We start from the raw sequence: 72,089 nt of genomic DNA, 5'->3' as shown, positions 1-72,089 counted from the left end.
GGTAATGCTGGCCGGGTAAGTAATTTTTTACTTTTTAAGGGTTTTTTTTGCGGGGGGGGGGGGTATTAGTGTCTGTGTGCCCTGCCGGAAAGTGTTTTTTTTTTCTTTACTGGTGTGGAGACAGAGGTCTGGCTGGAACAGGGTTTTTTAAAACTCAGGTTGGTCTGGACTTTCCCTCTGTCTGGAACCATCCTCACTCTCACACACAGGCACCAGGCATGTGCATTTGGGCCAAAAGGCATGCCGTTTTTGGGCCCGTTTTCATCTGACCCCTATTTCTTTACTGGAAAGTTACTCGAAAGGGGAAGGGTATTTCCATTTCATTCAGCAGAGATTAGGCCCATTAGCTATAATGGGAAAGTTTAAATGCTCAATCCTCAGCCATTTCAAGACCTATCTACATGAAACCTACCTCAGTTGTAGACCCCATTTAAAACTGCAGGTCTGCCAAGTTTCAAAACGATTCACCATTCTACTGATATTTTAGGATTATTTTAAGTTTTAAGACATACCACAAGAGAGGATTCTGGAAATTGTAGTCACTGCTTGTGTCCATTCTCAGTCAATCAGAACATGGAGAAAAACTTCAACTCCCATCATGCTCCGAGGGGAACTTTTCAATGGCGAATTCTAAGGGCCTTCTTTGGAGGAGGAGGTAACTTTCCAAGAAAATGATGGAGAAGGTTTCTTCTGCCGGGGAGATAAAACAATGCCACACATCCCCTTGTCTCTGGTATTTTGTGGACTTAACTCTTTCCAAAAATATCGGCATTCTGAATCCGTTTCCCTGGTCTTTTCGTCTCTCTCTTCCTCTTCCTGTTTTCAGAAATTAAAAGAAAATGGCCCTCCAAAAACTACAAATCTTTTTGTTAATAGTTATTCAGACCCAAGTCTAACAGACACACATGGCAGCATTCTGCTAGCAGTTGATAATGATGGCTGATACATATACTGTACAAAGCTTTGAAATCTCACCTCATGAAATAATAAAACAACATAAATATAACATGTAACTTTAAATATCTTTGGCTATTTCTACTTTATCAGCTTTATTTTATAAATTATTTTTCCATCCATTGCCAGATCTGCATAAACAGCACAAGGTGTTCATCATAGAGAATAAAGTTGGAGACTCATTTCTGTAAATATAAAGTTTTTCTTTTTAATTTTGGAGCAAATCATAACACACGAAAAATCCAGATGCAGATATAACATACTTAAAGTGCATAAATTATGAGTGAGCGTGATAGCATTCCCATAAAAGCATGCAATGAACTATCCAGCTGCTGGGCAGCTATTTGCATTCCAGCTTAAAAGCAGACCAAAAATACCAGCCAAAATCAAATGATCTAGATGTCTCTCAGATTCACACTGGACCACATACAGATTTTATAGAGATCTAGGGATATAAGCAAGAAGATACTTTCATAGCTATAAAGATTGCAACCTGTGCCTAACATTAAAGAATAAGGCAGCAACTTGGCAGCAACAAGGCAGCACTTTGAATTATGTTTGGGATCAGTGCAAGAAGATCATAACCATCTGGTGCCAATTGTGACAAGTGCTAGAATTCTCCAAAATTCGTTTTTATGTGGTAGATAAACTGCACGAGATACCATTTAGGTGGGGTGAAGTAAATTGGTCTACATTGGGCTGCCAATATACTAAGCAACATGGCTTCCGCTTCCCAGAGCTGTGAAGCTCCAGTGAGGCTCTTGGGGAATGTGGAAACTGCCAGTTAATGAGTTTAAATCAAAGGTTTGAGTTCATTGCTTTCTGGACCCAACCAGGGTGACCTGTATTTACTCAGGGTGACCTGGTGACCTGCATTGTGTATAACAGCTTGAGTATGTGCTAGGCTACTGCCTTCAGAGCATAACTGCACCCACCAACCTTATTTCAGCAAAGCTTAGAGAAGACAATTATGCTGGGGAAAGTGGAAGGTAAAAGGAAGAGCGGCTGACCAAGGGCAAGATGGATGAATGGCATCCTTGAAGTGACTGGACTGACCTTGAAGGAGCTATGGGGTGGTGACGGCCGACAGGTAGCTCTGGCGTGGGCTGGTCCATGAGGTCACGAAGAGTCGGAGAAGACTGAACGAATGAACAACAACAAACCTTATGTCATGATTGTTTCTGCTTGGTAGCTTGAAAATGCACATTGTGTTTATTTCTATATTGTCACAACATTGGGGGCTTGTTGGAATGGGTCGCTGATCTGTGAAATTGATTACCAGTGCCATGTAACAATAATGTATGGGTGTCTCTTAGGGGACTCGGTGTGTGTGTATGGTAGAGGTGCAACTGGACTGGCTTGGGGGCAGACATCTTTCTGGCAACACCTGGTTATGGAGAGGACTATGACTGGGACATCTGCCCACATGGTCCCTCTCCTGTCATCCAAAGGGTTTTGAGCATGGATTGGACTACTGCAGTGGTTCCCTACCTTTTTTTTTTACAAGGACCACTTGACCAGGGACCACTTGAATAGGGACCATTTTGATCAGGGACCACTTTCCAACATTAGTACCAAAAGGGTTACAAATCAGTTTTTCGCCAACTTTAGATTTGGTTTGGTTATTTGAGGCGCTGATTCAAAAAGTTGCATTGGATAGATCATACAAACTCTAGCTTCTGATACAAAACATGTGCCATCCAGTCATCACCATCAGCTCACCCACACAAAACCATATTTAACAATCTAGAGGAGATGTGGTAGTAGTAATCTTTTGTGAGTAGTCAGCCTCTTCCCTCCTGACATCCCCATAGCTTTGGCACTATAAGAGGGTTTAGTGAGACCAGTCGCTTTAGTTGCCACATGATTTCAAGGCAATGGTGTAGTAATGGTGAGGCCATGGGCCATATTTTCATTCTTGTGGACCATTGGTGGTCCATGGACCACAGGTTGGGAACCACTGGACTACTGGGTTCATTTATCAATGCCTGGACCCAGGACTGGGTTGGTCAATGCCTGGACTCAGAATTCATGTGTCTGAGCTAACCCTTTGAACAGCGGTAACCAGCCTTATTTTCTCATAGAAATATCATGTGTGCTAGTGTTTGAAGTGGATTTGACCCAGAACACGCAAAGAAAAATGCTGACTCACATAAGGTGAAAGCATATTCAAATCAATCTTTTGACAATGTTACAGAAAAAAAGTACTGTTTAACATGAATAATTGAAAGGCAATTGGCTTCATTTCGAAATCAAGTTAGAGGAAGGTGTTTAAAGTTTTGCAAAAGTTCAATTGGATTTAAAAAGATTTATGTACAAAATAATTTAACATACATAACATATGCATCATGTATAGTATGTGTACACAGTGATATAGGCATAGAACAGAATGAAATATACAATTTTTTTTTAAAAAACTATAGGGAATGGCAACTGATTTACTAGTTATAAGGTATTTTCAAGGGTCAGAGTCCATTCTGAAAAGGAGATATACAACTTTTATGTCCTTTATTGCAAGGGGATCTGAAGTAAATACTATACATCTTTGGACATTGTAAAACAATTCTGTGTTTTTATGATTCAGAAGAGAACATTGGCTGGGGTCCAGATAGCTATGCAACCAGTTCTCTGCATCCAAGGGGGAGGCTGTGTTTCCAAACACCTGATTCCTCCTTTGTGTTGCAGAAAAGGCCACTTTAAATGGATGGGACTTTGCAAAAGAGTTTGTATAGTTGTCTAAAGTTCAACAGGGGGAGAGGGCAGGAGTTAAAAATCCCAATGGACTCCACAAGCTATTAGCCGTTCCTAAAGTAACTCCTTGGATTCCTGCCACCGAGTTTACATCACGTGCTGCATTACATCATTGCTCAATCTCAATGTTAAGTTGAGGCTAAACACAGTCTTCTCGAATGTAGCATTCTCAGATGGCCTCACAAAATAGAGCAAACTTGGGAAATGTTTGATGTCTGGTCCAAATACTCTAGTGAAAAGGGATGATTCTCCGAGTCCTATTTAAAGCTGGGAAGAAAGGGAAGAAACGGCTGCATAACGTTATTTTGCAGTCTTGGGTCTGAAAATATGCAATAAATGTCAATTTAAATTAAACACAATCGCTTCATAATTGGAAGAGAGACATTATTTTACTTCCCTTGCTAGAAAAATAGAACGAGGTGTGCAGTAAAATTCTTGTATGTGTAGGTCAGCCCAGGAAGCCATCTGGGACTGGGGATTTACCAAAATAGATCTTCAGGGCAGTCAAGGTGACTTCCAGAAACATTATTTGCCTAAGTTATTTGTGCAAATGTGAACTGAATGTCTGTGTATGGGAGGAAACATGATCATGTTCCCTGTTCTCTTGATTCATTTAATCCTGCCACACTACAACAAAGAAGAGACAAATAGCAGAAAGGTAGAGGACAAAAGAATCTTAGGAAGAGAAAGCTTATCTCAATATATGTCTTGGAAATTAATACAAGTATTGGGTTCTTCATATGCTTGCAAACTTTTGGTGTATTTCCAAGACCCTCTTGAACTTGTGTTTTGAAGTTTCAGATATATCCATATGAATGCTGAAAAACTTGAATTGGTATGTGAAGATTCAAAGATTAGAAGACTATGATTGCATGTTATGGTTCTGTCACAGTCATCACACATTCTTGCTGTAGTCTTTTTGTCTTGATACGATAAAGTATTTGATCTCCAGAATATTCTATTCCTTTAAAAAAAAATGCCACATTAAACCTGATGGCACATGGTCTCAAAAGAAAGGTGGGTCTATATTGCATGAAGTAAACAAAGGCATTCTAAGCACTTGAGAATAAGTTTCACATATTTGAATAACAGGAGGAGTACTTAGGTTGTAAACAATATATTCTTCAAACACTGTGGTTGTCGTCATCATCATCAAATAATTATTTTTGTATCCACTATTTTATTCTAAAAAATTCTGAGTGTCAGATCAGTTTGCATAACATGAAATTCTTGAGATGAAGTATTTTTATCAAGTGGGTTTCTTAATAATGTTATAACAGTAAAACTGTGTTACATGTTACTAAGAATGGAGGCCTTAACAGGCAGATTCACCTGATATTCACCGAATATATTTCTAACTATAAATAGCCTAAGAGAGACAGAATTTCAGGATGTGGATTTGGCAACTGAATCTGGGAGAAATTGAAAGTGATAAATTAGTCTCTTCAGACCAGGGGTCCTCAAACTAAGGCCCGGGGGCTGGGTACGGCCCTCAAAGGTCATTTACCCGGCCCTCACTCAGGGAGTCTGAAATGACTTGAAAGCACACAACAACAATAACAACAACAACAACAACAAGAACAACAACAATCCTATCTCGTCAGCCAAAAGCAGGCCCACACTTCCCACTGAAATACGAATAAGTTTATATATTTTAAAAATTGTTCTTAATTTTAATTATTGTATTGTTTTTAAGTGTTTTTGCACTACAAATAAGGTATGTGCAGTGTGCATAGGAATGCCTTGGGTTTTTTTTTTCAAATTATAATCTGGCCCTCCAACAGTTTGAGGGATTGTGACCTGGCCCTCTGTTTAAAAAGTCTGAGGATCCCTGCTTCAGACCCTGGGCTTCTAGTGCTTAAAATTCTGGGTTTGACTCCCAATGGATTCAGCCAGGTTAATGTTGAATTGGGTTTCCCACCTCTTTTTTCCAAGAAGCTCCTCACTTTGAACACCCATATGACTGGCAACTTTAGCACTGGGCTCATCTATACTGACCATTTAATGCAGTTTGAAACTAGCATCAAACTGTGGTGGCCAGACATTAAAACCTTAAAAAGTGTGCGAAAGAAAGCCCTAATGCATATCAGTGCTCTGTGGTTTGTGTCATCACCATCCAGCTTCAAACTGGTTTCAGGATTTCCAGTGTAATCATCTACATGGCGAAATCACTTCCTTCAATCCTGCTGTGGAACTGTACGAAATGGTCAGTGTAGATGTGCCCACTGTCTTCCCCTTGCTGGAAAAAGCTCTATTTGTAGCAAATGAACGGGGATAGATTTGTTTCCGTTCCTTTTTGATGAATTTGCTTGCAGATGCAATGGATGTCATGATATTAGGGATGTGTGCAACTCCTAGCTCACAGAGTGGAGTAATACCACACTACAGTTTACAAAGTTTACTGTATATAGTTATGTATATAACTAGATTTTTTGACAAAAATTGACCCTCACCCCCTTCTCTGAGTAGTGGCACAAAAGGCAAAAATTGACTAAGGCCTCACCCTCTTCTCTGAGTAGACTCAAAATGGATTTCCCTCTTATCCCTTCCCATCTCCTGATGTGTCATTTTTGTGCATCAGGAGTAATCTCTGGAGGGGCCTGCACTGTTGGCCAGCCCTTCAGGTAAGTTTTGGAAGGGGAAATGGGGGGGGGGGGCGGAGGGAGGGAGGCTGGATGCCATTCGCTGAGGGAAAATCTGAGGTTGTGGGAGGGTGTGGGAACAGAAATCTGGGATGAACCGGACTGAAAAAAACACTTCCTCCCAGGTTTTGGGCCTGTCTGGATGGGCCTAAAGTCAATCCTGGGAGAATCTAAAAGTAGCACCGACCCCATCCACTTCTTGCTGCAGTGCTACTTTTGACCTCTTAAAATGCCTGAGTGGAAAAATGGTGGCAGCCAGGGGCAGTGCTGCCACCTTCCATGCGATGCAGAATAACATTTGACTTATCCCTGAGTCAATCAAAACCCATAGTTTCCCACGCCTGATCTAGAGATTTCTAGAGAGTTGTTCTCTTAGGTTATATAAACTTGTTTATTGTTATCTGTGGTTTTATCACTTTTGTTTTGCACCCCTAAAGCCAGTAAATGTGGAGGGCTGCATTAAATGTTCTTATTTCCAGGTTGTTGTAGGTTTTTTGGGCTATATGGCCATGTTCTAGAAGCATTCTCTCTTGATGTTTCGCCTGCATCTATGGCAGGCATCCTCAGAGGTTGTGAAGTCTTATGTTCTTATTTCATTTGCCTATGTAGGTGAAGAGGAATAATTTTCTCTCATTTCTCTCCAATCTGGGAGCAGCTCCTTTGTTTTAAGATTTATATCTTAAAACAGGAAGAGGAAGAACGCAGCAGACCAAAGGGGAAAGTATAAACAGAAGCACAAGAAGCTTGAAGGACGGAGGAAACAGAGACAAACGGAAGGCAAGGAGGATAGAGCACTAAGAGAAAAGACCCCGAGGGAGAGAGGAGGAGCGAGAGCGAGAGCAGAGAGAACACAGAAAAGACATAACACAACACCAAAAAGAAGGAAACATCAAAAAGAAGGAAATAAGGTAAACGGAGCCCCATACAAGGGGAAAATTTCCATAATATAGATAGCGACAGACCCAAATAAAAATAATAAAAAACTAAATAACAAATAAGTAATAACAAAAAAGAATAAATAAACAGTATATATATAATTAAGGACAATAATCAAGGGGAAAAATAACAAGATTAATAATAAATAAACAATAACAAAAATAAATAAATAAATAATAAAAAATAACGTAAATAAGCAATTGATATAACCTGATCATACCCAACTGGAAAGAGTTTGCCATTGCCTACCTCTCATTCTCAAGTGGACAAAATATTATTAATAATTGACTGGCAATATTCTGAAAAAGGGAGAATTGTTATTAATAGCAAAGCTAGTAATTGACGGAAATAGAAGCTGCACTGATATATTACTTATTTTCAGAGACTAGTATTCATACAGAAAGGACATATGGTAACTGCTATGAAACTAAAGAATGGAAAAGAGATACAGCCACAGTTACCCAAAAACGGTAAAGAACATAAAGAGCAGAAGGAAATGAAAGAAACACCTAAAGACAAAGAGAAAGACAAAGACAAAGACAAGGAGGCCAAGGAAGGTGCCATGGCCAACGGCACCATCATGGCCAACGGCACCACCAGCACAAATATCCCAGGTAGAAGACTCTCTATAGGAGAAGATATGAGGTTGAAGGAGTTACTAAAGGAAATAAAGGCTATAGGCAAAGAATTAACTGAAATGAATGAAAAACAAGACCCTCTTCTCTGAGTAGTGGCGTGAAAGGCGAAAACTTCCAGATAGACTCAAAATGGATTTCCCTCTTATCCCTTCCCATCTCCTGATGTGTCATTTTTGTGCATCAGGAGTAATCTCTGGAGGGGCCTGCACTGTTGGCCAGCCCTTCAGGTAAGTTTTGGAAGGGGAAATGGGGGGGGGGGGGGGCGGAGGGAGGGAGGCTGGATGCCATTCGCTGAGGGAAAATCTGAGGTTGTGGGAGGGTGTGGGAACAGAAATCTGGGATGAACCGGACTGAAAAAAACACTTCCTCCCAAGTTTTGGGCCTGTCTGGATGGGCCTAAAGTCAATCCTGGGAGAATCTAAAAGTAGCACCGACCCCATCCACTTCTTGCTGCAGTGCTACTTTTGACCTCTTAAAATGCCTGAGTGGAAAAATGGTGGCAGCCAGGGGCAGTGCTGCCACCTTCCATGCGATGCAGAATAACATTTGACTTATCCCTGAGTCAATCAAAACCCATAGTTTCCCACGCCTGATCTAGAGATTTCTAGAGAGTTGTTCTCTTAGGTTATATAAACTTGTTTATTGTTATCTGTGGTTTTATCACTTTTGTTTTGCACCCCTAAAGCCAGTAAATGTGGAGGGCTGCATTAAATGTTCTTATTTCCAGGTTGTTGTAGGTTTTTTGGGCTATATGGCCATGTTCTAGAAGCATTCTCTCTTGATGTTTCGCCTGCATCTATGGCAGGCATCCTCAGAGGTTGTGAAGTCTTATGTTCTTATTTCATTTGCCTATGTAGGTGAAGAGGAATAATTTTCTCTCATTTCTCTCCAATCTGGGAGCAGCTCCTTTGTTTTAAGATTTATATCTTAAAACAGGAAGAGGAAGAACGCAGCAGACCAAAGGGGAAAGTATAAACAGAAGCACAAGAAGCTTGAAGGACGGAGGAAACAGAGACAAACGGAAAGCAAGGAGGATAGAGCACTAAGAGAAAAGACCCCGAGGGAGAGAGGAGGAGCGAGAGCGAGAGCAGAGAGAACACAGAAAAGACATAACACAACACCAAAAAGAAGGAAACATCAAAAAGAAGGAAATAAGGTAAACGGAGCCCCATACAAGGGGAAAATTTCCATAATATAGATAGCGACAGACCCAAATAAAAATAATAAAAAACTAAATAACAAATAAGTAATAACAAAAAAGAATAAATAAACAGTATATATATAATTAAGGACAATAATCAAGGGGAAAAATAACAAGATTAATAATAAATAAACAATAACAAAAATAAATAAATAAATAATAAAAAATAACGTAAATAAGCAATTGATATAACCTGATCATACCCAACTGGAAAGAGTTTGCCATTGCCTACCTCTCATTCTCAAGTGGACAAAATATTATTAATAATTGACTGGCAATATTCTGAAAAAGGGAGAATTGTTATTAATAGCAAAGCTAGTAATTGACGGAAATAGAAGCTGCACTGATATATTACTTATTTTCAGAGACTAGTATTCATACAGAAAGGACATATGGTAACTGCTATGAAACTAAAGAATGGAAAAGAGATACAGCCACAGTTACCCAAAAACGGTAAAGAACATAAAGAGCAGAAGGAAATGAAAGAAACACCTAAAGACAAAGAGAAAGACAAAGACAAAGACAAGGAGGCCAAGGAAGGTGCCATGGCCAACGGCACCATCATGGCCAACGGCACCACCAGCACAAATATCCCAGGTAGAAGACTCTCTATAGGAGAAGATATGAGGTTGAAGGAGTTACTAAAGGAAATAAAGGCTATAGGCAAAGAATTAACTGAAATGAATGAAAAACAAGACCCTCTTCTCTGAGTAGTGGCGTGAAAGGCGAAAACTTCCAGATAGACTCAAAATGGATTTCCCTCTTATCCCTTCCCATCTCCTGATGTGTCATTTTTGTGCATCAGGAGTAATCTCTGGAGGGGCCTGCACTGTTGGCCAGCCCTTCAGGTAAGTTTTGGAAGGGGAAATGGGGGGGGGGGCGGAGGGAGGGAGGCTGGATGCCATTCGCTGAGGGAAAATCTGAGGTTGTGGGAGGGTGTGGGAACAGAAATCTGGGATGAACCGGACTGAAAAAAACACTTCCTCCCAAGTTTTGGGCCTGTCTGGATGGGCCTAAAGTCAATCCTGGGAGAATCTAAAAGTAGCACCGACCCCATCCACTTCTTGCTGCAGTGCTACTTTTGACCTCTTAAAATGCCTGAGTGGAAAAATGGTGGCAGCCAGGGGCAGTGCTGCCACCTTCCATGCGATGCAGAATAACATTTGACTTATCCCTGAGTCAATCAAAACCCATAGTTTCCCACGCCTGATCTAGAGATTTCTAGAGAGTTGTTCTCTTAGGTTATATAAACTTGTTTATTGTTATCTGTGGTTTTATCACTTTTGTTTTGCACCCCTAAAGCCAGTAAATGTGGAGGGCTGCATTAAATGTTCTTATTTCCAGGTTGTTGTAGGTTTTTTGGGCTATATGGCCATGTTCTAGAAGCATTCTCTCTTGATGTTTCGCCTGCATCTATGGCAGGCATCCTCAGAGGTTGTGAAGTCTTATGTTCTTATTTCATTTGCCTATGTAGGTGAAGAGGAATAATTTTCTCTCATTTCTCTCCAATCTGGGAGCAGCTCCTTTGTTTTAAGATTTATATCTTAAAACAGGAAGAGGAAGAACGCAGCAGACCAAAGGGGAAAGTATAAACAGAAGCACAAGAAGCTTGAAGGACGGAGGAAACAGAGACAAACGGAAAGCAAGGAGGATAGAGCACTAAGAGAAAAGACCCCGAGGGAGAGAGGAGGAGCGAGAGCGAGAGCAGAGAGAACACAGAAAAGACATAACACAACACCAAAAAGAAGGAAACATCAAAAAGAAGGAAATAAGGTAAACGGAGCCCCATACAAGGGGAAAATTTCCATAATATAGATAGCGACAGACCCAAATAAAAATAATAAAAAACTAAATAACAAATAAGTAATAACAAAAAAGAATAAATAAACAGTATATATATAATTAAGGACAATAATCAAGGGGAAAAATAACAAGATTAATAATAAATAAACAATAACAAAAATAAATAAATAAATAATAAAAAATAACGTAAATAAGCAATTGATATAACCTGATCATACCCAACTGGAAAGAGTTTGCCATTGCCTACCTCTCATTCTCAAGTGGACAAAATATTATTAATAATTGACTGGCAATATTCTGAAAAAGGGAGAATTGTTATTAATAGCAAAGCTAGTAATTGACGGAAATAGAAGCTGCACTGATATATTACTTATTTTCAGAGACTAGTATTCATACAGAAAGGACATATGGTAACTGCTATGAAACTAAAGAATGGAAAAGAGATACAGCCACAGTTACCCAAAAACGGTAAAGAACATAAAGAGCAGAAGGAAATGAAAGAAACACCTAAAGACAAAGAGAAAGACAAAGACAAAGACAAGGAGGCCAAGGAAGGTGCCATGGCCAACGGCACCATCATGGCCAACGGCACCACCAGCACAAATATCCCAGGTAGAAGACTCTCTATAGGAGAAGATATGAGGTTGAAGGAGTTACTAAAGGAAATAAAGGCTATAGGCAAAGAATTAACTGAAATGAATGAAAAACAAGACCCTCTTCTCTGAGTAGTGGCGTGAAAGGCGAAAACTTCCAGATAGACTCAAAATGGATTTCCCTCTTATCCCTTCCCATCTCCTGATGTGTCATTTTTGTGCATCAGGAGTAATCTCTGGAGGGGCCTGCACTGTTGGCCAGCCCTTCAGGTAAGTTTTGGAAGGGGAAATGGGGGGGGGGGGGGCGGAGGGAGGGAGGCTGGATGCCATTCGCTGAGGGAAAATCTGAGGTTGTGGGAGGGTGTGGGAACAGAAATCTGGGATGAACCGGACTGAAAAAAACACTTCCTCCCAAGTTTTGGGCCTGTCTGGATGGGCCTAAAGTCAATCCTGGGAGAATCTAAAAGTAGCACCGACCCCATCCACTTCTTGCTGCAGTGCTACTTTTGACCTCTTAAAATGCCTGAGTGGAAAAATGGTGGCAGCCAGGGGCAGTGCTGCCACCTTCCATGCGATGCAGAATAACATTTGACTTATCCCTGAGTCAATCAAAACCCATAGTTTCCCACGCCTGATCTAGAGATTTCTAGAGAGTTGTTCTCTTAGGTTATATAAACTTGTTTATTGTTATCTGTGGTTTTATCACTTTTGTTTTGCACCCCTAAAGCCAGTAAATGTGGAGGGCTGCATTAAATGTTCTTATTTCCAGGTTGTTGTAGGTTTTTTGGGCTATATGGCCATGTTCTAGAAGCATTCTCTCTTGATGTTTCGCCTGCATCTATGGCAGGCATCCTCAGAGGTTGTGAAGTCTTATGTTCTTATTTCATTTGCCTATGTAGGTGAAGAGGAATAATTTTCTCTCATTTCTCTCCAATCTGGGAGCAGCTCCTTTGTTTTAAGATTTATATCTTAACTACCAAACAGGGAAATATGCTCAATGTGTGTGCTGGGATAACAAGCACGGAGGAACAGTGCTGGGTACTCAAGTGCATAAAACTTAATGATATCACCAGCAGCATCCCTAAGTTTCAAGTTTTGACCTGGAAACTTCAGAACCTGGGGTGATATTGAATTGGCAAGTTTACTTACATGGCTTAACTTAGCCTGTTGCATTGAATGTAATGAAAGTGAAGCTCTTTAGGATGCAAGCAAGATTCGGTTAGCAGTAGAGGATATAAAACTGGGCAGCAGAATAATCTTGTCCTTTGTTTTAAGCAGTACCGTAGCATGCCTGGAATTATAACCATGATGCCTTGTGCTAGACATACATTATTTGAATAATAATTCACACTGAACTTAGAATCATAGAATTATAGAGTTGGAAGAGACCTCATGGGCCATCCAGTCCAACCCCCTGCCAAGAAGCAGGAAAATTGCTTTTAAACCACCCCCGACAGATGACCATCCAGCCTCTGTTTAAAAGCCTCCAAAGAAGGAGCCTCCACCACACTCTGGGGCAGAGAGTTCCACTGCTAAACGGCTCTCACAGTCAGGAAGTTCTTCCTAATGTTCAGATGGAACTTCATGATACTTATGTCAAGGTCTGTAAATGGAGGTAGAACTTTTGTAAATATTTCTCAGTGGGGAAAAGTAGATATGCTATTATTTTGGTGGCAATTGGACTCTTGTTCTAGATTGCAATGAAGTGGAGGAAAGACTTCATAGCAGTTTTGACAAAAGATTTGATGCATTTTATTCTACAATACTGTGGAAGGAGACAAACAAATATAGTCAAAATAAGAAGCAGGGGAGTGCATATGATGGGAGTGCTTGCAATGACTTCCAGGTGTGAAGCTTCATGAGTGAGTACTGTGTTTCCATTTACGTTTGTCTACAGCAGCAAAGAAATCCTAGCCTCCTTTTCATTCCTTTGCTGACAGATCTTAATATTTCTTTAAACCCACACACAAAACAGGTTAAAGTAAATGATTAATAATCCTTCATCTATCAGGTGTTCTGCCGGTCGTTATGCTAAATAGTTTCTAGACCATTTTTCAGCCACAGAAGAGACTGCTTCAATAAGCAATTTTGAGGCAGATTGTCAGATGTTTGGGGCTGATAACAGGGCACTAATGGAATGAAAAGGAAAATGGAGCTGAAAGCAAATATTTTCTCCATCTCTCATAGCCTTGAATTACTGGACAGACCAATTCGAAGAGTCTCAAATTTCCACACATTACTCAACTGGTTTCTTAAGCGGGTGTTACTTTTGACATCTTGCTATGCTTTCCCCCCTCCCTGTCCTTTGTGATGTTCAAGTTTATGATCTAGTCTTGAATTTCCATTCTTGGATACGTTTTTGCATTAGAACAGCATTTGTGCTCTTTAGCCTAGAGAAGGAAGATAGCACATAGTCCAGGACTAAAAAGAGGGCCTTTCAGAAGCAATTCCCAACTGCTACTGCCCTGGCCTCAGCCTGCCACGGCTTCATTACACCTAGGCTCAGAAGAAGATGACAGGCTCTCTCTCCATCCCAACTGACGCTGTCCTGGCTTCAAAGGAGAAGAAACAACAACTTCTGCTGGATTTAGGATTTCATCACATGCAAGTCCCCCACCTCATTTCTACACACTTCTAAAACATTTCATAGATGAAGCACTATGAAGCCCATCATATGACGCAAACCAAGTTCAGCCTGTTGTCTGTAGTATTTCGTCGGTGAACTGTTTTGGAAGTGTGGAGAAATGGGCAGGGGCACTGGAGCTGGGGAGAAATAATACTAATATTAATACTACTACTACTACTACTACTACTACTAATAATAATAATACTATATAATAATAAAACTTTATTTGTAACCTGACTTATTTCCCCAAGGGGACGCAGGACTATTTTCAGTAAAGGATGGCAAACATTCAATGACATAAAACAATACAAAAATAAATGAATAATCCCGAGAATAAATAGCCTTCTGAGCTCCTGATGCACACGGAAACTGGAGAAAGCACCTTTTTACACGTGGGATGGAATCTGTCAGATTTACCCATATTGAATCGTTTAAATGAAATAATTCCAGTGAATGAATGGAAGCTTCTTAAGTGTGGATTTATCAAGTTATCACTGATTTGACAAGTCTGTTCTAGTTTGGACTAACAAATGGGTTAAAAATTGGGAACCATTGTTATCCTATATAGAGAAAAGAAGTAGCTGTACTACCCATGGGATTTGAAGATTAATTTACATTATGGGTCTTTTAACAGAAGTTTAAATATATTTAGGTGATACTGAGAAGTGATTATAACAAGGTAACAGATGCCTTTTGGGGAGTGGAAGTCAAGTTTATAATATGCCTAACTGTGTGTGGGGAGGAGGAGACAGCAAAATAGAGATTATTAGATGTGGATATTAGTGGTTAGATGTAGAATGTTGGTGGAATCATTTTATTTACTTTGGTGTGTATTTGTTTAGGTGTAAGTAATGTTAAGTAGAATGGATTTATAGCATACAATCATATCCATCATTTCATGTAACCACTGTCCAGGCAGGATCACTCCAAGCCACCTATACCTCTTGGTTCTTACATAAAAAACTGTAGGAGTATCCACAGATTGTACAGCTGATTCTTCAGTCAAAGCTCAATCCAAGACAGAACAGATTGAACTCTAATCCAATCCTTTAGCTAGATGAATCCTTGGTTTATTCTTCAAAAACTGGAGCTAGCAGAAATAGACTCTGTCAAAATACTTAGTAAAATCTCTCATTTTGAGAGAAAGGTGGGATATAAATTCAGCAAACAAATACAATTCAGCCTCTAAAAGTTTCTATTTTATAACATATATATAAAATTAATCAAAAGGAAGGGGATTTAGAAAAGAAAACCAGTAAAGTGAAACCCCCATCCAGGGTGGAGGTGTCCTTGGACGCTGAATTTGGTGAGCCCTTCCAGGGATCCTCCCCAGAAAGGGGATACTTCCCAAGTGTGATGGAGCTATGTGTGGAGCGACGAATTTGCCTGGCTGCTCCTCTCTTTCTTCGGCAAAGCTAGATGAAGTGGGATGCTCCATCTGGCCTTTGTGGTAAGGTCATTAAACTGCACTGATTGAGGTCAATGCAAACAAGAATTGTAACTTGGAGAAAATGTGAAATGTTAGCAGAGCAAGCGAGCAGCGGCCATCTGATTCACTGATATGAATACATTGTACCCCTATGATCAAACTCTCAATCTATTTTGGATTATTTTTACAGTGACCTCTTGCACCAAAATGGGACAGAAAGTAGTGAATCAGTTTGAGGACAATGTGTTTTATGACCCATTGAATTACCATATAACCCAGTTTCTGAATGCAGATTAACTGCATTGAATTGGATTATGTGGCAGGGTAGATTTATACAATCCAGTTCAAAGCAGTTAATCTGCATTCTGAAACTGGAATATATGGCACTGTAGATGGGGCTTGAGAAACCATTTCCCCCTTTTAAACTGGATCTTCTCACCTTGAAGTGCTTGCATGAATATGAAGACCTTTTCATGCAGGTAGGACTTGGACAATTAAGTGGCATTGTTTTAAAGTGGATTTTAAAAAAATAAGGCAGTAGTTTGTCTGTCCTTGAAATGCTTTTAGAGTTATCTGATGTTTTAATTGATTTCCATTATGATTCAACTTTGCTTGTATTATTTGTTTTATTGTTGGTTACCTTGAATTCCATGGTTTGGGAGACTGAAGAAGATGGAAAATAAAAAGTAAATAAAATAATAGGGAGGCTCTTGATCAAAACTCATTCCTTATCCCTAGATCTCCCACCCTCTAATACACAGTTCTTCACATACACAAGAGTGGAGAATAACAATGCATATATCAGTTGACGGTATTACATTTCATCGTTTCCCTTCTGGGGTTTGGAGTCTTTGTGCAGCATGTTAAGCCCTTCCAGAATAGGCCTGAGGGTGGGAAAATGGGAGCCTCCAACAAGTTCTTCTTTATTAAAAATAAACAGATAGCCATATGAGCAGACAGTTCACAATTCAATAGGGAAAAATCAATAGAAACTTGTTTTCTTTCTTTCTTTTTTAATATAAAGGCACTGGTGTTTATTGAGCAGGAATTGTAATATGTTTAAATACCATGAGAACACCGGTTGCCAAATAACACCTTTAATATTTGGAATCAGAACTGCATATTATAAACGTCAGCAGTGATATTCTTTGTAAATAGATTTAACCTTGAGCCTTCTGTCATTTTGTATTTCTTTTGCACAGGAAATTAATTTTCTATATCCTTGGTGTACATCGAGAAAAGAGAAAGTTGAAAAACTCCAAGGGATTTTCCCAAAAGCCTCCATATAAATTTTAAAATTAAACAGATGTTACATGATTACCATTAAATCGGAGCCATGGGCTCCAAAGTTATAAGCGATATGTGCTGTTCTAAAGCAAGAGATGAAGTCCCCCCCCCCCCCCCATTACTTCAAGTTTCACAGATTAACCACCACCACCCCCCTCTTCACTGAACCTGGAGAGTTCTTGAGTATCGGCAAGGGTTTTTGTATATTCAAATCAGTGAATGTTTCTCAATAGTCACAAATTATGAAGGGAGACAGCCTTTCACTTCATCTGCTGAAGTAACAAAAGCTTTTACATTCATTTCAATTACTGAAGTCCTTTTCTAGTCATTTCATTCACTTGTCTTTGGGTTAGATCCCAGGTTAAGCAAGTTAATGCAGCTAAGCATTCCTCTGTGTTGCAGGCATTGGGTAGAGTCTTCCCCTCTAATTCCAAGAGGCATTAAATTGCTAAGACTTTTTTTACTTTTTACGGTAGCACTTAAATTTGCATGGGTGACACTCATTGTATGTAGCTGGAGTGCTACTGTAGCCAAATCCAAGATCAGGCCAATGTTTTCTTTGGCTTAACTTTGTCTGGAAGCAGATAGATTTGATTCTCAAAAGGTATTCACAATTAAAACAAACTACCCAAACATCACAGCCTACACATTTTAAGTACTTATATACTTTGTTCCTTCCTTGAAATCTTTGATCATATGGACTGCCTAAGATTATATTACAATAAGTTTTTTATTCCTGTAGGTATACTGAAGGCCATTCCAGACACAACTAAATCCTGGGAGGAACTGGGATATTAAATCTTCCTCCTGGGATTTAGTCCCCACCCCCAATTCAAACCCTGGGGTTTTCCCTCAGGGTGTGTGTGGCTAGGGTAAGGTTTTTTTTGGGGGGGAATGGGGGCCGGGATGGGAGAAGTTGGAATATCCTTGTTTTCTCCATATCAATTTGGTTTTATTAGAGGTGTCATTTGGCTGCCTCAGGTAAAACCGAGACAGCTCAGATTAAAGGCCTGTCTAGAAGGGCCCTGAAATTCTTTCTTTGTCAGATGAGTCAGATAGGTTGGCTCTGAAAACTGGATAGTCCATGCCATTTCTACATGTGCATCTGCACTGTAGAATTAATGCAGTTTGATCCCACTTTAACTGCCATGGCTCAGTGCTATAGAACTCTGGAATTTATAGTTTGGAGATGGACCAGCACTCTTGGGCAGTGAAGGCTCAACCTATGTAAAACTACAACTCTAATTCATAGCACAAACTGCATTAATTCTGCCGTATAGATGCACCCTTAAAAAAAGAAAGGATCTACTACAACTGATCAATATTTACTTTGGATTCCTAATGCTCAACTCAATGCCTAAGGCCCCAGACCCCCCTCCCCCCCCCCCACAAAAAAAAAAAAGAACCTGACAACAATAGCAGTTTCTTACTCATCTTCCTAGTGACTGGTAAAGAGTTAGTGACATTTATGGTTAGTCATAGAATCATTAAAAAATAGAAAAAAGGTCATAGAATCATAGAATAGAGTTGGAAGAGACCACATGGGCCATCTAGTTCAGGCCCCTGCCAACCAATTGCTCCAAATCCTAGTTTCCAAGGCAGCAGAAAACAAACGTGTCCCCTCTTCCTTATGACACCCTTTCACATATTTATGGCTATCATGTCTCCACTCAACCTTCTCTTCTTCAGGCTAATCATACCCAGTTCTTTAAGATACTCCTCATAGGGCATGGTCTCCAGACCTTTGACCATTTTAGTTACCCTCACCTAGACAACTTCCAGCTTGTCAATATCTCTTCTAAACTGTGGTGCCCAGAATTGGACACAGTATTCCAGGTGAGCCCCAACTAAAGCAGAATAGAGAGGTACCATGATTTCCCTTGAACTAAACACTACACTCCTTTTGATGCAGCCCAAAATCCCACTGGCTTTTTAAGCTGCTGCATCACACTGTTGGCTCATGTTTAACTTGTCCACGAGGACTCCAAGATCTTTTTCTCATGTACTGCTATTTTGCCATAAGAAAGCAAAAGTGGCACTATCTCTGTGGTTATTAAGACTTGCAGGTCTTTGTGGATATTCATCTGAATAAGATTCCAAAAGGTGCATAGTAGGTTGATTCCGTATGCAATTCTCTTTAGATGTAGAATACAAAGAATCAAGGAAAAAGATTGGCTGGAATTTGTAACCTAGCATTATGGTTCTTCATCTGATTTGTTAAGACACTCCTTAGTTAAGTATCCTTAACTAATGATCTTAGTCATAATCACTTTTGCTCTTCTACTTTCTCTCTTCTTCAGGAATGAGGTATGTAACAACCATAACCACAAGGAGAAAAATATAAAAAACCGTAATTAAAAAGCAACAGTGCTAAATAATCCTGTTTTCAAAATATACATCACACATTTTGTTTTTAGCAGGCCACAGCCACAAGAGCACAAATGTCCTGCAGGGAGGGAGATCAACTTAAGCCTAATTAGATTTAAATGTATGTTAAAAGGAAATTTTAAATATTCCTTTTGAAAAAAAAACAATTTAAAAAGTGATCACTGTCATGTTCTGTGATTTTGAGCTTCTGCTAAGTCTGAGAGAACGGTTTCTCTCTCTCTCTTGTTCTTCTTCCCTTCTACACACATCTATTACCATCTATTTATTTGTTTCTGGCTATAGGTGAGCCAGAAACAAATAAATACTCACTAAGAAAGTAATTCACTGGCTTGTTTAATTTTGGATTACTAGACCAACAACTAATATATTTCATGTATGACAATTCAGTTTTTTTTTTAAATAGCTTCTTGGCAAGGTTTCCTAGCCAGATATCTGGCAGGAACTTCTGGCAGAAGGGAACTTGCATAAATCCAAACTGAGTGAATTCTTCTTGATCCTTAGAGTAAAATTGCATGTTACATAAGTGAAAACAAGTTTCCAACACAGTTTTCTGACATTTTACAAAAGTAACTAAAGATGGCTTTTCAGTTGCTTTTAAATTATGAAAAACAATAAATAGTTTTAAAAAAACTTTGGAGTATAAACTGAATATTGTTGGAAAGGCAACTTTATAGCTATAGCTTTATACTTAAAAATAATTACCCATGTTCTGGTAGAACATAAGAATACCAAACCAGCTAAGTCATACAAAAGGCTCACGTTTAATCAGATTCATCAAGGAGGAGACAAAACAATAGCCTTCCCCATTGTTGTCTCTCAATCAGTTTTGAGTATGATGTATCTTGCAAGGCAGAGGGTAGGACTGAGTGGCTCTTATGCTCTCTAAGATTCTCTGATTTCATGGCATTAATAACCCTATTTATTTATTTATTTATTTATTTACTGGAAATCTGAATAGAAGGGGGGGGTTGTTGTGTCTGCCTTTCTCAGCCAATTGGCGACTCTAAACTTGGACCTGATTTTTTAAAAAATAAATAAAAAATCAGGTAACCCACTATATTTCAGTGGATTAGCGCTGTCCCAATGTTGTGCACTTCAGTACTATATGCAGTGCAGAAATCTGCAAGGAAAAAATTTGGGCCAATACATTTTGGCTCCATTTCTAGCCATGTCTTGACATACGATGTTTGCTAACATCCCTGTCAAACCTTGACCTCTTCCTGCTCTCATGGACTAAACTCACCTTCTATTATGGTGGCACAGTGGGTTAAACCCCTGTGCTGGCAGGACTGAAGACTGACAGGTCGCAGGTTCAATCCGGGGAGAGTGCGGATGAGCTCCCTCTATCAGCTCCAGCTCCTCATGAGGGGACATGAGAGAAGCCTCCCACAAGGATGATAAAACATCAAAATATCCGGGCGTCCCCTGGGCAACGTCCTTGCAGATGGCCAATTCTCTCACAACAGAAGCGACTTGCAGTTTCTCAAGTCACTCCTGACACAACAACCCCCCCCTTCTATTCAGATTTCCAAACATAACTATAACCACCAAGGCAGATAGAGAATGTATTGATTTGTAAAATTATTTTTCCATTGGAAGTACCTTTTTCCTGCTTGTTTTCAGCTCAAGAGCTTGTGCAGATATGCATATCCATATAGTATTTGACATAAACGCAAGGTCAGAAAGGGGTTTCCCCAGCAAATGAACCAGGTATAAAGGTGCTGCTGCTTTGAGGTGATCCCAGGAAACTGGGGTTGTCTGGCTGGGGGAGTTTGCTGTTGTTGCTGCTTCTAGAAAGTCCTGAAACTTCCATTATATGTGTTCTAAATGCACTTCTGGCATAATGCAGAGGAGTGCCTGCAAATAAGGCAGAAATCAGATAAGTTGATGGTTAGGATATTTGAATCTGTGTATATGCTTATCCATTGTGGTCTCCATGCCCATGGGAAATATGTTCCTAGATTTCATGTGGATATATGAAACAAAAGATAAAACAAACTCTATTATTTAACTTAAACAAATAGCAAAGGCACTGACAAGAGGGTATGACTTGTACAGGAGGCCCTAGGTCAGCAACAGTAATGGCAGACAACTGAAACTGTGTATATTGGTTCAGAGAACACAGGGTCATACTGTATGTAGATATAAATCTAAATAAACATGTTGCTTGGAAAAGATCATAGGCACAAGGGATTTTTTAAAATTCCAGGGACCGCAACCCATCCCATTCTCCGTGGTCATGACAAAATTGGATTTCATGCCAATGAGAGACCCACTGCTGGCTTACTTCCTTATTCTAAGTTTACACTCACACATAGTCTGCAAAAATCAGTGCAGAGTCAGACTGAAAATATTAGTATGATATAGTAAAGGCTGAATTAGATCAAATATATACTGAAGTAAGTTAAAGGACTTCATTCTATAGTGCCTCTCCGAGTGTTTCTAATAAAACACGGGGCCCAAAGGAGCCCCACGGAGCCCATCAGACACCACAAGATCATCCTGTGGGTTCCCCGTTTGTTTCTGTTTCTTTAGTGTGTAGAAATGCAAGGATTTAAACTCACTTTGAAATGAGTCCCATAGAGATGGATTAAAACAGTGAAATTTAGGTGAGATGGGAATTGTTTTCTTTTCCCGTGTTGTTGTGACATTGTTGTTTGGGTAGTCCTTAAAAGCATCCCAAAAATGCAGTTATCACCATTTTCCCCATAGCAGTATTGGCACATAACCATTAACAAGCTATCATTTTAAATTTGTCTTTCCTTTGGAAGCTATCCAAACCAGCCACCATCACTACATTTCGCAGCAGCTTAGAAACTGGGAGTATTTATTCATTGACAGATATGTATGTAAAAATATAGTAATGTTGTTGCATCATCTTCATATTTAAGCAATTGGGTGTTTAGTTTCAATTCCTGTTTCTGGCACTTTAGCATGTATTTAGATGTACTAGGAAAAAAAGCTCTTCTTGTTGAATAAGGCATAAGATACCTTTTCATCTTTCCAAGCAACGCTTTATGTGCTTCTTGATTTCTTCCATATGGTTTCTATTTGACCTTTAGCAGCTGTTCAAGGTGTATATATACTCCATCTCTTTTCATCTTTGGTCCATTGGGTTTCTGCTCCTTTCCTGTGAATAAAATGTGAATTTTATTTGGAACCACTTCATCACTATTGTATTCCTTGTTTGGCATGATACTGACATGCTGTCACTAGTATAATGTGCCCAAAACCATCACTTTCTTCCTCTCCTCTCTTGACAAAGTCCAACACATGAGCACTTTCCAATCTGAATCTATTTGAACTAGGAACTACTGTTTGGTAAGAATTATGTTCACCTTGTAATCCTGGCAAGAAGAGGAGAATATGTAACCCGGCTGAAGTCATGGCAAACTTGAAAACATTGTCCCTTTGAAAACTAGAAACATTGAAAATATGATGAAGATCCATAATTGCTGGACAATTCGAAAAAGGCAATCGCCTGTCCTCACCATCAATCATGGTCACCTAACCTGCAGTTAGGTGGGACCCTCCATAAAGTGAAGAGATCCCTCCATAAAGTGGTACACACTCCCTATGCCAGTTTTAAGATGATCATCCACTAAGATGACCATAGCATTCTCAACTTTGTATCCTTCCCTGATGCTTGTTTGAAATGGGCTAAGGAAGCATGCGTTATCCAAAACCGCCAGGGGTTGGAGGGCAACTGACTTCTCAATCAACTTTCCAAAAAACAAAAAACAAAACAAAAAAAGTATGGTTGGAAACTGGTCTGTAATTCTTGAGGTCCAGGGGGTCCAGGAAGGGCTTTTTTCAGAGTGGTCTGACTACTGCTTATTTTAAGTTGGAAAGTTTGCCTCCCTGAGAGATAAATTAATGATATGTTGTATTTATGATGGGGCTGAAAACATTTTCTCTCATGGCCTGACTTTTATCTTTGTGTGTCTCTATTCCAGTGGTTTGTGGGGTTATGTATTCACAAGACATGTTTGAGAACAATATTTGCATCCTCAATTTGTGTTTTGAAGTGTGCATTTGTGAGGGGCAGGGGCAGAATAGGACAAGGTAGATAAAACCAGCAGCTTGGGTAGATATGGATGAGGCCACATTTCACTTCCATGGAAGAGGTTTCCTACTCCAACACAGAGCACAAAGCAGAAGCAGAGTTTGGAAAAATTACATTTTTGGACTCCAGGTTCCAGAATCCTCCAGCCAACATGGCTATTGTGGAGGGGCATTTGGGGAACAACAGTTTGCTTCTCATTCTGAATTTTGCTTCTGTCTCATGACTCTTTTGTGACACCTCCCCCCAAATAAAACCTTACCAATTTCTTATTTTATTTCTTTTTTTGTCTTCCTGAGAAACAGTGTTACAAAGCAACAAGCCAACAGTGGGCATCTGCAGCTACCCAATGTTTCTGTGTATATCAGCTGACCTGGAGTGCATGTGTTTCAGATGACTGTATGATGCAGCTTTTGGTTAGAATAATGAGATGCAATAAATGGTCTGGGAGTAAAACTGACTTTAATAAGATGCTGGGATGTTAACAAATAGTTTCCCCAATATTTCACAGGCTTTAAAACAAAAATTCTATGAGCATAAATAGAAGCAACAGAACCTCTGCCAGTTAATTAGATGGAAAATAAAAAGAAAATGGGTAAAAAGAAAACATTAGGAAAAGGGATTCTACGTGTTTAGTCATCCATTTAAAGGGTATTCTTTATGGTGGTTTAGAGTTTTTATATACACTTTGATGTGTGCCGTGCATTCTTTTAACTGAGTGGTCTTTTTAAGAAGATAAATCAGATACATTCTGCACACATCTGATTTTATTAAAAGAACTTCACCAGAACCGATCTTTGTTCAAAAAGGATGTAAGTTTAACTTTTCCCCCCATTCTTAAAAAAGCAGAATCACCTGATACCAATTAGAATTCCTTTACTGCTAAGCTGATTTATAGTACTGTAATACAGCACTGAAAATATGAAAGCAGAGAAGCAATATTTCAAATTCAGCATAAAATCAACAATAAAAATGTATATTTATAACCTGAAAAGTATGATTTCATCTTGGAGAATTACCAAGCTAATAACAGTAATAAGCAAGGTTTTTCGTTGTACCATATTGTATCTATTAAACACTTCAAGGGGACTGGGAATAAATCAAATCACGAGATCATTTCTGGATATTCAAACATATTTTTAAATATTGTAAAAATGTGGATGACTATCACAACTGTTTATCATTTGCTTGTGTTTTTCAAACAAGTTTGAATCATGAGCATCATTGTTACATCTCCCAAAATGTTGGATGGATGCCTGTAGGACTGAAAAACAAATTCATTCAATAGCTAAAGATTTACAATCCTGAGAAGATAAAAAATCATCCCAAAGCATGTTGAATAAGATGCACACTAATAATCACTACCCAGGAAACTTTGTTTGATGCAACATAATTATCTTGTAGAGGAAAGTGGAAAACATATTTTATTGGTAAAATAGTTCACAGTCAAAATCCTATTTCTAGACTTTGAAACCCAGCATGGAAACTTTGAATCTAAATTGATTATTTCAGGCTGGTCTCTTCTTTACAATGGGTTAGTTCCAGAAATGTATTCTCTTGTCGGGAGTGTCCCTCAACAGAATTCTGCTCAAATGTTCCTATAATAGGAAATAAGGGATTTTTTGTGTTGATTCCTCACTTCCTTGACTATACTACCTACTGTTCTTTTTTTTTTAGCCCCCCAAACATTACAGAACAAACTTGAGAGAGGGGGGTGTGGGAGGAGGAGAAAGGGCAGGGTAATGGGATGAAGAAACATTGACCTATCCCTGTTAAGCCTGCAGAAAAGGTCTGCTGGATCAAAAGCCTTATATTGACAGTAACAGTCCTTCTATCAGCAGGAGGTGGCTGATGCTGCTTGCGACCCAATGGCGAACTCTCCTATGTCAAAACGGAAGCAGATGTTAAGAGTAAATGGCTTCTTCTTTGGATGGAGGGATGTGGAAGTTGTCAGAGGCATCACTAAGGGATGTGGAGGGGGGGGGGGATACGAATAGCACCAGGTGAAACATCACATGGGGTGACACCAAATTTGTAAACAAATATAAAGAGGAAACAGGATCAGCCCAATAATCTTTTCTGTTTGGATTACAGTCCTGGTTATTCTTGGATACTGCTCATGCTAGCATATGGTGATGGGAGTGATATAGCAAAATATTAGGGAAATCTTGTTCTAAATCCTGGCTGCAAAGAAAATCCAAAAGCTTTCGTACGAATCTAGGAAATCCAGGAAAATGCCACAAAGTCGATCTGCTCTGTGCCTTGAAAGGACAGAGTTTTATGCTGCATTTCAAGTAATGAAGCTTGCAAATAATTAGTCTAATCTAGCTAATGGAGCTCATATCCTCCAACATTAAATAATTCAAAACTCGGACAATTTTTGTGGTCAAAATGTCAAATGTTATTAATGAAGAAAACAAGAAAGGTTATAGGTGTTTGCTTTTGCTTGAGCTTACAATGGGACTAGTGCAGGAGGAAGCTGCATGATGATGCTTCCCCACGGGTGGGGCAGGGATTCAACAACTCCCCCCCCCCCCATTTTTCAGGTTTTAAAAAACTGGTTTACTCATGAATTTTAACCAAATTCCCATGCTACATGAGAAGCAAAAATTAAGAATTCCTCCAGGACTGCAAGCACTATCTCAAATAAATTTTCATAATTTATTCACAATGTCATTATCTATCTTTCCACTAAACCATTTGTGTGATGGAAAGATGCAATACTGTCTTCAATGGACACCAAATAAACAGTGTACTGTCAGAACAACTTGTCCTTGGATGAAAACTTCTTGCTAATTCCCAGTTGAAAACATCTTGATATAGTCATCATGATAAAGAAAATAAGGAGAAAACAGAAGAAAACAGAAATAAACTTCTATCAATTGTGGAAACTATTGTCCTTTGTGGCTGATAAGAACTGGCTTTAAGAGGGGGCAAAGATTCAGGACCTATTACCTGTGAAAAACCTTTGCAAAATGATAGTAATTTCAGGGTCTTGTTGAGATCATGAGTGAGATCAGGAGACACTGATCTGAAAAGTAATCTCTAAACAGCAGCTATAAATGCCCAATATACTAGTCCTCAAATTTATGGTGACAGGTTAGTCAAAAAAATGTTGAAAGATGCAATGCATCACAGTTTTTCTCTGTTTTGGCAGATGAAACTTTGGATGTGAGTACCTCAGAACAGTTATAGCTTTTGGTAAGGTACATTGATGTTGAAGCTGCAGGAAGAAGAGAAGACTGGATAGGTTTTGTGAAAAGAAGTGCTATGACAGGTGGAGGACCTGCAGGCATTATTTTGAAAACACTGGAAAAAATTGGGCTGAACCTGCAATACTTGTGTGGAAAAGACTATGATGGAGCTGTTAATATGAGTGGTCATATTACTGGTGCACAGGCAATTATATCGCAGAAGTATCCAGTGGCTGTCTACATCCACTGCAGTGCTCACTCACTGAAACTAGCCATAGCAAAGACTTGCAGCATGGAAAAAATTACACTTGCAGAAAAATCATCAAATGCACTGGAAGCACATCTTGCCCATGACAGACAGTCTTTTTTTGAATGTGAAGAAACTTCTTCAGATTTCTGCAACATTGTCAGTGTCAACAACTACAAATGATAGCTTGTTTTCAACTCTTAAACTTTTGAAAACAATATATAAGAAGCACAATGGGGCAAGAAAGACTGACTGGGCTTGTACTCTTGAGTGTCCACCAAAGTATATTGATGGAGCCTGATTTCTGTTTAATTATATTGACAGTTTTCAAGTGTTTCCAACAGGCGTTGTGGTATTATTTTGTAACCACTATATTACCAAGAAAGAGTCATTTCCAGTATTTTTAAGACTTGAAACTTTGTAGCTAAAATAGAAATTTGATTTAATTAGGTCTCCATAAAAATATAGAATGAATCATAGAATTTAAATTATTTTGTGTTATAGACCTACTCTTCATGAGTCTCCCTTTTTTTTTTAATTGTCCCGTGTGCGCCCCCCCCCCCAGACAATTTTTTCTGACTATGGGCCTAGTTGCCAGGTACCACTTTTTGCAGGCTTCTGAGCTGCTGTAGTGGTGACGGATTCAACAAATTGATATTTAAAACAAATGGCTGCAGCAAAGGGCTGCTGTTTAAAATTTTGCCTGCTTCTGTTTTATTGCCTGATGGATCTGGGCTCTTGGCTTTCCTCTTTAGAGGCCTACCATCCGCACCAAATGTTTCACATTACTCAGTGTGAAAAGCCTCCTATTCTTTCAGATTTTTTACAAGTTTATACATCCGCAGAAACCTGATATTTCATATTTCATTCTGCTTTTTGAATGTCATTGTGAGGGATGCTGGTTCACATGCAACAGGCCTGGCCTGTCTTTGATCAGCTTGACCGCAGCTAATTGTAAATGGAGAACAAATGAAAGAAATATTTATAAATTTCATGGGAATTCAAGCAGGGCCTAAGCCTTTCCTAATGCTTCCATTCACAGTAAATGTTTACTGAATATTTTTAGTCTATTGTGTGCTTCAGCCTTTATACCACATTAGGTTTCATTTGTTCAGAGGAGATAGAAAGAGTTACTAAAGTAGCCTGCCTCTTTTTTTTTTTTTTTTGCTTTCTTTTTTTCTTCTCATTTGCTCTCTTGTTTCTTCCTTTTGTTTTACTTTTCAAAGTATGTTGTTGGCTGAGAAAAGCAGTGATCGCAGTTGTTAGGTTCCAAAGAGTGCAGCTGTAAGAAGGGGAAGGGGAGGCCTACCGTAAAATCTAAAGCAAAATTTGAAGTGTGATGCTGAGTTGGGAAAAATCAAATGAAAATGTGGAAGATTTGTCCAAAATAAAGTCATAAATACTTTGAGCCAAGGGTAACAGCTGCTGGGTCATGAAGGCTAAGTCCTAAAAGCCAATATAGCAAAAAGTTTAATAACATGAAATGAATCAAGATCCACCAGCATACACGTATACACACATATCTAGCACTTGAATTGCTGATCTTCTCATACTCTGCTTCTCTTATGTTCCTCCCATCTTAACAAAGTTCATCTCCCTCTGGTCTGAATCCGAAATTCTTTCCCCAACTGCTGCCAATATACTATTCTGCTGGTTCCAGCCCAAAGGAGTGTTGTGTTCCTGGGATCATCATCTAGGTTGGGAATTATAGTTGAAATGAAGCCCCACCAACTCATATATAATCAGTGATTTTGACATTGTATGAGTTGGCGGGGCTTCATTTTGAGGATAATTCACCATCTAGACGATCAATGACATTTTCCTCATTTATTTTAATAGTGCTAACATGTATTATTTTCTTTTGGTTTTCACTAATCCGTTGCTGTTATTCCAATATAGTAGAGTCTCACTTATCCAATCTTCGCTCATCCAACATTCTGTGTTATCCAACGCAGTCTGCCTCCCATCCAGATCCACAGCTGTCTCAATACATGGCAATGTTTTGGTGTTAAATTCATAAATACAGTAATTACCACACAACATTACCATGTATTGAACTGCCTTTTCTGTCGATTTGTAGTAGAACATGATGTTTTGGTGCTTAATTTGTAAAATCATAACGTAATTTGACATTTAATAGGCCTTTCCTTAATCCCTCCTTATTATTCAACATTTTCACTTATCCAACGTTCCTCTGGACTGTTTGTGTTGGATAAGGGAGACTCTGCTGTATAACCTTTGCATCTGCAGGATCTGAACCTGTGGTTTCATTCATCCACATCTGACAAAACATGTCCTCCGTAGGCGTTTCTAGATCCTCCATTGCAACCCTATGATATTGTTGGGTCAGACATTCTTCATTTTAGTAGGGTTATCCATGGTTTCATCTATTTGCACAACATTTCAGAACATATCCTCCATGGATACAGGAGCCATACTGTATTTTTAAAAATAAGCATATCTATCCATCTACACACACACACACTGTATATATAGTTACTTTTGAAAAAATCTGAAAAAGAGAAAATAGAGGTTTCCCCATAACTGCCTGTAATACTCCATAAACTATCTACAAGCAATGGCAGTCGTTGGTACCCATTAACGTGACACAGGTATAGTGGTGTTATTCCATTTTAGTTGTCATTGTTCCTTCCAATTCCGGGACAAGTTTATAGACAATATTCTGGAGTATTCTGGAGTAGCCTGGTGAGGCACTGGGGTGTCCACCTGAAAATTTGAAATGCCAATTTATAAACTTCCGATATCAATTAAAGTGGAACAATAGCTCCCATTAATGTAATGGGAGTGGATACCATAGATAACATTACTTAAAGTCATCTTGGCACAAGAGTATCTCAGCTACTTCCCATACATATGACCAGCAGAGGTCTTATTAAATGTATTATTAAATATTGGTTGGTATGCATTTGTAAAACTATGTTTTGTGTGCATGCTTTCTCCTTTGACCTGCTCCTCTTAGCAGTGTCATGATTTCTCCCTACAAATCACAATGAACTCAAATTACTTTAAAAACCATTGTTGCAAACTTTGATTTGGGAATTATTTGAGTTAGTTATATGTATATGTAGATGCTAATGATGGTTAGCTCCAAATAGAAGAGCGGGGAATCATTTGAGGGAGGAGCATAGAAGAACACTGCCAGTATCCTTGCCATTGTAATGTAATGAGGTTATTATATCTGGTGATGAAAGTGACACATTACTATCTCATGAGATTAATTCTAGCACATTACTTTGGGGGCAATATTTATTTATTTATTAATTAATTTATTAGGCGGATTCTCTAATTTTGTGTTATTGCATTATTGAATGAGGAATAGCAGTCATTGAGACACTGATGATGCACCAATGCACAAACAGATAGCTCTCCATACCTATGGATTCTGTAGCTCCAGATTCAACCATCCATAGCCTAATATTTCTTTTCATAATTCCAAAAACCTAACCCTGGTTTTGCCATTTTGTATAAGTGAGACTATTTTACTATGCCAACATTTATAGTGGGATGTAAACATCCATGTATTTTGGTATCTAGAGTGAATCCTGGAACCAAATCGCATTGAATACCAAGGGCCCAGAGCTGTGGCATGGCAGCAGCCTTTTACTGGGATTTTTTGTGATGCATCTGCTCATTGGTAGCCAATGAGGAACACCTAAGCAAGCGAGAGTCCCAAAGTGGCAGGCTCAAAACCAGAACCTCAATCAATGGCTGATACCAAATGAGAGACTCCCTCCTGGGCACACAGAAATATGGGTGACTTGGAAGGTGCTGAACAGACTGTGCTCTGGCACCATAAGATGCAGAGCCAACCTTAAGAAATGGGGCTACAAAATGGAATCCACGACATGCAAGTGTGGAGAAGAGCAAACCACAGACCACCTACTGCAATGCAACCTGAGCCCTGCCACATGCACAATGGAGGACCTTCTTGCAGCAACACCAGAGGCACTCCTAGTGGCCAGCTACTTGTCAAAGGATATTTAATAGAATACCAAGTCTTCAAACTTCGTCTTTTGTTTGTTTGTTTGTTCGTTTTTAATGCAATACAACTGTTTTGGTTCGCTCCTGACACGATAAATAAATATTGGTAGCCATGGCCATTTCTTGTACGTGTAATAGGCTGAAATAACAACAGAATTTTTTCCAGACCTGATTAAGCAGTAGGATATGTCTCCATAAACAGTCAATAATGTGGTGTTGATACGTAAACAGGAGGCCCCTTTTCAGGATTTCTTGTGTTAGTGAAATAGTGTTAAAATACAGGCATCTCATCCTTTAAAAGGAAACAAAATATAAGGACTTCATTTGGTTTCTGGCAACCATGCTGTGAATAAATAGCTTAATTAAATAACAAAATATTGGATAATTTGTATTAAATTGAATCAAAGAGCTCAGACTGAGGGAGACAAGGGCTTGAAGTATTATTTACTTGTCTGGACTCTACAAAGACCCTGTCTGAGCTTGTCACAAACAGAGCAACAAAAACTCTTAGTATGTAATATGAGCAATGAAAATTGTGTCACGTTTCAATGGTTTTTAAGCCACAGGCTTTTAATCACAGTTATGAAAATGAAAGGTGGAAAATAAGGAAGGAACACGGCTTGCAAATCAGTTGTATAGAATCTGCAATGGAATCAAACACAAATATAGGATTTTCAAACAAATCAGTTTTAAAGGTTCTCAAAACCTGATTAATTCAGGCTCTAAGTAGGACACGTTTACATTTGTAACTGAAGAAGCAGAAGCATTGCCCTGATTGGGGACTAAGGTCCAATTTCATCCTATGATAATGGTGCACATACACATAAATAAATAAATACAAACAGGAGAAAGAGAAAAAAATGTGATTGCCTTGATTGGAAGTGGAATGTATGGTTCCAGTGGCAAACACACTGTTTTTCAAGAAATACAATGACCATATGACATCACTGGAGTTTTTCTCAGGGAGCTCCTGTTTGCAATGTAGATAGGGCCTATGGCAGTAGTTCTCAACCTGTGGGTCCCCAGATGTTTTGACCTTCAACTTCCAGAAATCCTAATAAGTGGTAAACTGGCTGGGATTTCTGGGAATTGTAGGCCAAAATACCTGGGGATCCACAGGTTGAGCACCACTGGCCTATGGCAATTGAAGTAAGATCAGGACAAAGCAGTCCAGAAAGTGCAGTGACAGAGGCTAATTGGGACTGTCTCTTCCAAATCAGGACAGTTCGAGATATATCATTTTGATTGGAATGAGCATGGAGAACATCTACGAACCATCAAGGACTTTAAGATCATCCAGGGAGGCCCTGCTCTTAGTCCCACCGCTATCGCAGTCACATTTGGTGGGAATGAGAGACAGGGCCTTCTCCGTGGTGGCCCCTCGGCTGTGGAACTCCCTCCCTAAGGAGGTTAGATCTGCTCCCTCCCTCTTGTCCTTCCAGAAGAAACTTAAACCCTGGCTAAGGGAGCAAGCTTTTGCAGATTAGACGGATTTTACTGGCGAAGATGAGATTTATTTGACCGCAACTTGGATTGACTTGGATGATGTTTTTAACCTGGAGAACTGTTTTAATGTATATTTATATTGTTTTTAGATATTTGTTTGTGTTTTATACGCTTATACTGTGTCGGCATCGAATTGTGCCTGTTTAGTAGCCATGCTGAGTCCCTCTGTGGAGGTCGAGAATGGATAGGGTATAAATGTTTTAAATAAAGAAATAAATAAACGTGACCAAATATATTGCCTCAGAATAAAAAGAACAGAAAGAACAATATATGTTCACTCCGTATGTTGATGCTCAGCCAAAATACCCAAATAAAAATAATTTAAGAGGGGAGCATTGTGTAGTTTCATAGTTTTCAGGACATATGATGAATTTTGCTGCTGCTGCTGCTGCTGTTATTACAAAGGTTGGGGAGAGGGATCTGTTGGGGGTGCTTTAATTGTGCTTTTCCTCCATGGCAGAAGGGGGTTGGATGGATGGCTCCTGGGGTCTTCCACTGAAATACTGTTAAGTTTATGTTAGTCAAAAAGTTTGCCCACTCCTGATATATATACATTATACACAATAATATAATATAATAACATTTCTTAGGGCTACACGAGAAAATTTTGCTTCAAAAAGGGCTCCATGGCTTAAAGAATTTAAGAACTCCTGCTTTAGAGTTATGTAAATGATATGTGGGTGTTGTTCTTGTTTTCCAATGTTCATCTGTAACCCTGTTTTTGCACTTTGTTCACTGACTAACTTTTACATGGAAATACAATAAATAAAAACAAGATTTTGACCAAGGTGCTTGCCTAGTCTGCTATTCGGCTGTTTTTGAAAGACAAATTCAAAAGCAGCCAGAGCCTCCTTATTTGGTGTAAAATTCTCAATATTATTGTTAGCCCTCACTAGAGTTAGATCCACTGAATCAGTGGGATGTGTTCATTCACTGATTTAATTGATCTTTTCTCAATGGGATTAACAAATAGGATCTATAACTTAGTGTTTCCTTTCTTTGCCGAAGTCTTTCTATGCAATGTGGTATAGAAGATACCAGCTGCTTAGTCACAAGCGTCAGTGCTTTACAGTTATATGTGTGAAGTAACAATTGTTCCAGGGCCTTTTCATACTACACTATTGTCGTACTATATTATTAATTGACCGCCCAGCATATGCTGAACTGCGATACAGATATTTACATCCAATATTATCCAACTGCAGGTCCCCCAACAGAAATGATCTTCTGGCATTCTTCTTGCAAGGACAAGAAAGATCCACCATAATCAGAGTAAGTCTTTTTATTCTGAAAGCTATCAAGAAAAGAGCACATTTCCTGAAAGAAGAACCAGGACAATAAGACTCTGATTGTAAATACAAGGTCAGCTGCTGTCCTCTCCTTTTTGCCTTGTATTTTATTCATATTGTATTTGGAAATGGTCATATGACTAGTCAAATAAATAAATATCATCATCATCACTATATTATCATTTAAAAGCAAAGGTGATGTTCTATGAATTCCATGGATTTGATGTTTCATGAGGATTTAGAATTATTTATCAGCGAACTCTAATACCTTATCAAACTGCAAATTCCAAATGCCATAGAATGCTGCTATGATAGCTGAAGTGGAATACACTACCACCATTCTGTTATGTGAAAGGGACTTTGGAAAAAGGCAAAGCAAACAGAAAGAAACTTTCTTTCCTTTTGAAGAATCCCCTTATACTTCAGGGAGGAGATTTCTATTTATCACAGAGTGTTCCCACTAAATACCATTGATTTGAGCAAGATATAGCTATGTCTAACTTTCCATCCATAAAGGCCATGTTGTTCTTCTCTGCGCTTGAATCTCTGCTGTTCCCGTGTTAGTTATGGTGATGATTTCTTTCTAGTCCAGGACTAAAATCAACACCATTTTTACATAGAATTCCAAATAATGTAATTTCTAAGATGGTAATGGAAATGTATTGAAGATGTATAACATTATTTAGGTTTCTATAAAATTATAATATAGTTGATGTGTGTATTTCTTAAGTACTGAAACATCAAGACCTGGCTGCCTAAGATATTTATTATTATAAGCAGGATAGTTCCCAGATTCTTATATCCTAATATAAAGGATGCAGGAAGTCCTAAGGTCTAACCTTCACTGGATTTAATAGACTATTGATTGCCTAATAATTAGGGCCAATCTACAAAGTACAGTTTTTATTCAAATGTGGTTTCAAGTTCCTCTGCTTAGTTGGAGTTATCAGTTACATAATAGGCACCTGAAGGCTGATGCTGGAGCAATTTCCTCCACATTTGGTCTGAACATCTTGGGTCAAAACATCTTGAAAGACCATTTTAACATGGTAAGAAGAAAAATGGCTCCCCCATGAGGGGTCACTGGACATTAATTTCCAATTGAAATAGTTTGTATGTAGTTATGCATAGTCTAGTCATTAGAACAACAGTTTCATGGCATATCCACAGCAATAGGCGAAATCCCTGGATGAAATAGGCTTTCCTCCTTAATATTTCAGGCATAGCATTTCTCTTTGGGATTCTTGGTGTCCTATTTGGCTGTTTTGGTTATTTCACCAACTGTGACATAGAAATAAAAGACTTTCCCAATCTCTTTCATGGTAAACAAAGATAATATCATTAACCTCGGACAAAGGCGAGTATCTTATTACAAGGCTTGTCTAATGTTTGACACCCCTAATCTCCCCAAATATTATTGTTTTAAGTGATAGCAAAGTATATTTTGACAGAGCTTTATTTCAGAAAGATTTTTTTGTTGTGAATTACACACTATTATACATGAAGATTAGGTAGCTTGGTACTTGTTATGCAAGACATGGTACGAGCTGGTTGTGCTAATTCAATGGAGAAAAAAGAATGTATGTTATTGAACCACAGTTTCAAGGACACCTTCAGAGAAGTTTTGAAGGGCATATAAGGCTGCATTCGAGAGAAAATGGCACTCCTCTGCTGTGATAATCCCAATGCCCAAAAGTGGATAAAGACACTAGGGGCATAATTAAGACAAACTGATCTATTTTTACATAAACATTTATGAATATCAATGACTTGATGCCCAGTGCACCTGAGGAAGTAGATTGATATTCTCAGAAGTTCATACTAAAATAGATCAGTTAATAGATCCATTAGTATTAAGCAAAGTTGTTCAGTGATGGAGGCAAGAGATGGCTTTCTATGAGGATGAGTTTGCAATGCCAGAACTCACCTTTAGAACATATTGTGATAAGCTTCCTAGTCTTAAAGATGCAATGATTCCTCTCAGCACCATAGATAGATAGATAGATAGATAGATAGATAGATAGATAGACAGACAGACATACTAACATGGTTATATCTTTGACAACTTTTGTTATTAAAACATTGTTTTGGATGCAACTCTGTAGGTTTTTACAGCGGGTGGAATGTGTTCCCTGAAATTGAGTCTTCTTTCTTTCTTTCTTTCTTTCTTTCTTTCTTTATTTATTTATTTATTTTATTACAAGTTTTCAATTTATACAACAAAAAGGAATAAAAAGGAAAACAGAAAGAAAAAAGGGGCTGGGAGTGGGGTTATTGTTAGTAGATTAAACTGTGACTATGCCATGAAAGTAGAGGGAAGGGGGTAAAGAAAAAGGGAAGAGACAATCGTCAATATACAGTTTTCTCAGTGTCGTTATTACATTAAATACATTTTTATTAAAGCATTTTTCCCTTTTTAATTATATCTATTACTTCATATCAGTGCTATTGTAGGTTCTTTCTAAGATTCTGGTATCTCCTTTGTTTATCTAATTGAGTTAATTATCTTATGTAGGTAAGGGGCTAATCCATCCTCAAATGTTTTGTAGAATACTGCCGTATATCCATCTGGTCCTCGGGACTTATTATCCTTTTAAGTTTCTTATCACTGTAGTGACTTCCTGTATCGTGATGGTATCATTCTTCCTTTGTTAACTTTGGTAATTTTTGTCTCTGTAAGTAGTCTTTAATTTCTTGTAGGGGTATTTTTCTCATAATGTATATGTTTTGGAAAAAATGATAAAACTTCTGCATAATTTGTCCTCTCTTTTGATTTTCTGAACTTCTCTTCTTCACTAGAGTTATATACTTCCTTTGTCTTGTCTTTTTATACTTGGCTGCTAAGCACTTCCCTGGTAAATTCAAAGTGTATTTGTATAGCAAATTTCATCTCCCCCTCCCAATTTGATGTGTTAATATCATTGATACTTGGTGGTATCTCTCTCACTACAAGTCCTTCCCCACTTAGTAACCTAATTTTTAAGTTCCCCCAAGCCTTAGCATGCCTTTCACTGGTGGTAAGTTTCAATGAAAAGGATAATTCTCCTTGCATGAACACTGTGTTGGATGCAACCCATCAGTTTAGGACAGTGGTCCTCAACCTGTGGGTCCCCAGGTGTTTTGGCCTACAACTTCCAGAAATCCCAGCCAGTTTACCAGCTGTTAGGATTTCTGGGAGTTGAAGGCCAAAACATCTGGGGACCCACAGGTTGAGGACCACTGGTTTAGGAGAAAATGACCATCCTAAACTTTCTGGAAAAAATAAATGGGATTTAAAGAGCTAAATCATGCCATGTCATCTAAGTAAAATGAACACTAATATACTAATCATGTTTATAAAATAATTTGTGCTTTATGAGGCCTCCAGTTACTCTAAAAGAGGGACATAATTTTGACTGAATACTGTTTATGGAGCCTTGAAAGAAAAATATTCATTTTGTTTGGTATTCAGAAGAAGAGTAAAAAAAGAGGTGTTCTCAATTTTCTGATTTTCTTAAAGGATGCTGATATAGGTTCTAGATTCTTACCACTATTTCTCCCCGGGAAAGCTGTTGTCCTTATAACTGCCAGTTGCTTATATGCTGCAATCAACTAACCAACCTGCCTACCCATCCCCTGATCAATAAAACAAGCAAGCAGCAATTAAACTGACCAATCTTCTTCAAATCCTCCATTGCTAAACAGAGAAGAATGGCTTTCTATGTTCTGTTATTCTATGCTGTGGGAGCCTTACCAGAAAATTAAAGGAATGGTCACTTTTCCAAGTGGACTTTGTTCTTTGCTGGTGCAGCTGCATTTTCTTTCTTTCTTACAACTGGTTCAGATGTAGCTTGTCTTAAGATTCCTATGTTACCAATTTGATCATATTTCTCCCATTTGGACCCCCATTTTTGGAGGTCCCAGCTTCAGGGTAAGGCAATGGTTAAACCCCTCGGAACAAATCTTGTTAAGAAAATTCCCTGATATAACATCTTCAGGTTGCCATTGCTTGGAAATGTGAAGATAAACAACAATATATAATCAGTAATATATAATACTGATATTGTACTATGCTAATAATTATTAGCATAGTTATAATAATTATTATAATATAATGTATTGTATGTATATATATCTTATAAGCCACTCTGAGTCCCCTTTGGGATGAGAAGGGTGGCATATAAATGTCGTAAATAAATTAAATAAATAAATAAACAACAATAACAACTTTAATTGCTTCTCTATTTGAGTCCCCAAATTTCCTAGAATCCAGCAAAGTCATCATTAGGAATGATGCAGCAATGCACAAAAAATCCACAGAACACACCTTTTCATATCTTTTCCTGACAAAAACATTTAGATCCCCCTCTAAATTCCTTGGAACACCAACTTTTCACTGACTTGTGCTTGCTAAATTCTCCAGCTAAATTCTCCAGCTACACAAGACTCTGGTCTCCGGAGTCATAGTCCAACACTCAAACCATCACACCATGCCGGTAATTAATCTATTTTTAGGAATGGGTTCAGCTCAATGAATGGCTCTTCTAAATTCAGAATTAAAACCATAAGTGATGTGGTGTTGGACACTTGGGAGTGTCCTCTTTTAATCAGGAGCTCTCACTAACTTGATTTGCCATGAATACTCTAAAATGTTAATCACATAAATATGTTCAGGGGTGCTTGGCTATTATTCTTGATAGATTACACTTCTCCCTGTCTTACTGATAAATGGCAAAATGTGTAAATTACTTGTCCTTCCTACAAGAATAATGGAATAATTTATAATAGCCTAATGTGCTCATGGTAGACAGGGAAAAAAACTGTATTTGTGTATTGGCTACTGAATGACTTGGCTTGGAAATATTATCCTTCAGCCATGAAGGTTAACTGGAAGGTCCAGTGGTGTTTACCTAATTGACAAAGAAAAAGTTATATTTTATCAGCATTGTGCTTTTCACATTAATTCCTCCGGCTAGACATGCCTCCCAGTTTTTCTCGGTCACAGTGGGCTACACTTGAAACAAGGATCTAACTATATTTTCCTCTGCTGTAACCAACTTGAAACATATGGCCAGTGAGTCATGACAAGACACTGACATCCTAACAAAGTGTGAGTTTCAACATGTTGCAATGCCCAAACAACATGTGTTAACCACTTGTCGGGATGAAATGGGTAAAAAAATGCCATCTACACATGCTTGGCTAAAGGTAAATCTATATATAAATGCTGTTTCAACATGAAAAGGGAATTTCCTTTCTCTTTTTGGTTGATAGGCTGTCATTTTGGCACAATAAGCACTTTTCATGAGTAGGTCCCTTTTAACCAATTTAGATCTGTATTAATCAGTTAGCAATGATGTTGATCGCACTCTCTTCACCAGCTTTTTCCTGTGTTTTAGGTTTTTTGTTTTTTTTTTTAAAAAAAATAGACCAATTGTTTCCCACCTTTTCAGAAGTCTCCAGTAGTGCAGTGGGTTAAACCCTTGTGCCAGTAAGACTGAAGACTTTCAGGTCAGAGGTTTGAATCTGGGGAGAGCACAGATGAGCTCCCTCTGTCAGCTCCAGCTCCCCAAGCGGGGACACGAGAGAAGCCTCCTACGAAGATGGTAACACATAAAAATATCTGGGTGTTCCCTGGGCAATGTCCTTGCAGATGGCCAATTCTCTCACACCAGAAGCGACTTGCAGTTTCTCAAGTCGCTCCTGACATGAAAAAAGGGGTATAATGGAGCCAGGACTCATTATGTGAAAATGCAGGTTTATTTATTTATTATGAAGGACTATGACATTATACACCAGCCAGTTGGACTATCCGCACCTTTCACCCCCTGATTTAGCTGCAGTCTACTTAGTATTTGACTATGGATTATCAAAACCCAATGCATTTCTATAAGTGAATCTGACTCATTTGCCATTGCACTATTCTTGGGGAGGATGAAGTGTTCCTCCTTTTGTTTTGTTTTGTTTTTCTCATTGGGGAAAGCTAAAGATTTTTTGTATAAGTGCAAATTTTGGAGTGCTCTCTCAACCTTCCTAATACTTTGCTCTTGCTTGTGTATTGTACCTTAAATGACTGTTATTTAAGCAGATAGAAGCATACAATTAGAACTATCACCTTCACACCTTGACGCAAAAGTGAAGCTCAGAATTTTACAACAGTTCACGATATATGTAGTGAAAAATAACAGATATCCAAGCTGGGTTCAGAAAACGAAAAGGTGTTGGAACATGCAAGGAATCTGTTAATATGTGTGTGTCAACTGTAAAATAAGATGCATGGAGCTGATTGGTCAGGCAATGCCTGGGGAGCAGGCTGAGCCTGGAACTTTTGGATACTGTTACATTTTTGTTCAGGCTCAAGCTATGCAGATGCATAGAGAGACAGTTTTGAAGATAGAAGCAGAGAGAGACAGAGTATGGAGTGTTCTCTTGCTTCATGAGCTGCAGAAGGAATTTGTCCACATGGGCAGAGAAATACTATTCTAAATATTTCATATGTTGTTCAGGATTTACGAAGAGGAAACTACTTATTCTTTACTGTTCACCTGTGTGGCATATTTTCTTTCTCTGGCAAAGTAGTGTGTGGGCTAGTCAAATGTGAACTACACATGGTTTATTTTACATTATGCCTCAAAAGGCACCAGGGATCATATTGCAATATATATATTGGATAGGTTTTCCTTTTTCAATAAATAATAAGCCAAATTAATTTAATTGAGATGTACTAGTAAAACTTTTTATACTGTAATATTTATTTTTATTGTCAGGAATAGATGTACAATGTCTAATCAAAGTTATTTTCCACTGTCTGTGTTTCCTTTTTAGCCATTGTTGTTAATCACTTCATATTATGATTATAACTGAAAATTATTTTGTTGGGAGGGGGTGTTAAAATGATCTGCAAGATATGTCATATATTGTAGGCACACAATTGCAAGAAAAAGTGCATCTGAAAGAAGTGCATCTGTATTTCATAATTTATAATTTCCAGCAGAATGAAAATGAAGGCAGACAGTTTGGTCCCAGGTAGCCAAGACTCTTCTCTCCAGCTTGGCTTATTGTTACATCATTGGTGCTTTTCTTCCAAATGCATCCAGGAAAACGTTCATGAATCCCTTAAAGTATCACATCTGTTATACTTAGATGTGCTGTGCCTCAGTATAATGATCCAGCAATTGCTGTTATTGTACAGAGAATACTCATTTTAAAAATAGGTTGGGACTAGGCTGGGCCTTCTCAATTCTTCTTCTCTACAGTTGTGAAACCCTCTTTCACTAGAAATCCTCTGAAAGGCTAACCTGAAAAGGGATATTTTTGCACTCATAAAGATATTAAGCCCTCATAAACCTGCCCACTTCCAGAAACAGAATCATAAGTGGCTGTGATTTACATATCAAATGGACCTGTAATAAATTTCCACATAAATTCTTTCCAGCAGCGTGCAAACCTTTTTAGTTCCACACCCATGTGCCTCCTGTAATGATCCTCCACCTGGCCATGGCTCTTTTTATGTGGGAACATTAAACTGATTTTACTTGGAATGTGGGATGGTTTCTCAAGATGATGCACCTGATACTAAAAAGCAGTTCACAAGGCTTCTTAGGAAGACAGATGGTTCCCTGGAGGCCCCTTCTGCTTTGGATTACAGATTATGGCCTTGTTTCAGAGATCCAGCACATCTTTGACAACCTTCTGCTTCACATTTGGCATCCTTGTGACATCTTAGAAAATGAGTGAAGGGTCAAGAAGTCAACTGGCTTCCTCATATGCTTCTGCCATTACTATTGGCATTGGCGGGGCACCGAAGAGGAGGAGGACGACGAGGAAGAGGAGAAGGAAGAGTAATCGAGAGAGAGAGAGAGAGAGAGAGACTTACAAACAGGTAGAGAGAAGGTTTCTGGGATAGAGCAAGATGATAAAAGTTTAGGTTGGTGTATTGCCATAATAATAATACAAAACAATGACAACAGATAGGAACTGCAGTGGGTAGGTAGGGCAATTTTCACATTTGGAAGGCCACAACATAAAAATGAAATCACTAATCACGTTTGGTTTGCACTTTCAGGCCCCATCTACATTCACCATTTAATGCAGTTTGGAGCTAGTGCTGAAGAGGAGGATGAAGAGGAGGAGGTGGAAAAGAAATAGAGAGAGAGAGAGAGAGAGAGAGAGAGAGACTTACAAACAAGTAGAGAGAAGGACAAGGAAGATTTCTGGGATATATTTTGTGCACATAAAAGTGCACAAAAGAAATCCCTTCATGTGCACCGGTGCTCTGTAGTTTGTGTGATCACCATTTGGCTTCACACTGGTTCTGGGATATCCTATGTAATCACCTACACAGCAAAACCACTTTCTTAAATATCAGTTTGAAACTGCATTAAATGGTTAGTGTAGATGGGGCTCCAGGTTTTTTTTTTTTTGGCTTTGGACTTCTGTGTTTTTGTCTTTTTGCTTTTTCTTGGGGCTAATGTGAGAGCTGTCTGTACTGATTAAAAATGCCTTCCAAGCCTAGGAGTCTGCAATATGCCCCTAGGGCGGTGTATGTGACCTATGGGGCAGTTTTCCCATCCCTATAATACAAACAGCATTCAATTAAAATTTCTTTCCTTATTTCAGCTTCACAACAAACTTTTGCCCAGCAGACTTATCCTTTGTTTGATAAGCAGACTTGTACAGCGAGTAGCTTCTCACCCCCCATTCACTACTTGTAACTTGACAATGTCCCCAGCAAACAATGGAAATATTTTCCCCACTTTTTTCTTGGCAAAGGTGTATGTAAGCTCCACCAAAGTATCTAATTTTCCCTTACAAGGCTGGCTCCTGGGCTGCTGATATATGGCTTCATTTGAAGTGCATTAAGGTATTTTGTCTGTCAGCTGTCAAGTCCTTCTCCATACAGAAGCCTGAAACAGGGATGTCTGAAACATGAGCCCAGAGGAAGCTTTGAATGAAGCATTTTGCTTATAGAAAGAGTTTTTTTGTGCAGTTTAAATAATGAAAGTATAAGGCTTATTGTTGTAAAAGAAGGCAAAGCATCACTTAACATCATTCTGCATGTTAATAACTCTTTCAAAACCAGATAACACCTCAAAATCTATCCATGTGAATTGCAAAATTTCCTTCTGGCCCAAACTAAGGGGATTCACCGAACCAAGTGGAGCCTCTATTACTTATTTACACATATCATGTATAGATTGCATTACAGTTTCAAACATGCCATGCTAAAGGCCTATTGTACAATTAATGTTATATGAAATTCATGCAGAACCATATATAAATGCATAGATTCAAAGAAATAACACATTCATAGATGGAAGCTGGACGATGTGGAAGCACTGTACATTTTGCTCTGTTTATCCATCTATTGAAGCACATAATCCAACAAGCGAACTCTGGAGCATGTAATGAAGGGAGGAGGGAGGGTTTGCAGTGCCACGAGCCACCCTGTGCACCTTCCCTTTTGCTGGCTATTGCTGGCTATTGCTGGTGTAATGGCACAGGCCAAAAGGGTCATGTGAAGAAGTCGTACGAGGAGTATTAATTTAAGATTTCCCCTGACTCACTTCTGTTTATCACAGGATGCTGAAACTGCACATATGTAATGAGATAATTCTCTATAGATTATGTGCCAATTTACAACTCAGAACTGATAATGGCCTTGAATTTACAGGTACTGAAGTTGTGTGAGGTTTGATAATGGATACAGTGGAATAGAGAGCAATCCTCAAGTTTCTTTACTTAAAAGGCCATACACCAAATGAGATGTTTGATGAGATTAATGAGGTTTGTGGTGATGATTGCTAATCATCATTGGCATTGTCAATCCAAATGTGGTCGGACTTTGGTGTAAACAGCTCCAATTCCTGGGCAACCCTACTCTGCTATTGATGAACGCACCATCCAGCTAAAGGAGGTCACCATTTTGGAAAATCACTGCATAACCATTTGCCACCTAGCCCAAGATGTCAAGATTAGTGTGAGGTTCATGAAAAAAATTCATCCAAGACCATCTTCACATGCATAAGGTATCCGCTCACTGGGTCCCCTAGCTGCTCACACCTTTCCAGAAACAGGAATGAGTCAAATGCTCTATTGACGTTGTGCCATGGAAACCAGGAGGACTTTTTCAACAGACTGATCACACAGGATGAAAGTTGGGTCCATCACTGATCCTGAGACTAAAGTCCAGTTGATGCAATGTAAGCATCATGACTCACCACTTCCAAAGAAAGCACATGCCTAATTCTTGGTCGGCAAGGTCATGCTCACAGTATTTTGGGACCAGCATGGAATAGTATTGATGGATTTTCTCGCAAAGGGTATCATGATCACTGGGGCATACTATGCTTCACTGCTGTGGAAATTGCAGCAGGCCATCAAAACCAAGAGATATGATATGCTCACCAAAGGTGTCCGCCTTATTTATTATTTATTTATTTACTTTGCTTATATACCGCTATTCTCAGCCCGGGGGCGACTCACAGTGGTGTACAACATAGAAGAACAAAGTTCAAAAGTCAAGACACAATCTAAAATAATCAGTCCAGCATTAACCAAAAACATCATCATCAAAAAACATCATCAATACTACAAAAGCCATTCCACGTTGTCTCATCATCTAAACCACAATCCAGTATCATTTTCCGTTGTTCCATTCCTGTCGTCATTACCAATTATTGTACTTCTTGTTCGAACACCTTGTTGGAACAGCCAAGTCTCTAATTTTCTGCGGAATATCATCAGGGAAGGAGCCAGTCTGATGTCCACGGGAAGGGTGTTCCACAGCCGAGGAGCCACCACCGAGAAGGCCCGATCTCACGTCCCCACCAGGTGTGCCTGTGAGGCAGGCGGGATCAAGAGCAGGGCCTCCCCGGACGATCTCAAAGTCCTAGTGGGCTCGTAGGTCGAGATGCGGTCGGATAGGTATCTTGGGCCGGAACCGTTTAGGGCTTTATAGGCCAACGCCAGCACCTTGAATTGAGCCCGGTAGCAAATCGGCAGCCAGTGGAGCTGGTACAACAAGGGTGTTGTATGCTCCCTGCGTCCCGCTCCTGTTAGTATCATGGCTGCCGCACGTTGGACCAATTGAAGCTTCCGGGCCGTCTTCAAGGGCAACCCCACGTAGAGAGCGTTGCAGTAGTCTAAACGGGATGTAACCAGAGTGTGGACTACCGTGGCCAAGTCAGACTTCCCGAGGTACGGGCGCAGCTGGCGCACGAGCCTAAGCTGTGCAAATGCTCCCCTGGTCAGGCTCAGCGATGAGTCCAGGATCACACCCAAGCTGCGAACCTGCGCCTTCAAGGGGAGTGCGAGCCCATCCAGCACAGGCTGTAACCCTATACCCTGTTCGGCCTTGTGCCTGACCAGGAGTACCTCTGTCTTGTCTGGATTCAATTTCAATTTGTTCGCCCTCATCCAGACCGTTAAAGCGGCCAGGCACCGGTTCAGGACCTCGACAGCCTCCTTAGTAGCAGGTGGAAAGGAGTGACAGAGTTGGACATCATCTGCATACAGATGACACCGTACCCCGAAACTCCTGATGATCTCTCCCAGCGGCTTCATGTAGATATTAAACAGCATGGGGGACAGTATTGAACCCTGTGGAACCCCACAAGACAAAGGTTGTGGGGTTGAACAGGTGTCCCCCAATAGCACCTTCTGGGATCGGCCCTCCAGAAATGACCGGAGCCACTGTAAAACAGTGCCTCCGAGGCCCATCCCCGCAAGGCGTTCCAGAAGGATACTGTGGTTGATGGTATCGAAGGCCGCTGAGAGGTCCAGCAGCACCAACAGGGACACACTCCCCCTGTCGAGCTCCCGGCACAGATCATCCACTAAGGCGACCAAGACTGTCTCAGTTCCATGTCCCGGTCTGAAACCAGACTGTGCCGAATCCAGATAATCCGTGTCTCCCAAGAATACCTGGAGTTGTGAGGCCACCACACGTTCCAGGACTTTGCCCAAAAAGGGGAGATTGGAAACTGGCCAGAAGTTGTCAAATTTAGTGGGGTCCAGTGATGGTTTTTTCAACAGCGGTTTTATTATAGCTTGTTTTAAGCTCGCTGGAATCTTGCCTTCCTGGAGGGAGGCATTAACCACCACCTCAACCCATTCAGCCAATCCCCCTCTGGCCTCCTTTAGAAGCCAGGATGGGCAGGGGTCTAGGATGGATGTGGTAGGCCTCATTCCTCCAAGTATCTTGTCCACATCCTCGGGCTTCACCAATTAAAATGAATCCATCAAAATAGGACAAGCAGGTGCTCGTGTTACATCCTCAGAGACTGCCCTTAATATGGTGTCCAGACCAGAACGGATCAAAGCGACTTTGTCTGCAAAGAACTGAGCAAAAACTTCACAGCGAGAGGCCGAATTGTCAGGGTTCCCACCTAGAGTGGCGGGGTTTAAAAGGCCTCTGACAATCCGGAACAACTCAGCTGGACGGTTCTTTGCAGACGCAATAGTGGCCGCAAAGAAAGTTTTCTTTGCGGCTTTTATTGCCGCGGCATATGCCCTTAGAAAGGACACAAACCGTGTTCGATTTGGCTTGCTCAGATCCGAATGCCACACACTCTTCTACAAGACAGTGCACCAGTTCACAAGTCACATGTTGCCCAAATGGAAGCATGCTCCTGTGGCTTTGAAATTCTACCACGTCCCCCTTTTTCACTTGACCTTGCACCATCGGACTTCCACCTCTTTCCAGCAATGAAGTTATTTTTGAAGAGCAAGCATTTTTCAGATGATGAGACTCTGATTTCGGAAGTCACAATGTGACTTTTTGAGCAACCTGTCAACTTCTACAAGCAAAGTGTTTACAGTTGCTTAAAAAGATGGGAGAAGTGTGTGTCCCTAGGTGGCACCTATGTAGAGAAGGACTAGTAACTGTGTCAAGTTTCATTGCTTTCAGTCCACAGGAAGTGGGTCAGGGAAAACCTTTAATGAACACCCCTCAAATATCACCACTATCAGTAATTGTGCAAGTGCCATGGAATAGCAGCTTTGTATGATAAAGTTGTTTCTCTTTCTTGCACTTAAATGCATATGGCATGATAAAAAAAGTTCACATTAGAAAAATAAGTAATACTTAATGGGTTTAGCAATCTTGGACATTGCACAGGTTCATTGCCCTTAAATATGCACATAAAATACAATGTTCTGCTGTGAGCCCTGGGGCCAGGACACCCCCATATAAACAGTTGCTTTCTGGTGCAGCAAGTCACTTCATAAAGGATTTGCTGAAATTCACAGAATTGCTTCCTGTGCTAAGTTTCCACATTAATTTCCCTTTTATATGTATTGGTCACACTTCCCATACTGAATACTTGAAGCCTAATTCTGTTATGGGTATACTATAACACATAGGGGCTGTATTGTAATTCAGTATGTATTTGTGTTCCATTGTGGAGCATGAAATTAAAGAACATATGCATAGCTCGCAGAACGAAATCAAATTTGCTGACCATTGTGTTTGCCCAAGTGCCATTTAGTCCAAGAATTTCCTAGTGTTCTTTTGGACTCATGCCCTACTCAAAGAATGGTTATAAACAGGGTATCAATATCAGAATTAATGGCTGGTTTGTAGGATTACAATATTGCCCAGACATTGTAGTCAGGAACGAAAGCCCTCTGTGCTTAACTCTGTCAACATGTTCCCTACTCTGCAGGGGCAAAAATCTCTTACTAAATTTCCAGAGACTTCACACAGAGAGAGAAGCTCTGGAAGGAGATGCCAACAAATGTAAACATTGTGACTACAGTTCTGAATACCATAATTCTACTTTGAAACAGTTAGAGCATGAGAATGATATACTAGTATTCTATTTTATTTATTGTATCAGAAGCGAATTGAGGGTAGAGTTATAATGTATTTAAGAACACAAACAAAGTTAAAAACTTGGCATTATGCTAAATGTGCTTTGACCAGGAGCTGGCCACTTGGAGTGCCTCTGGTGTCTCTGTGAGAAGGTCCTCCGTTGTGCATATGGCAGGGCTCAGGTTGCATTGTAGTAGATGGTCTGTGGTTTGCTCTTCTCCACACTTGCATGCCACAGACTCCACTTTGTAGCCCCGCTTCTTAAGGTTAGCTCTGTTTCTCATGGTGCCAGAGCACAGCCTATTCAGTGCCTTCCAGATCACCCAATCTTTTGTGTGCCCAGGAGGGAGTCTCTCATGTGTATCTGCCACTGATTGAGGTTCCAGGTTTTAGCTTGCCACTTTTGGACTCTCACTTGCTGAGGTGTTCCCATAAGTATCCCTGTAGATCTTAGAAAGATATTTCTTGATTTAAGCCATTGGCTTGCTGGTTTATATCCAAAACCAGCAAGCCGGAGATGGCACTGCCTTGATCCTTTCATTACAAGCTGCTACTTCTTATCAGGTGGTCCAATATCAATAGACTAGTTAGAGGACTGGATTGGAACCATACAAGGCCCAGATTTAAATTCATTGTGTGATCTTTGTGTGATTTCAAGCTAATCACAATCTTTCAACCTAACGTATCTTATAGGTAGGATCAAATATACAGGAAAAAGAAAACAATGTCCCTTCGTTTTCCTTTATTTGGCAGGGACAGGCCTGATTTATCCTACGTTATTCTACTTTTTCAGTGTCCCAGTTTCTCTCTCCTTTTGCACTTTCGTGCTTTGTCTTCAGCATACCTCAGTTACCATATACTGAGTTTGAACTGTCAGGGTAGTTTCTGTTCAACTGATTCAAGAATGGGGAGAGGAGAGGAAGGGCTAAATCTTGATCTTGCTTGTTGGCTCAGGTGAAATCTACTGCTGCAGCATCTTCTAACATGTGTTCTTTCTCATCAACATTTTTTGCCATCTTGATGTTGCTCAGCCACATCTGTGAAATATGGCTAAGCATCAAGTTAAGACTTCAGCTTTAGAGTCCAATTGGTCTTTAGAAGAATTAGAGCTTTCTCAGCCATAGCTCCTGATCCATAAAACACTGTAGGATTTTCTTTTGGGCAACTCCAAAGACATATTCTGCAGACAGCTAAAAATATTCCCTTCTCAAGGTGCTTCCTGGAATTAGCTTTCATGTTACTCAGTTCTTGTAACTTTTGATATTCTTCACTAATTTTTGTAATAAAACATTTCTTATATATGAGTGTTGCTGTTCTTAATTTGAGTTGTGGTGCTTTTTGTGTGCCGTTTTAGTTGATTTATTGTGTACCACATTAGAAGTCTTTGGTGGAAGATCCTGTTTCTGAAATAAATATCAAATGTACATTCGGTGAGGCTAATCTGAGTCAGAACAAAGCAAAAAGCCGGTGCCTTGAGTCCTCCCATCCCCTTTAAAGTTTCTTAACAAATATTTGTGGGCTTTGTATTACAATAAAGGATCAAATGAGCAAGGAGAGAATTTTTGCCTTTCTCAGTTTTTCTTGATTGTTTATTCAAAAGTTTGCTCTCACTCAAAGTTCGCTTTGTCTCAACACTTCTGTCATGAAAATCAATATTCCTATTCAGATAAATAGTGTGTGCACAAACTAAATACTTGAAAGATTAAGAACAGATAGATATTTGTCTTCTCACCAATATTTATATCAGCTACTTATCAGTAATGATGTTACCTGCAAGTGTTACAATAATGGTACTTTCTGAAACAACAAGTAATGTGTATTCATTGCTTTTTATTTATAGTTGGTACTCCATATCTGTGGCTTGAAAATATTTTTTAAAAATCCTCAAAGCAAACCATCATTTCTCTCTCTCTCTCTCTCTCTCTTTTTTAAAAAGAGACATCATTTTACTGTAGCACTCTATATGATAGGATTGGGGCATCCAGGGTTTTTTATACTCACAAGGAGTCCTGGAATAAAACTCTAGTGGACATCAAGGGCCCGCTGTATTTCTTTCCCTTGTTTCATTTAGAAAGCTAGAAATGCTTTTTTGAGAGATACAGGAAAAATTATTCCTCAAATTTCAGGCAGTGAACAATTCAGCTCATTACTGGTGGATACTAATATAGGCAGTAACTAGTTATTTTAGATCTTATAAAATTGCACAAACAGTTCTTTTAAAAAGTAACTTTCAAGCTTTGCCACACACATGACTACTGTTAGTTAGAAGGCCATAGTTGTCTGTGTGGTGCTTCCTCCAAATGAAGAGAAGTATTGAACTGACTTTGTTCGCTTGTGTAAGTATCAATCTCAAGATTGTATTGAATTAATAAAATATCCCCATATAAATCTATTAATGTAATCCCTGTTCAGATTGATGCATAGTGTTTGTTATCTGGAATGCTAGAAGTGGATAAGCCTGATAGTCTCTAAAGAGGACAGAACTCTGTCACTTGTGTTACCCTTGGGATTCATTTCAAAACATTATGTTCTAGTAGGGAACATTGTATCTATGAAGAGTACAGAAGCAGCAGAAGAAACGATGAAGGTGCACCATAAATTGCAGTGATGGAGGACCCCAAAGGTTTCAGTGGAAGTGGAACGATATGGCTTGTGGGTTGGCTAACCTGCACATGGCTCCTAGTCCCTTTACTTTTAGTATCCATGGATACTGAACACCATAATAGGCTCATATGACTTAATTGCAAGTACAGGCAGTCCCCATGTTACAGCCATCCGACTTTTGGGGGGGGGGGAGACAATAGAAAGTGAGAGAAATCTACCCTTAGGAAGGAAATTCACTTCTAAAATAGTTATCATGTGGAAAAAGGTGTCACCACTGAAGCTTTAGCACCAATCTTTGTTTCTACAGCAAGCCAATTTTTTCAAAAATCCAATTATCGCAGAGACAGAAAGGGAGGTAAAATCTTTTGAACAGGGGCAGAGGCAGCAAAACAAATGCTAAGGGGGTGTTAACTCTTCCCTATGCTATCCACACCATATATATATGTTTCCTATTGACATTAAGTCTAATTGAGTCCAACTCTGGGCAGTGGTGCTCATCTCAATTTCTAAGCCAAAGAGCCAGTGTTGTCCATAAACACCTCCTACGTCATGTGGCTAGCATGACTGCATGGACCACCATTACCTTTCCGCTGAAGCAGTTCCTATTGATCTACTCACATTTGCATGTTTTTGAACTGCTAGGTTGGCAGAAGCTGAGTTTAACAATGGGAATTCCTGTGGGACTTCCGGTGGACATGGTGGACGGGAAAGCCTCGTTAAGAGCGAGCTCCTGACGAGGACCTGTGTAGTGGTGGCTAGGTTGAGCCTAGAAGGCTCCCCCCTTTGCCGGATTGAGTGCAAAGGTGTCGCGAATCCCAAGGTGGGCTTGAAGACCCCAAAGACCTCTCCCCCCCTCAAGGAGGAGAGCTCGAGAGGGTCCAAGCAGCACAAGGGAAGGCGAGCCACCCCACGAGGATCGAGCCGAGAGACACGTCTAACCGTCACCAACCCATTCACAGTAAAAGAAGAAAGAAGAAAGAAAATCCCCAAAGAGGGAGAGAGACAAGAAAGACCCTAACCTCAGGTAATGAGATTTCCCCCCCCCCCCCCAACTTTCAAGGAAAAAGAAACCAAGCCAGATAAAGCTTGGGGGATTGCGGAAGAAGATAATGAGACAAGGAAAAAGGAAGCCGTAGAAAATTAAAGAGGGGGCTCCCTCACTATTAGGTTTTGCGGTTAATTATAAGTTATAAATTATAATATAAAGGATAAATTAATCGATAAGTAAATAAATTATTAGAATCTGGTAATTGAACAAATAAATTGGCTTACTTGATAAATTGGCAATTAATATTTCTAAATAACGCTCTAAGGGTCGCTACTATTAAATTGTAACTATAAAAAGAGGGGATTGGGATATAGATTGAATTGATTTCGGGCTTCCCCCCCCCCCCCCCCGACTGGCAGCATAAGTGGAAAAAATCTCCGACCTTGACGCCATCTCAATTTCTAAGCCAAAGAGTCAGTGTTGTCCATAAACACCTCCTATGTCATGTGGCTAGCATGACTGCATGGACCACCATTACCTTTCCGCCGAAGCGGTTCCGATTGATCTACTCACATTTGCATGTTTTTGAACTGCTAGGTTGGCAGAAGCTGGGTTTAACAATGGGAATTCCTGTGGATTCGAACCACCGACCTTTAGGTCACAGCATATCTATCTATCTATCTATCTATCTATCTATCTATCTATCTTTGACTAAAGTTACACTTAAAAATGTACATGTTCTGACTTACATACAAATTTAACTTAAGAACAAACCTACAGACCCCATCTTATTTGTAACTTGGGGACTGCTTGTACACCAGGGTATGGAAATAGGTGTATTATAGCAATGGCTCAAGAGTGGGGAGATGTAGCACATTCAGTTACAAATCAAAAACCTGTTTACTAATGATAAACATGCCTGCATTTAGGTAGTGCAACATACTGTATAATAGATCTGGAAATCTCATTTAAGATATTAAATATTTGATTTTGGAAATGAGAACATTTGTTCACCTCAGGTTACAGCTTTTCCAACAACAGTGTATAAATGGGATCAGAAACAACCAATAAAACCTCAGATTGTACAAATTGTTTTTAAAATGTCCAAAAGCTTACCTTAGTAAGAATTTATTGATGCTACACAGTCTACAGATGGTGGGAAGGGAACACAAACAAGAAACTAAATGCACAAAGTAGTTTGAACTCTGCCGCAACCAGGAAGCAGGTGTACACCACATGCCCAGTTTTTTCCTTCTTCTTTGCTTTAAACTAGCTACATTTGAGCACAATATTGAGGAGACGAGGGATGGTTTTGTCTCCATAATACATTTATCCCAAAGTGCACTTGGGCATCTGTTTCATATTTAGGCATGTTTTACTAGTAGCTTTAAAGAAAGTCAAGCTGATGAACATCTACATTTAGGAAACCATATGTTAACAAGGGGCGGTTGGGTGACATGAGAGACTTCATAAAACATGCTCACCATATGGGGTAAAAATGGTTTTTTAAAATATATATGTATATATGGAAAAGTTCCATTAGAAATTCATCAATTATCTTTGTCATTTGTCTGCTTCATGACCAATCCTAGTACTTCCATAAGCAGCTCTGTGACAAAAAATCACAATGATGAAAAACACTGAAACCCAGGACCAAATGGTTTTGGACCAATATATCTGGAGGGACGGATCTTCCCTTATGTAGGCAACAATGGAGCCCTTGCAGTGTGTCCCACTATTGCTTGAAGTAGTGCTGCCAGCTTATCAAAATAGCAATAAGGGACAGATGGAATTCATGACATGTTGGGTTGGCAGTTAGAAAGCAGCCACTAAGAAGTTTGTATTCCATTTAAATCCCAAAGGAAATAGCAATATCAGTTAAATTAACCATACATTTCTTGATTAAATTAACATATTACTCACATTCATAAACTATATGATATATATATTAATGCTTTTATGAAGGGCATTTTGGTTTGGCATTTTGGCCAGGCTATATAAAAGGAAAAGTGTTCCAACCCTATAATAAAGAACAACTCTTATAATGTATTGTTGAAGGTTTTCATGGCTGGAATAACTGGGTTGTTGTGATTTTCTGGGCTGTATGGCCATGTTCCAGAAGTATTATCTCCTGATGTTTCACCTGCAACCTCTGGGGATGCCTGCCATAGATGCAGGTGAAATGTCAGGAGAGAATACTTCTGGAACATGGCCATACAATCTAGAAAACTCACAACAACCCATCCCTTATAATAGTGGACACCTGGCAGCCCTATAAGGAACAAGCTTTCCAACTCTCAAATAAGGTACATCCCTTATAATAAGAGACATATCCCAGTCCTATAAGGCACAAGCTTTCCAACCCACAAATAAGGGATACCTAGGTCATCTTGGGAGGAGGGGGGACATCCACTCCAAACAGTCAGAAACTGACTGGCGAATGTCACCAGGAGGACCTTTTCATTGGCTGCCCCAAGACTGCCAGAAGAGCTTTAACAGCTAAATCAATTGTCAGAATTTAAGACACAACTGAAGACCTCTTTTTTCCATCAGATCTACCCAATCAATTTTGAACTGTGAATTTTAACCTGCATTTTATTGATGTTGGTCTTGTGTGTATTTTGTTACTGGTATATGTATTTTAATAGTGTTTAGTAGCATTATTAAAAAGGGACTATGCTTCTGTAGTTACCAGGGGGTTCTTGTCCTGCTTACTGGTGGAGAGGGAGGGAAAGGGAAGCAATTCATCAGCTGCATTATGTGAAGCAGTGGCAACAGATGGGGTCCCTTTTGGATAACCACTGATGTGGCATGGGAAGTTACAAAACCATGCCGAGGAGCAGGGCCGTAGCCAGAAAATTCAGGAGGGGTTGAAAATTTCGGGGGTGGGGGGGTGGCTGAAAATTTTGTGAGGGGGGGGAGGGTTGAAACCTGCCTCCTAGCTCACGCTGAAGCCGAGAGCACAGCAGGGGGCAGAGCAGCCTTCAATAGCCTGCAGCTCCGCCCCTGTCAACCACCTCCACCAAGTCTGGCCTCCTTAATGAGAGCATTCAACACTCCCTCCACCAAGTTGGTTGCTTCACTACATCGGCTATTCCTGCAAGTAATGACAGTGTGAATAATTTGTCAATATTTGCTTGAGATAGTGCTTGCAGTTCTGGAGGGACTCTTAATTTTTTGCGTCTCATAGACTTAGCATGGGGATTGGTTAACCAGTTAAAATTCATGAGTAAACCAGGTTTTTTTACCTGAAAATTTTCAGGGGGGGGGCTTGAACCCCTACTCCCCCCCCCCCCCCAGCTACAGGCCTGCCGAGGAGCATTTGACACACAGCGAGAGAGAGAGAGAGAGAGAGAGAGAGAGAAAGAGAGCCACTGGAATTCCTGCCTCATTCTACCTAGTATCAATCCTATTTGGGGTAGAGCCATTGTAAAATCTGTTTTGAGTCCCTTAACTCCATATTGTTACGAAACATTTGTTTGTGACACATTGTGACACTTACAGTTTCTCAAGTTGCTCCTGACACTCTCTCACACACACAAATTGTCCAGGCAGGAACCACTAGGGGGCGCTAGAGAGAGAGAGAGAGAGAGGACAGTCCATTTTATGGAGGTGGAGGCTGGATTGAAGTGGGGGGAACCCTCAAGATGTGGAGAATCACTCCAGTGAATCAATACAAATATTCCATTTTTTTGTCCTGGCCAGAAAAACCGTGCCATCCAGATGTTTCATTAAGTCTCTGCCACACAAAGTGTATGGGGTAAGACCACTTCTGCCCAAGTCAGCACTGCATAATCAAACAGGAACACACTTTCAACCCAGGAGCAGAACTTTGTCATTATTGACGCTTTTTAGAGCCTGGATGCCAGTGGCCATCTGTCCAGACAGATTTGATTGTGTACTTGTGGCATCAAACAATAGGGTGCTGTTCCTGGGTTATACATGGCTGTTCCTGATTGCTCTTCTTGTGAAAGGATGTACAAAGTTGACCAGGGGGCCCACAACTTTATCCTGACCAGAGAAAACGTGCCCTCCACACATTTCATAAAGTTTCCAGCACACATACAAAATATTCATGTTCTACTCAACTGTCATTTTCTTTTTAAGAACTGACCAATCAGGAACAAACATCTAAAACCCAGGAACATACCTAGATAAAAAAAAATCCTCTGATTTCCGATTGCAGAGATATACAGAGATTCGAAGATGCAGATATTCGGCTCAAAACCACAATATTCCCACCCTTGAAAATCTTGTGTTTTTTGTCTTTTGTAGTGATTGCTTCCATGTTTAAAGGGTACAGTATCTGGCCACTTTCTTGTTTGCTGCAGAAGGTCCTGGGATAAAGGTACTGTCTGGACGGGCACCTTGTGCAGGAGTAGTTTCACTGCCTTCTGTTTGCCTGAGCAAGGCCTGCTCCAGTATTACATTCTTTCTGGGCTCACTTTGATTTCTGCTTTTTTTTGTGCTGAGGTGTTACAAGAATAGCTTGCGTGATCGCTATACTATCAAATCTGAAGCTAATATCTGGTTAAGTCCTTTTTTTGTAATTTACTACAGTCCCTCTCAGCCCATTATGGATCCAGATTCTTTGAAAGAAGCCTGGGTGTTTATTTAAGCCATCTCTTGTTTCAGTGTAAAATCCATAAATCTGCTCAAGTTCACTCAGAACTGGGCTGACGCTTACTCCAAAGGGGCTGCAAACCTTTGAGGGGGAAGAAACCTGACTGCAATTTGATTTTGTAAATGAAACCCCAAACCAGCCAAGTTTTTCTTGGTTTTGTGTTTCATTGCAAACAGCCCTTGATGATTCTTTAGGTAAGTACAGCTTGTGATCATAAACAGCAGTAAATATGGAAAGAAAGAAGAGCTGCAGCAGACACCATATTTTTCTGTGCAGTCGGCAATCACTGGAAAGTTGCCCCACTGTACTGCTATACAGGTTTGCAGACCTTGGCTTGAGAAAAAGGCCCTTTTGCGAAGCTTGATACTGAAAAGTAATCTTCTACAGGAAATGAGTACCAAAGAATGGTTATACCATGTAATAAGAAAGAAACAATAAAGATCCCTGGCAAGAAAGTCATTCCAGGTTGACGGACAACAGTCATTATAATTTGAGCTCTTAAATAAAAACGACTTCAAACCTTTGAAAAGGATTTTTGCATTTAAAATATTGGCGTTTGCATTTCATACTGGAGAACTTCCAAACAAATGTTCAACCTCCATGATTATTTAGGGTCTAAAAATTGCAGGCAGTCATGATAAGGAGGGGAATATTATTTTATTGTCATAGGAGAAAGTAAAAAACATGCCTCCTCTAACTATTCAGATTTGAACTATTGGGTGTAGTTAGGGGATGGGAATCAGAAATGGGAAGATGGATGAATTTGTTCCTTCCATTGCTTTAGGCTATATAGAATTATTACCATATAATGGAATACAATAAGTAGAAATCTTTTTTCCATGGCAAGTAGCAACCAATTATAAATGATGAGAAGTAAAATGGGTGAATGGCCAAAATATTATGCATTATACAACCTGCATATTAGAAAGAGAAGAACATGAAAAATAATTTGGAACCAAAGGAATTGGAGAGCCAATTCACACACACAGCTTGGTGCGCCACCAAGAGATCTACTTTCTGCATGTTATGAGTTGAGATACAGTTTAACATAGAATCATAGAATCAAAGAGTTGGAAGAGACCTCATGGGCCTCCAGTCCAACCCCCTGCCAAGAAGCAGGAATATTGCATTCAAATCACCCCTGACAAATGGCCATCCAGCCTCTGCTTAAAAGCTTCCAAAGAAGGAGCCTCCACCACACTCCGGGGCAGAGAGTTCCACTGCTGAACAGCTCTCACAGTCAGGAAGTTCTTCCTAATGTTCAGATGGAATCTCCTCTCTTGTAGTTTGAAGCCATTGTTCCGCGTCCTAGTCTCCAAGGAAGCAGAAAACAAGCTTGCTCCCTCCTCCCTGTGGCTTCCTCTCACATATTTATACATGGCTATCATATCTCCTCTCAGCCTTCTCTTCTTCAGGCTAAACATGCCCAGTTCCCTAAGCCGCTCCTCATAGGGCTTGTTCTCCAGACCCTTGAAATGACATTATGAAATGACTTGCTGTCTTGATTCCCAAAAGGCTCACCCTGCTGATCCTTTACTACACTACAATGATAGCAGAAGTGTGCTGATCAGAACTGTAAAAAATATCTGGAAGCTATCTTTCAATTGGACACCTACCCACACACCAAAGTACCTGAGATCAAGTGAAGGTTTTAGATCTGAATGAAGGGTAATAGTTTCTGCAAACTAGAATGAAATACAATGTTATCAGGATAGAATTTAGGCAAAGGTAAAGGAGCTAAATTGAGGAGACACTAAAATTTGTTTGTTTGGGTGACCCATAAAAAAGAATGTCAGTAATAGTGAAAGCTGTTTTTTTATCATGTCAGAACCGATTTGAGAACATACTGCAAGTCACTTCTGGTGTGAGAGAATTGGCCGCCTGCCAGGATGTTGCCCAGGGGACATCCAGATGTGCTACCATCCTGTGGGAGGCTTATCTCATGTACCTGCATAGGAAGCTGGGTCTGATAGATGGGAGCTCACCCAGTCTCATGAATTTGAACCACCAACCTTCAGGTTTTCAGGTGCCCCACCCGCAGCCAAGCAAAGCTTAGGATGCGGGAGGGCATTTTGAATTACCCCATGAAGGAGGCAGACTTGGTTTGGGCTGGATAGTTGCTGGCCTATGCATGTGAGGGGGCGGAGCAGAAAGTTGGGTGAGGCTGCTCTGTTCTACTCTTTCAGTTTCCTTTGGACGGCGTGACCCACCCTCCCTCCCTATGGACAGTGTGAGTATAGACTGGTCGCACATGGGCCGGGTAGGAATTTTTTCCCCCCAAGTTTGCATTGGGGGTTTTTTCGCCTACCTCATACTGTTTCAGATGGGTGTGGTAATTGGCTTTTGGGTGGTGTCATTTAAATAGGTTTCCTTGAGTATTAATAAGTTTCCATGGCATGTTAAAGGTGAAATGGTTATGGTAGGCACCGTGGCACCCCCGCCTTAGGGGGTGAAGGGTGGACTCCCACAAAAGTCCCCAGAAGTTTTCATAAAATGGGAGCTCCCCTTGGGGCTGGATTGAGGGTTCTCACTCTTGAAAAACTCTGAGGTTTGGGAGGGAGCGCCCTCATGATGGCCTTCCAACTATGATCGGCCGAGAGGTGCAGACAAAGAATTTTGCTTGGCCCTCGGGATCCTTGGTGCACGCTTGTCCTTGGAGGTGGTCAGAGGAAGTGACACCTGGCCCAGGGACTAGGCTCACTAGGTGGCCATTAAGCCATGAGTTATATGTTGCATTTTTACAGATTTTCCCTCTACAGCTTACTGCAAATTCTTTCAATAAATAGGTCAGAAAATGGCCCTTTAGATCCATGTTCTTGTGTCTGACTCTTTATTTCATGGTGGGAGTTCAATAGCAGTTCAGCTGGCACAAGAGTTTAACCCATTGCATTTCCGCGGCTCCTATAGTGAAAGCTTAACACTCCAAATTAATTTTTGAGTGTGTGCCTATGATAAAACCATTACCTTGGATGCACTTTTTATTTATTAATTTTAATCCAAGGGGCAAACCTACAACTATGCAAACAACAATATACAGAGAAACAAATTACACCAAACAAAAGGACAATATTCCCCAAAGACAAACATTTTATCATTAATATAAAACACTAGCCTTTAACAACAAAACTCAGTCTAAGACAATCATCCTTACCTCCACAACCCCCTATTAAACACATCCAACACATACAACAATAAAAGCTAATCTATTACAATTTGAGTCAGAGTTGTTAGATAGAGTTGTATGATAGCTAGGATCCCACAGGCCTGCACAGAATTTGGAGAGTTATACATTTCACTACCCACTCCTTGTGTTGAACAATGGTGTTGCATGAGTGAACCAAAAGTGCAACCTAATGCATAACCCCAGTACACGCCCAGATGTGCTTCATATCCATGACCAATGCTGATCCATGTGCAATGGCGTTGTGTGTGTACCTCTGCAATCAAGAATAGAATATAAACTTTCTGCTTTGGTAAGAAACATCAATGGGAATGTGTAAGACACATATGTAGAAGAGATTCATATGTCATACTGAGTAATTACAAACATTCTGATTTGGGGCCCTTCTACACTGCTCCTTTATCCCAGGATCCGATTCCAGATTGCCTGTTTCTCTCAGGTTATCTGGCAGGGGGCTCAAATATTCCAGTTTAAAGTAGATAATCTGGGATCAGACTCTGGGATAAAGGGGCAGCGTGGAAGGGCCCTAAATTGCTTATTGCAGGTTGGACACTCTTGTATCGAAAATAATCCAAAAATGTTCACAGGAATGTCTGAGATTGGCTTTTGGATGATTCTATGTACATTAACTTTGCTTTGTAAAAAGGAGCCCCTGGTGGCGCAATGGGTTAAACCCCTGTGCCGGCAGGACTGAAGATTGACAGGTCGCAGGTTCGAATCCGGGGAGAGGCTCCCTCTATCAGCTCCAGCTCCTCATGCGGGGACAAGAGAGAAGCCTCACACAAGGATGATAAAAACATCAATTCATCCGGGCATCACCTGGGCAACATCCTTGCAGACGGCCAATTCTCTCACACAAGCAACTTGCAGTTTCTCATGTTGCTCCTGATATGACAAAAAAACCCCACAAAACTTTGCTTTGTGCACAAAATTATTTTTAAAACCCTCCAGACGATGTGTATGAAACATACATGCATTTTGTGTTTAGACTTGGGTCTCATCTCTATGATATCTCATTATGTATGTATATGCAAATCTGTGTATTCCAAAATTCTCACAAATTCCTTTTTCCACAACAAGCTATTTTCCCCCAAATCCAATTATTATAGGGACAGAAAGTGAGGTGAAATCTTCTGAACAGGGGCACAGACAGCAAAACAAAAACCAAAGGGGTGTTAACAACAACAACAACAACAACAACAACAACAACAACAACTTTATTTATAGACCTCCCTCTCACTTTGAGGGGACTCAGGGCAGTTAACCTGTCCTTATGCTATCCAATGCTAAAAAAATCTATATCTATATATCTATATCTATATTTGGCTGGACCTACACTTCAAAATGTACCTGTTCTGACTTAGAAACAAATTCAACTTAAGAACAAACCTATAGACTTAACCTTATTCGTAACTTGAGGACTGCCTATATTTCTTGCTGGCCTATAGTGTTCTGCAATATGGCTAAACAATATTCATCAAACCTTTTGGCTTCAGATGAAGGGCTTTTATTTGGAAATATGATTATATTTCTATTACATTAGATGTATACCTCTTGAACTTCTGCTGTGAAGTTCATAACTGCTGGTGCAAGTTGGTAATTTAAAACTGGTTTCTTTATGAAAGTATGGATGAATCTCATGTGATGCACTAGGGATCTATCAAAGAATCAGACCTTTTATTTAAAACTGCTTTTGAATAACTTGCAATAATTTATGCTAAGAGCTCTGAAACATATGAAGAAGTTATAAAACATATCATATAAATGTGCATGGGAATTGATGGTATTTGGCTACAATTTCTGGAAAATTTGAAAAAAGATGAATAGTTATAGGGGTTTCTGTGATTTCAAAAAAAGAGCTTGGAAGTTGATCCAGAGCACAAGCTAGATTCTCCAGAGCTTAATGGTAAAGGGGAAGAGCCTATGGAAACCGTTCCATTCATTTGAGACTTAGATTGCAAGGTGTACAGCTCAGCTATTCCATATGCTTTCAAAGTTTCCTACTACCAGGCAGTCTTTCCATACATACAGGCCGACAAATCAATGAAATACAATCCAGACTCCAGTTACACCCAAGTGCAAAAAACAAACAAACAAAAAAAACCAAAAACAACACAGGTTGAGAGCCCCTCATCCATAAAGCTTGGGATCAGAAATGTTCCATATATCAGACTTTTCAGATTTCAGAATACTTGCATATACACAACGAGGTATCTTGAAGATAGGTCCCAGGTCTAAACACAAAATGCATTTACAGTTAAACCTCCACATTTGTGAATTTGACTATTATGGATTTGATTATTCACAAATTTGATTAAAATGCTCTCCTTAGGTCCTCTAGTTTAAATTTATGCTCAACTTCCTTTGGCCATACTGGGAGACCTAGAGTCCTAGAGAGAACACCTCTGGAACTTCTAGGTTCTCTCTGGTTAGCATTCAGCAGAAACTGATTATAGATTCATGCTGGAGGGTCTAGAAATTCCTAGGGAGGTGTTCTCTCAGTTTTAAATAAACCTATTACTTTATTTATTCACAGTTTTTCTTTTTTGTGCTCCTAATCCCCGTGAATGTGGAGGGCTGATTACATATTTCATGTGCACTTTATACATATAGCCTGAAAGTTATTTTATACACAATCTTTTAAAGAATTCTGCACATTGAAATATTATAAAGCAAAAAATTCAGTTTCTCATGTGGACAATTTTGGAGTATTTTGGATTTTGGAATTCCAGATAAGGGCTACTCAAGTTGTAGACATAGTCTACGGAAGGCATGGGCAAACTTTCGCCCTCCAAATATTTTGGACTTCAACTCTCACACTTCCTAACAGTCTACTGGCTCTTAGGAATTGTGGAAGGTGAAGTCCAAAGCACCTGGAGGGCCGAAGTTTGCCCATGCCTGGTCTACAGTCTCAGTTTATGTGTGAAGCTGTTTGAATAGTATACCTAAGGGAAGGATTGCATAAAAAGCAAGTGTTTTCAAGGCACTGAAGAAAAATTTACAACAGAGGAGTGTGGACCCTGAAGGTTGCTAGTCCAAACAACAGTCAGCGGATCTGTAATACAGAACTTTAAAATGAGGCAGAGAGTAGCTCCCTAAATATGTTTGGAACCTAATTAGTTGATTTACATTGGCTCTCATTTGATTCTAATGTGATATGACCTGGGTCAGATCTAAACTGCAACTGAAATTTGGAAATCAAAAATGTCACTCTCTGCCATCCCATCCCTGCAATTGGATTTGCAATGGCAAATCGAAATAGCATAAGTATATTGTTCCTTTTATATAAATGCATGAAATATGGAGACATAGTACCTGCAATGATGAATCAAGACATCCCTGCTTCAAATCTTCATGAAAGGAACTTACTAATGATGTTATCACACAGGGAAGCTCCCCTCTCCCATCCATTTTGTCAGCAAATGTGATGAAATGGCAGGCGTGAGGTGATGCTTCTCCCATCACATGGAAGGAGTGTTGTTCAAACAGGTCATTGGAGCTAATACAACACAGGAAGGATCCCGTGTTCAGGTGGAAGTATCCAAGGATACCTCCACCCGGTTGGTGTGGGGTCTCCACTGGAAGTCACACAGTGTGGTGTCATGGCTGTCATGAGGCTCCATCCCCAAAGAAGGCTCAAAGCATCCTAGGATGCTTGTTTTGTTAAGTATGATGACATTGTAGGTATATTATGAAGTGCATTTCATCAACAAGTTTATATATGCCATCTCTCATTCCTTTAAAACCTTTCTGTATGTTGCTGCTTTCACCCATCAGACATGGCTATGTAGTGGCTTGTAGAGAGTGGTGAGTAGCCAGGAAACATCTAGATATCTTACTATAGTCAGACATACAATGACAATTGATCCTCTATGATGTCAGGAGGACTCTAAGGAAGTCTCAGAGAATCCCTTCATCACTGATCTGGCCCTAGGTATGTAGTAAGATTTTACTGAGTAGAGGCCATCCTAAATATAAGGCCCCCTACAGTAGAAGAATAATGGCAAATGCCCACCTTGCAGGGATGCCATGCTGATTAGATCAAGAAACAAGATGAGAATACTCAAATGGCACAGTGGTTAAACTCTTGTGCCGGCAGAACTGAAGACTGACAGGTCGCAGGTTCGAATCCGGGGAGCACAGAGGAGCTCCCTCTGTCAGTTCCCCATGCAGGGACATGAGAGAAGCCTCCCACAAAGATGGGAAAACATCAGATCATCTGGGCATCCTCTGGCAACCTCCTTGCAGACGGCTAATTCTCTCATGCCAGAAGCATCTTGCAGTTTCTCAAGTTGCTCCTGACATGAAAAAAATCTCATTATTTACTGTTTTTGATTTTAAAATCCAGTTTACATTAAAAACTGGTGCAACAAAACAGAGTTGAAAGCAACAAAAATTAAAATTAATTAAACAATTAAAAATCAAGGTTAACTCATATTATCTGTCAAGGAAATAAATATCTAAGGAGCAAGAAAATCTTTGCTGATTGACAAATGCAGACAGTATTGTGAGTCTGCCTTACTGCAATTAGGAGATCATTCCACATTTGGGGTGTGTGTGTGGAAAAGGGCTTTCTCCACATAGTGACCTAGTGACTCCAACTAAATTGTGGTGTGGAACCAATAACCCACTCCCCAAAATACAAAGACTTCAACATACCATCAGGATACAAATTTGAAACAGCAAGACTAAGTTAATGATTGGTTTCTGTTCCAGTGTCATTGATCAATTGTATGTTCTGAGAACATTCCTGTCCTTCAATGCTGTGTTCAGCTGGCTGGATTTATTTTGATATCAACGGTTCATGGAGCAGACAGCATGACTTGTGTTTTGATGCCAGTCAAAGAAAATCTGCAAAAAACTCAAAACTTGTGTCACCCAAAATGTTTGAGAAATGACATCAGATATGGCTGTTTGGTGGGCATGTAAGTCAAGTGGCTTGTCAGCATTCCCATACTATCTGTTGGACAGCTGCAGAATAATTAGCAGTGAGATCCGCTCAGCTATGACTGGGAATTGTGTGCATTGCTGCCTCCTCTTCTCTCCAGTGCCAAGTAATTTCTTTAGAGAGTTGACATCATGCTGATCATTTTTCTGTATACATTTCTTTTTAAAAAGTTCAATTTGTTCTCATTTCTTTGGTTACATAGCAAAGCTGTTTGTTTTCTCTGTAATTTCTTCAGCTGAAATGCCTTTTGTTACAGTTGTGTGGCATTGTGCTTTGTAGCAACATTGCAGCAAGCTGTCTTATGGTAGAGTTGGTCATGATGCCATATCCCGCTGCTTCGATTTGTTATGGCTTTGTTACTTCAAAACTGGGCAGTGTTATCTGATGTGTGGAAGAAGAAGGTGAGATTATTTCCCATTTTCTAATTTTCAGTTCTTTCCAAAACAACTTTAAAATTCAATATCTACAGTAAAGTTCCTGGGAAGATTCTGCCCCCTTTCCCACCATATATAAAGTTCTATCTAAATCATTGTTGCCACCATATATGATTACAGCCAAGATTTGCTATAATCAAAACTGAGAGCTTTCCATTATCCACACTCTGCCACCAATGTAAGGACCTTCTCTTATTCCAAATGCTATGGCCACCATTGTAGGGACCTTTTAAATTTCTAAGTTTTTTTATGGAATACAAAGAAATCGATCTGGTGAAGAAACTGCACTGCCACAAATTTGGCTACATGATATTAACTTGGTTTTGGCTGAAGGGATAAATGGGGAAGAGTGAGAAGTAGATACCTGCAAATGTTTTGGAAATGGAGGGCACTACACTTCCTTGGAGGCTTCATTCTACATGGTTCATCACAAAAAAGGTCTAAGATGAATGAAATATAAAATCAACATGATCTTACTGCTTTGAGCCATCATCTTTGTGTTCCTAACCTGAGCTGAAGTTTTCTATTAGAGTATACACTCATCTTTCCATGTTTACAGGTTTGACTTTTGTGGATTTGATTATTCACAGGCTTAATTAAAATGTTTTCTGTGGGGATCTCTAGGCCCGCCAGTGTGACTATGGTTACCCTCCTCCAGAGGTCACACTGAAGAACATCCAGAGATTCTTAGAGAGTAAACTGGAGAACCTAGTGATTTCTAGAGAGAGCTTGGAAGCAGCTTCCTTATCATCACATAGAAGCTATTTTAAAACCAAATTGTATGGGATGCATTTGCCAAAAAAAAAAAAAAAAAGAGAATGTTAACAGCTCCCTATCTCAAGGAGTTGCTTACATAATACACAATGAAAATCAGTGCAGTTGCCTCCCAAGTAAACAGACCCGAGTATACAGGTCTAAGGTCTCAGATTGTGCTGTGAAAAGATGAAGAGCCCATCAAGTGTAAGTGGTCTTTTCTAAAGAACAGGGATCGAGGGCACCTCACTGTTTCAGTTAGGTCAGCATCTTTAATTCCGCCAACCTCTATGAATACACAGCCTTTGTTGTCCTGGCATGGTGTGTCAGAAAGGTCCCAGACTTCCCACAAATGCCACTGATTGGAGCAATGTAACTAAGTGTGTTAGATGACATACACCAGGGCTTTTATCCACCTATAAAAAGGTCCCATTTGACATTTTATATTAAGCCCTTGACTGAAGAGATGTTGAGCTTTCCCTTTTCCTGCACTTGCTGCTGGTGACAGTGGATGTGTGGTGATGGGGGCCAAGGAGAAAAGTAAAGAGGTCTGTTAATCAGAAAAGCCAGGGCAGGCAACACTTTCTGTGCAGAACATCTGGGTGGCATTAGGATCGCAGAGTGACAAATCTGAGCAACACAGTCCTCCATTAATGGCTTAGGGCTCTAGGGTCTTGTTTGTGTGCCTGATGTAGCTAGCTGGTGGGATATCAAGTGACTTCAGGAAGAGGCAGCTGTTGGGCAGCCCAGTTCAAGCATTGGCAAGAGGTACAGGACTCCACAACTGGAGAGAAAGCAAGTATCAGGAGCTGAAATGACAATGGGCCAGCAGTTTGGCTTTGCCTGGATTGTGGAATTCCCTACTCAAGGAAGTTAGGCTGGCCCCATCCTTTAAAAGCTTTTGATGGACAGCCAAAACAGTGCTGTTCCACATGGCATTTAATGTCTAAAATGCCTTGTTGTTATGGTATTAAAACTGGAGTTTGAGATTGCTTTTAGGAATTTAAAAAGAAAAAAATATTTTTAAATTTTTTTGTAACTCCTTTGCCAAGGAGGTTTAATGGACCCTATCCCTTTCAAGCTTCCAGTATTTAGAATGAGTAAAAAAATGAATGTTCCAGAAGAGGGACACAAACCTGCTGTGCTCATTTATGTAATAGCAGACACACACCATGGTATACTAGATACAAACAAGAGCACAGAAGGAGGCATATATAGCAAAACAGGAGCATATGCCACCACATCAACACTATTAATGTAGTTTGGTCATTGGTGGTACAGGGAATGGCGTGCCCTCCAAATCTCTGATTTGGCAAGAATATTCCTCTGTTGTCACACTTTTTAAGCTGATCAAAATGGGGGACTGAGGGCTGGCTGACTGCCCTCCCTAGTCAACCCCTGGCTGACCTGGGAAGGCATGTAGTCAACACCCCACCAAACTGCAGGGTTTGGGGCTAGCATGAAGCCTGAATCCAGGGAGGAATTGGGATTAAATATCCCAGTTCATCCCGGGATTTGGCCATCTGGAAGGGCCCTGATTTGTGTTCTGAACAGATGAAAATTGAAACAGTCAGCCATGTTGGCTATTTTGAAAGTTCAACCTTTGCATCTCCTTGACTCCAAATGGTAACTGTGTGTGTGTCTGATCATACACATGACACTGTTATCTCTTCAATCTTTAGAACTGTTTTTTGTTTAGTGTTTATGCACAAGTTAAAAGAGACAAGTGAAGTCGTACATTTAAGGCATGTTATAATATTGACTAAATATATAAAGCCTTATGTGATCAGGAAAAAAACCCCACTTTGTGAGCAAACCAGTTTGAAATACATGTTTTGTAGTTTCAGGCTGGCTACTCCATGTGAGTTATCATATTTAGTAAACAGAGTTAAACCCTTCTTTATTACTTGATGTGTATCTTCACCTTGAGATAGAATTAAATGCTTCCTTGTGTTGTGTTCACAAAAAATGTCACCGTCATATTGTTAGCACAACGTGTTTTGAGATATATGACATTAATTCATGGTTTTACATACGAGAGCTTGGAAAAGTTGCTTTCTGAGGTAACAACTCTCATATACCCTCAGGTGACAAGTAACTGTTTTTGACTCTGCTGCACAGTTAAGTGTGCTGGTATTATGCCTGTCCCATAGCTCAGATTATCTTCTTATCCCAGATTATCTGTCATATAATCCAGTTCAAAGCAGATAGTCTTGTTTTGTTGAAGATGCCTCACTTGGTTCCTCACCACATGTACTTTTCTAAGCACAGATTGGACAGAAATCATCTTAGACTTCATAGAAATCCCCTTGGGATTCTTTTCTTTCCCCTGTAATGTGGTCATCCTTTTGCATTTCCTCATCTTTGCCAGAATACCCCAAGAAAAACTGTTTCTGTGGTTTAGCAAACCTGGATGACAAAAGGAAATAAACCACACTGCATTAAGCACAACCTCCCCTTGCTTTTACCATATGAGATTTCTTAGCCTTTACAGCTAAAGTAAAGGAGGTCAGCCAAGTCTCATTGTATATAGAAAACCTGAAAAACTGCCCATTATCATATTTTTAAAAGGTTAAAATATCAAATAGTTCAAAAGATGTATATAATTTATGGGCTTCTGTAACATAAAGCTCAGAAATCAAATTTGACATGTGGAAGTAATCAAAATCTTATTTCTCTAGGGGTGCACCTATGCTACTTTTATTGCCTTGACTCAATGCTATGGAATCCTAGGAGTTATAGTTTGGTGAAGCCCCAGCTCTCTTTGTCAGAGAAGGCCAAGTGCCCTGTAAAACTACAACTCTCAAGATTCCATAGCATTGAGTCATGGCAGTTCAAGTCTTGATAAACTGAATTCATTCTACAGTGCAGATGCATAGAAATGATAGGGTTAACAAGTGTTTCTACCTATTCTGACTTTTCTTAGAGTGAGTCTACAAAGCCTGCTAAATCTGGGTCCAGCCCTGATCTCCTCTCCTTTTTGGTGGTGATAGAGACATTTCTGCTGATGTCAAAATGAGGTCGCTGTGATGGCCAGGAGTTTGGATGGCACTCCGTTCCCAATTGGGAGTGATGGTAGTGGTTACATGAATGTAGGGAAAGAATGAGAGCACTAATGTCCAATCTGGATTGGATTGGTTTGAATTGGACCGATATTACTATTCAGGCTGCCCCAAAGGCACAAGATATTCTAGAATTTCTATCAAGCTCTGGAGCATCCTTTGACTTTGCTCAAAGCAGGGCAAAATCAGATGTAGTTTTTAAATGCATAATATTCAGTGGAAATAATAATAATAATAATAATAATAATAATAATAATAATAATAATACAAATGGTAGAAGAAGATAAACATGCACTGGCAGATTACGTGGAAGGCAGTCAAGAACCAACATTGATGGAAGTCAATAGAAAACTGCCTCAAGTGTAAAAGACAAAGAGTGAATACTGTAAAAATACAATGCAGAGCATAAGAGAAAATTGGCAAAAGAAGGCTCTCCATTGACAGATCCTAGAGGAAATTGACAGCAAAATTGACAAAGAAAAACATCGATGTGTCTCACAAATGGAACTTTGAAAAAGGAGACGGAGGGCCTGATTCTGGCAGCCCAAGAACAAGCCATTAGAACCAATGCCATCAAAGCCAGAATTGAAAAGTCAGTGACAGATTCCAAGGGCAGACTCTGCAAGGAAGCAGACGACATGATAGATAACATCCTCAACTGCTGCAAGAAGATTGCGCAGACAGACTACAAGTGTTGCTTAGCCAACAGATTGGTCAGCAGATTGATCTGTTGGCAGATCTATGAGTTTAGGTAGAAGGGTATTTCTGTTGTCAAAAGAAATGCTAATCCTAAACTTGTACAGTCAGTGTACCTTTTTGAGTTACCATCACACTGTTAATGCTCTTGTAGAAAACCCATAAAATACTCTGGCCATTGTAGATTTACGATAGCACAAACATTTGTGAACTCATCAAATATGCCACAAAAGCTGTTAATGTTTAAAGTGCCTAAAAACTCTTTCTTGTTTTTCCTCCTGACAAGAAGTGATAATACCTCATCACCACACTCTGCTCATCCATTGAGATCAAAGACCTCCCAGGGAGCTTGACAGCAGAGCAGCTATTTGGACATTGGTTTGGCTCATGCTCATCTCATGCTAGCTTTTTCTATTTTGTTTGTTTGTTTGTTTCAGAGAATCATTCAAGACAACATGCATTCCTAAAGTAGGTCCATGTCTGGTTGATCATATAGAAATTTCCTTCATGTTTCGGGATATATATAAATAAAAATTAGATAGACATATCAACCAATTGATCAGTAAGATGATTGTTTAAACGATGTTCTTTTGAATGAGAACTTCAAAAAGGCTGGCTATGTTAAAGTTCACCCTAACTGAACATGAGCATAGAGAGACAGCTAAACTGACAGTATCAAATCAGATCTTTATTATGGTCATTGACCAGCATAAGGAGAGTGGGGTACAGTCTCGTAAAAGCATTATACAATAAAATAATTAGAATCTAGGCTAAAAGCTAAAATACAGAGGCATATTAAAATCTAAAACAAAATACTATTTAGAGGATTTAAAAAAAAAACTAGAAGGAAATGAAAAGGGAAGAGAGGCACTAGGCCAACTGAAGCTGTGTTGAGATGAGCATATCTAAAAACCCCTGATTGGCTTCATACTTGGTTGCTTTTGTTATTTATCTCTTTTTCTTCTTCTTAGAAATACACAGAAGTACTTAATCAGAAAAATGCTTAAGCACAGAAACAAGGGTGAAAGGTGTCCAACACACACAAAAACCATGATCAACAAGACCACAGCTAATGAAAATACCTAGAAGAGATTATTGAAAATATATTAAATGTGAATATAAAGATTGTAATCCAACGTGATAATATAAAAATTGTGGAGTAATGTGCAAATACCAATAAAACAAAATAGAAGTTCCGCATATAACATGAAAAAAGACTAAACAAATGAAAAGTTTCGCGTGATTAGAACAATATCAACAATAAAGCCTGCATATTTAATAATTATATAGTGGTTTATTGTGTGCCTTCAAGCTGACTCCTACTCAATGAAGAATCAATAACCTAAAATCCAAACCACGTGCTAGTCTGTTGTGAACATGCCCTATACTGTGTAGATAAAATAATTCAGACATGCTTTGATTTGGATGCTATAATTGATAGAATACAATTGAATGTAACTCTACTTCTTGCTTGTCCAGTGATAATGTATACATTTCAGTTTGTGCAGTCTGAGGATGTGAACAGGATTCTTGGAGAGATGAGAGCCACCACACGTGAATGAGATCCATGCCCATGGCAAGGAGTGACTGGCTAATGCCTTACTGAAAAAAAGAATTCCAGTTTGCCCTAGGGAGGCAGTTATAAAACCATTATGAAAAATGCCCTTCTCGGATCCCAAGATACTGGATTATCGTTGGCCAGTCTCTAACACTCCAGTTGAAGATAAGGTTATGCTGCAAGTGTTGGCCTTCCAGGTCCAAGGATTACTGAATGTGATGAATCATCTAGATCAATTTCCCTCTGATTTGAAGCCTGACGGCTTTTATTTTTTTCTTTGTTTATATCCTGCATTTTTCCATGTGGAGACTCAAAGTGCCTCACAGTAAAAGGATTTCAGTACAACTTAAAATATACAAATATACAGATGTGAAAACAGTATTAAACAATATCAATATTAAAACAATCCAGGTTAAAACCATAAAAGCATGTAAAATCACATCATAAAGTCATAGCAGCCCTTGATGGTCTTAAGCACCTTCATCTTTAAAAGCATGCCCGATTAAAAAGGTTTTAGCCTGCTACCAGAAGGACAGCAGGGAGGGGGCCATTCTGACTTCCCAGGGCAGGGAGTTTCAGAGTCGAGGGCCAGCCACTGAGAAGTCCTGCTCTCTCATTGCCACAAACCGAGCTTGAGTTGGAGGTGGGACTGAGAGAAGGGTCTCTCCTGAAGATCTCAGGGCCCAGGCAGATTTGTTCAAGGGGATGCGGTCAGCCAAATAGCCTGGACCTGAACTGTCTAGGACTTTAAAGATCGTAACCAGCACTTTGAATTGTACTTTGGTTGTTTTGGTGGATGAGCTATGCTGGGAAACTCTAAAATAGTAATAATAATAATAATAATAATAATAATACTTTAGTTATATTCTGCCTTATCTCCCCAAGGGTATTCAGGATGGATCACAGTACACATATGCAGCAAACATTCAATGCCATTTGGACAAACAGGACGGAACAGACAGAAAGGAGTTATGTTGTGTTGATGTCCAGCTTTTCTACTCCTTTGGAGGTTGTGCTCAAATCCAGCCACAGGGGGGTGCTGTTGCTCCATCTTCTATGACAAAGAGCCATCAGGACAGAATGGGAGTGTATTTCTGTTGATTTTGCTTGGACTACTCAGAGATTTCTGATACCTTCAACTATAGGATCTTCCTAGGTTGCTTGGCTTGGATGACACTTTTTAATATGGCTTCATTCCTTTCTAACACGGTGGTGCTGAGGGACTTCTGTTTGATCGCTTGACTACTGGCTTTTCGGGATCCTCAGGGCCCATTTCTCTCTCCCACGTTATTTAACATCTGGGAGAAATTTTCTGGAATTTTGAGGTGCCCATTTCCTGAGATGTTAGATTTAGTCATGGCGAAACATTTGGATTACTATAATATGCCATATGTGGGACTGCCTTTGAAGAGTTCTCTGAAAAATCAGCTGGTCCAAAGACTGGTCCAAGGAGCTACAGCCAAATAGATAACTATAGGGAACACACAAATCCCTTCCTGCAACAGCTGTTCTAATGTTGGCCCATTTTCAGGAACAATTGAAAGTGCTGGTTTTGACTTTCACAAGTTAATTCAAAGACTATGTTGACGTATACATAAATACATATGCTATTACTCCACTTGACTTGAAAGCTATGTTTCTATTAATGCAGAACTGGAATAAGACTCTGTCATGAGCAAGACATGATAGAGAAAGTTTGATTTAAAAATACTAAAATTCTTTACATATATCGTATACTCGATTAGAACCAGAAGAGTAATTGGTCCCATAAACACATAAAACATGTACTCATACTTAAAACATTCAGCATTTAACACATGCACACAAATATCAGGTTGTAAATTCTACATGTGCAATATGGTCAATTTGAATTGTTAATGCATTTTCTTCCATCCAA

The sequence above is a fragment of the Anolis sagrei genome, chromosome 2 (assembly GCF_037176765.1).
Source record: "Anolis sagrei isolate rAnoSag1 chromosome 2, rAnoSag1.mat, whole genome shotgun sequence".
Taxonomy (NCBI): Eukaryota; Metazoa; Chordata; class Lepidosauria; order Squamata; family Dactyloidae; genus Anolis; species Anolis sagrei.
This window is presented reverse-complemented; position numbering follows the sequence as displayed.